Below are 72,089 nucleotides of genomic sequence, written 5' to 3' on the forward strand. Positions count from 1 at the left end.
AGGGAGCAAACGGGAGGGGCCAGTCCTGCTATGGAGCAGAGAGTGCCGCCCAACCCAGAGAGCATGCTGGGATGCTGGTGGAGTCAGATTTATCTTAAATCAGCAAGAGGTCTGGGACAGAACTTGCTTAAACCACTTTGACCCAAATTACTTAAGTCTGATTACTACATTCAACCATGTTTATCTCAAACTGGTTTCAGCCATTCTAAAACTGGTTTATGTGTGCTGAACATCTGTTCTGTTACAGGTTTAAACCAGTTTCTGATCACTTCTGATCCCTAGCTAATGTGTGGACAGTCCAGGTGTTAAGAGCTCCAGGAGCCACCCAAAATTACTGTGTAACAAAGCCTTTACTGAGTTTGACTGGGGAGTTTGATTAGCTCTGTGGGTGGGATGCCATTTTCACCTCTCCACAATCCAGGAGAAATCTTTTCTCCACAGTCTGGGAGAGATCCTTTCCCCAAACAGAAAAGAACCCATGCCCCCCAGATCCATGTGCAGGGTGGAGGCTGTGCACTGCCTGCTGTGGGCTTGGGTTTCTGCCTTGTTGCCCTCCCTCAAGGCCTCTGCATGTTGCACAAAGGCGGTTCATTTCTTAGGAGGCGTGCAGAGATCACAGACACACATACATTAAACGGCACAATGGTGGTATTTGTTTGCAAACAAAGGTCAGAGCAGAGTCAGGTACTCAGATTACTCTGAACAAGCATTGGTGTTTGCAAGCGAAATTTATCTTCTCTGTCCTGGGCACGTGTGCAGAAACAGGAACTCTTACAGCTTACTTCCATTTCATAAAAGCATACATGAAAGTTATATCACTACATACATCGCATGTATAGTATAATTAACTACTTAAGTATTCAGGGCGGAGAGGTAAATATGCATCAGCTAATTAAGCATGCTCAGAAACTACAACAGGTCACCAAAAGTTTAATTCCACCCCCCCCCTTTCAAGGACACAGATAATTGAATTTTGGCTCCTGCAATCCGCATGAGAAAGACTTAAGGCAGGTGAGGGGGAGAAAGGCTGTGGCAAGGCTGGGAAAGAAAAAAGTCCTTGGCAGTATTTCTTCCTTATCAGGTGCAAGACGCAAGCTGCGCATTTCTAACAATATTCTATTTCTAACAATATTCCCCCCTCAAGATGCTTTCTGCTCCTCATTCTTAACTAGTACTCTTAACATCTGCCTTGCAACTCACTAGCCACTTTGGGGCCAAAGGAAAAGACCTCCAAGGCCACCGGCCTCCGGCCTCTTGGAGTCCCCCACAGGCCCAGCAGTTGGTGAGATTGAAGGTACCTGCAATTCTTTCCATCATGTCAACATAAAATTTGCTTCTGGGGGAGCAATTGGGGGAACAGGGATATAGGGTGGCGGCTAGGGCGATTCAATCCTGCCTCTTTTACCACATAGGTAACAACAAGGCATATTAAGATTCCCACCATATTCTCCCTCTCTTGAGATCAAATACAGCCTAAACTTTTTTTTTTTTTTGTTACTTCCTTGTCTGATTTTCTGAACTTTGATTAAGCCGTCTCAAGCGCACTTGGAGATCACCAGTAGGTTCACAGCTCCACTTGCTGGCTTCTTGTTCCGAAGACGACTCAGCTTCCGGAGTGAGCTCGTCTTGGGAGTTGATGTCCTCTGACGCTCGTGGATGTCGTTTCACACGGGTATGGTGTATCCAACGGTCATGGCCAGCAATCTTTACAGTGGTGTGGGTTGTTAGAAGTACCTGGAAAGGGCCACTCCACCTCTCAGTCAAAGGTTCCTTTTTCCACCGCTGCACCAAGACCCAGTCTCCCGGGGAGAAGTCATGTACCGGTACCTCTAAAGGCAGACGCTGAAAGGAGGCTGCATACCTGTAAAGAGAAGAGAAGACAGACTGCAAAGCAATAACATACATATGAAGCTCACTATTACCTAATTCAAAAGTTACGTTTTCTCGCATCCCAGGAGGTAAGACTCGAGGCGGTTTGCCAAACATAATTTCATATGGGGTCAATTTAAGGCCCCGTCGGGGAGTGTTTCGAATGCAAGTAAGAGCTAGCGGCAATGCTTGAGGCCACTTAAGGCGTGTTTCAATACAGATTTTGGTGAGTAGAGTCTTTAAGGTCCTATTCATGCGTTCCACTTGTCCTGAACTCTGTGGTCTCCATGGTGTGTGTAGTTTCCAAGGGATCTTGAGAGCTTGTGCAACTTCTTGAACCACCTTTCCCACAAAGTGTTGTCCTTGATCCGACTCGATGGATTCAGGCAGGGAATACCGGGGAATGATCTCCTGCAACTAATACTTCACTACTGTAGCCGCAGTGGCAGTCCTGGTGGGCCAGGCCTCGACCCAACCAGAGAGCTGGTCTACCATGACAAGTAAAAACCCGTGATGTCCGGACCGTGGGAGCTCGGCAAAATCAATCTGCCATGCTTGTCCAGGGTACGCTGCCCAGGGTCTACCTCCCATTGGCACAGGGGGTTTCCTTCGAGGGTTTACTTTCTGGCATGTGATACACTTGGTAGCAATGCGCTGAGCTTCTACATATAGCCCTGGGGCTACTGCTTGATTGCATGGAGCTGTTGCAGCACCTCCCGAAGCAATGGCCTGGGTATCATGACCTTTCCTCCCGGTACTATCCACCACCCCGGGAGTTCTTTTTTGCAGAAGCTTTCTGTGCAAATTTATCGTTTTCAGGGGAATACTGCGGGACTAAATCCTGGACGTATGGCCATATGGCATGGGACAAGGCCTGCCTGGATACCTCCTCCGCTTCTCCCCCAATAAATGCGGCTTCCTTTGCTGCCGCATCAGCCTTTGCATTTCCAAGCTTATGCTTTTCCTCAGCAGCCTTCCCATGGGCCCGCACATGAATGACTGCTACCTCTTTAGGCTGCTGGAGTGCCTCTAGTAGCTTGATAATCTGAGGGCCATTAGCAATTTTATTCCCAGAAGCCGTAATGAAACCCCTTTCTTTCCACAATAGTCCGTGCACATGGACTGTAGAAAAAGCATAGCGAGAGTCAGTGTATATATTAACCCGCTGATCTGTCCCCAGCTGTAGTGCTCGGGTGAGCGCAGTGAGGTCCGCGGCTTGTGCTGACCATGAGCTCGGCAATGACTCCCTCCATACTACCTTATCCAAGGTTACCACTGCACATCCTGTTCGTCTTTTTGCATCGATGACAGAGCTGGAGCCGTCTACGAAGTATTCAGCATTTGGGTCTTCAATTGGGTCCTCAGCAAGATCAGGCCGCACCTGTGTGGTTTGATTCAGGACCTCAAGGCAGTCATGCGTCGGTTTCCCTGTCTCTGGCAGCAAGGTTGCAGGGTTTGAGGCTGTAGTATATTTGAAAGTAAGTCCTGGATTAGAGAGCAAAAATATCTCATACCGTGATTGTCTGGAGGGGTTAAGAAACTTTCCTCCCTCAGTCCCTAGAATCTGGGGAACTCCATGAGGGGTGTGTATTTCCATATCCGCACCCATGACTATCTTCTGGGCTTCTTCAACAACCACTGCTGTGGCTGCCACAGCCCGAAGACAGGCTGGCCACCCGAGTGCAACTGGATCTAGAACCTTTGAGTAATATCCCACGGGTCTCCAGGTCGGGCCTGATGGCTGTGTCAGCACCCCTGATGCGACCCCTCGATTCTCATGAACATACAGTCGATATGGCTTTTTACTATTTGGGATGGCCAGGGCAGGGGGCTGGATTAATGCTGCCTTAAGCAGATCAAAGGCATGCTGCATTTCTTTATTCCATTTCCACTTAGTGAGACTCTCCTTAGTCAGTGAGTCATACAGTGGTCTAGCCTTCCCACCATAATCTGGTATCCATAGTCGACAGAACCCAGTTAGCCCTAGGAATGCCCGCAGCTCCTTGGGTGACTTAGGTGAGGTTAGACCTTGGATTACCTGTATGCGGTCTGCACTCAGGGCTCTGACTCCTTTTGAGAGCTTATATCCCAAAAATGTAACTTGAGGCTGACATATTTGGGCTTTCTCTCTAGAGACTTTATATTCTTTTCCCCCTAGAGTGTTTAGCAGTGACCTGGTGGCTTCCTCGCAGAGCTGCAAGTTTGGGCTTGCAACTAGCAGGTCATCCACATACTGGAGGAGAGTCACTGTGGGGTGTGATCCCTTTCACTCCTCCAAGTCCTTCTGAAGGGCAAGTCTGAAAATATGGGGGGCTGCTATGAATCCTTGTGGAAGAACTGTCCACATGAGCTGGGCTTTATGGAAAGTATCTGGATCCTCCCATTCAAAAGCAAACAATTTTTGACTCTCTCGGTGAAGGGGAATGGAGAAGAAAGCATCTTTCAAATCTAGCACTGAAAATATTTCAGCTTCCCCCGGTACTTGTGTCAAAATCGTGCGAGGGTTCGGGACTACAGGATGGTCTGAAAGGACCTTCTTATTTACTGCTCACAGGTCTTGGACCAGTCTGTATGAGACCCCATCTTCCTTCGGCACTCCAAGAATGGGGGTATTATAGGGTGAGGACCCTTCCACTAGCCATCCGCACCTCAATTTTGTGAGTATGTCCCGCCCAAGTAGTGCAACCGGGCAACTTGGAGAATATACAAAGGAGTGCTCAAGCAAATGATCCCCCACTTTGGTGAGGAGTGGCTTACAAACGGGGAGTCGGGATTGCGTTCCCTCAATCCCTTCTACAAGAACATGCTGTTCACTAGCTCTTGCACAGGGTTTTTTTTTTCTGGAATCATTGAAAATGTAGCCCCAGTATCCACCAAGACTTCAAAGTTTTTGCCACCAACCCTAATGGTTACCATGGGATCTTCTCGGGCTCCAACCCGAAGGGTAGTGGTCTTAGATCCCCGTCCCCTTCGTTCTGTGTCCTCACCCTTTTCCTCTGCCCGCATGAGGTGACCTCTTGGTTCCCCCTCTCTCTTCTCCTTTAACTTTAGACATTTCCTCTTCCAGTGTCCTTTCTCTTTGTAATAAGCACAAACGTCTGCTCCCACTCTTTCTCCTTTCCCTTTCTGTATCCCAGCCTTTCCAGGGTTACCTCCAGTTATAGCGGCTGCCATCTGTCGCTGAGTCTTTTTATCCTCCTTGCGCTCCTGCACTTGCTCACGATTCCCATATACCTTATATGCAATTTCCACCAGCTCTGAAATCGGTTTCCCAGCACCTCCCTCAGTTTTCTGTAGCTTCTTACGAATATCAGCAGCGGACTGACCAATAAACATAAGATTTACCATGCGTTGATTATCTGGGGCTTCTGTATCTAGGTCCGAAAACCTGCGGAACGCCTCATACAGCCTCCCAAGGAAAGCTGAGGGATCCTCTTCTTTTCCCTGTCTCACTTCATACAATTTAGACAGATTAGTAACCTGAGGCACTGCCTTCCCCATTGCTTCCACTATAATCCCCAGATACCGTGCACGCAGCGCTCTTCCTTCTGCGGTATGATTATCCCATCTCGGTTCCTCACCAGGGCAGGTATCACGCAAGGTACGACCAGCAGCTCCCTCCGCTTCTACCCTGGCTGCTGCAATGCGCTCTGCCATTCCCAACACTAATCTCCTCTCCTCCGAGGTCAGGAGGGTTTGGAGCATCATCTGGACATCAGCCCAAGTGGGTCGATGGGTTTGCCCAATGGATCGAAACAGGTCCCTCATCTATTCAGGGTCTTTACGAAAAGAGGGGTTCTGATTCTTCCAGTTAAATAAATCTGAAGTACTAAATGGGGTGTAGACAGAAGTTGCATTGCCCCCCTCTCCAATAACCTCTCGCATCGGGCAATTCAACACCGGCCGTGATTCTGCAGTTTTGCGCAAATAATAGCCATTATTCTCTGATTCAGATGGGGCACTTGGCTGAAGCACACGCTCTGAATCATTAGGTATGCTTTGATACGCCAGTGATGGTTTCCCTGAGGGAGGGAGCGGTGGTGCAGAGGGACTGGATCCTGAGGAGGTGTCTGATTCATCCTCGCTACCTGACAGGGTGACCGGAAAGCGGGTCCGATACTCATGCAATTCAGAATCACCCCCCTCATTAGACTCAGGGAGTACAGGCGATCCTCCTTGAGTCTTTCCTTTAACAACCATCACATGAGACTTTACTAAGCATTTCTTAATCCAAGGTGGCTGATTTTGAACCACTTCCAACCAACAATCTATATAAGGAAATTGATCCCAATGTCCCTCCTGCATAACTATTTCATGGATAGCTATCACTTCTTTTACTAGAAAGGATCCTTTCGGGGTCCAGTGGACCCCAAATGTTGGCCACTCGAGTTGACAAAACTTAATTAAATCACCCTGTCTCATCTTCACCCCATAATCTGCCTGCTTTGCAAATTTACTGAAGTTCCGTAATATACAACCCAAAAGGCGTACCTGAGTTTTCTACACGGGAGCGACCCACACCCATATTAATGCCCACAAGAGTGCGTTCAACGCACACCAAATACCAAAAGATCCTAGTTACAGACTGTTCGCAGAAGTACGTCTTATGCACACCAAATATCGGGCCAAAAATCTCCCAGTATGAAACCGAATTGAACACGTCTTATGTCCCCGGATCCAGACCAAATTGGGCAAGGGAATTCTTATACTCACTCAGGTATCCCAGAGATCTCGATCAGAATGCCGGACTGTGTGTCTGGCATCCTCAGAAACCAAAAATTTTGCACAGGCAGCCTTTAACGTCCTGGATACCCCGACTCACGTCTCAAACCCGCTGGGCGAGCCCAAAATGGTGGCTCGGTGTGCACTCCCCATGGTGGCAGGGACGATCTTGTCACTGAGTTCCGGGGTGGTCCAAAGAATGTCCCATCTGGGGTGCCAGATTTTTTGCACAAAGGCGGTTCGTTTCTTTGGAGGCGCGCAGTGATCACAGACACGCATACATTAAACAGCACGATGGTGGTATTTGTTTGCAAACAAAGGTCAGAGCAGAATCAGGTACTCAGATTATTCTGAACAAGCATTGGTGTTTGCAAGCGAAATTTATCTTCTCTGTCCTGGGCACGTGTGCAGAAACAGGAACTCTTACAGCTTACTTCCGTTTCATACAAGCATACATGTAAGTTACATCACTACATACATCGCATGTATAGTATAATTAACTACTTAAGTATTGAGGGCGGAGAGGTAAATATGCGTCAGCTAATTAAGCATGATCAGAAACTACAACAGGTCACCAAAAGTTTACTCCCCCCCCCCCTTTCAAGGACACAGATAATTGAATTTTGGCTCCTGCAATCCGCATGAGAAAGACTTAAGGCAGGTGAGGGGGAGAAACTGCAGTTAGCATGAGAGAGGCTGTGGCAAGGCTGGGAAAGAAAAAAGTCCTTGGCGGTATTTTTTTCTTATCAGGTGCGAGATGCAAGCTGCGCATTTCTAACAATATTCTATTTCTAACACGCAGGTGAGACCCACTGCAGCAAAGAACAGTGGGGCTGTGCAGGAATCTGCTTGCCATTGCCAGCCTTGTGCTGCTCTGGTGATGCATCCTCTGCATCTGCAGCTGTAGTGGGAGTGTTGGCGTAGGGTTGCATGAAGGGGATGTGTCACCAGGGTAGTGTGGAGCTTGCAGAGGCAAGCAACCTCCTTCATGGCCCTGTTGTTCTTTGTAGCGGCATCCGCTGGGCTGCAGAGGCTCTGGGGGAAGACAGCAGGGTGGGAGCCTGAGCCTGAAGCAGGCAGTGTGCAGCCCCTTCTCCGTGCACAGATTTGCGGGGCATGGGTCTCTCCTGTCCCCTGGGAGTGTGCACAGCAGTGGGGAGCTGGCCCCACCCTCCTTCCCATGGACAAGCTACCCACACCCCTATCCCACTCCCTGCCAGGGCTCTGCAGCCATGCATCGCAGCCCCAGGCCCCAAGCCCCAGGCACTGCCTGGCTGGGCAGAAGCCCTAGCCCCAGCCCCAGCCCTGCTCAACTCCTGCCCTCCCTCCCTATGAGGGCCTCAATCCCCACCCCTCCCCTGCCCAAATTACCTGTGGGAGCTGCTCTTCAGGCTGCCTGCTGGCCATGTGCATATACAGGGCCCTCTTTCTGCTCCATCCCAGCCCCCTGCAGGCTGGAACTCTGCCAGTCTGCAGAGAGCTCATTGCAAAACTACAAAATCCAAGGGTTTCTCTGCTAAAATGAGAAATCTGTGTTTGCCTCCAGTAAAAGGTAAAATCTACGGTTTTCTCTGTTTTTCTGTGGGAAATGGAAAACCTGGATCCCTGCTCATGAGTAAAAGAGGGAGAGAACAACAGTATGTCAGAGACCAGTTTGAGATATTAGAAGAAGCTTAGTCAGATCCCTAAGTAATCGAGGAAAAAGATTTAAGAAATAGCAGGGGTTCAGCATCTGTAAGGTGGAACACAGCAACTCTTTCAGGTTTTAGAACATCGTGAGTCTTCTGTAAATAACAGACTTATTTTAAATGTGACAATCAATATATCTGATGTTTTTACAGATAAATGAAGGAGAAAAACAGAAAATAATCAACTTCCCTTTTCCAGAGTGTAGCAGAGTTTCCTATCCTTAGGTGCTTTGCCTATTTGAGATTTATATGGCAGAAGCAGGAATAAACAGAATAGAACTTAATCCTTTCTTACAGTAAATCCATCCTTGCTAGGCATATCTGAAACAAAATGAAGTATCCTGCATTGGCTTTGTGTCTTAGGACCTAGGGTATGAAGAGGCAAAGGACTTCTCAAACTGGGTAGTATTTCTGTTATATGCCTTCCTAGTTTTTTCACTGCTTCCCAAGAAATGCAGTGGATAAGAAGGAGAAATCAGTGGTTATATAGGACTATGGCATTCAGGCCTGATTGATCAAGTGTTGGGCCTTCTGTGTCTATTTCACAGAGAAGGACTATTAAAGAAATTCTCCATCTGCCACCATATCTAAAGCATCACTTCAACACTAGCTGGATAAAGTGATTATTACTGTAATGATCCTAGAACCTAAAAAGAAATCAACAAACAAAACTTATTCTACTGACTTTTGTAAAACAATACCATGTTAAACAAGGAACAAACACATTGCTTTGAGTTCCTACAGGATACATAGAAGTGTTCAAGCAAAAAAGGATTAACTTCTTTAGAATAAAGTTCACATCTTCTTTTAGTAAAGGACATTTTATACAAATCCAAATATTAAATGATTCTTCAGGGCAACAGCCTGTAAAAAAAAATCCTGCCATATAAGATCACAAAGTACAACTTTGGAACCTCATTCTTTTTTTTTCTACCCAGATTGAAACCCAGCAGGGAGTGACATTATACCCCTTATTCATGAAAGACCCTGTCGGATATCTGCTGTCTCCAACCAAATGAGGTTTTTTTTAATTTGGAAGATTTCTCGGATAAGAGCCAGACATTTAAAATTCAGACAGGTGGTCTTTGCAACTGTTAAACCACTAATTTGCAAAGTAAATTCAAGAAATATTCTTCTTTAAGTCAGTGTAGAAATTCAGTCCTAGAACCATAAAAATCTCATGCAGACTGTGGTTTCTTCTATTGTAATTGAATTGTGGTTCCTTTATTGATATCTTCTGGGTATCCATATGATGATCAGTACATATAGTTACCAATCCAACATAATAGCATCTGGTCCATAGGGCAATTTTTTCACAAGAATTTCTTCATGCTTTACCCAAGAGCATATGTACCCAAGAGCACATGGAGGAGATGTAAAAAAAACAAAACAAAAAAACCCACCACTAATTTTTGTTAGGTATTTTACGGATAATCATTGCTTTCATACTATAGACACTCTTCTGTGAAAATCTCATTATAATGGATCTGTGGGCCTTAGCCTAATGAAGAAATAGACAATTGAGGAACAAAAGATTGAACGAGGCCTTTTGGACTCGATCGAGTACTTGCTCCTCTGGTTATGCAAATATTCCTATTTGAAATTCTCACACACAAGTCATAAAACTGGAAATGCCCTATAAAATTCCACCCCCATCACTGTATTATCATCATAGTAATTGATTACTAGATACCCAGAGTGTCCTAGGAAGAGGTGTGTGCCCCATGTTGTGGAGGTGAGCAGACCCTCCTGGGGTCCTTGCCATTCTGATCTAGGAGAAGAATTTCCTTCTGACTCTGAATGTGCTGATTGGTATGATCTTGAGCAGAAAAGCAAGATCCCAAAGCCAGAACTCTCAATTTTCTAGCTGTCAGCACAAACACCAACAAGTCAAAAATCCCCTACCTTTGCTGTGGCCAGTGGCCAATTGTGCCTTACTGTGTTTTATTATTGTATTTCTGTTTTAAATTGGTTCATGTTGTTATAATGTTGTATGTCTCAGTGGGCCTATGTGAGACGCTGACTGTACAGTAGCAGAGTAGCACAAAAATACTGCATAGTAGCATGTCACAGCACAGACAGTGCTAATACGTTACTGTGCAGTATTATTAGGCTGCAGCACTGTGCATCGCTTAAGACGTTCACTGGAGCTACTGCATAGTAACTCCAGTTACTGTGCATTTGTTTAGTATTTGCCAATACAGATACTAAATAACCATGCAGTAATAAATGCACAGTAGCTGTTTTGTATAGATGCACCCTGTTTATCTGTAAAGCTAGTACACAGGAAAAGAAGAGTTCAAAGTCCTTGCTAAGTCCCTCCTATTAAGGGAGCTGCCAAGTTGGGGGATGAGACAGGAATGATTTCCAGCACCAACAGAGAAGTGAATAGCTCTGTTGACATGTGAAGATGGTGTGGAAGGGAGGCAAGACCCAGGAGGTTCCCAGGGAAGCTGGGGACAATAAACATGTCAATAAACAAAAGGGCCAAGGAAAGAGAATGGCAACTTGACAGAGATGGGAAGAGTCTGAAAATAAAAACCAACAGGGCAGCTTTGGGGCTTTCTGGCTGCTTGGACTGCAGAAGGAACAGCTGAATAACTTAGCACTCAGGGTAGTGTGGGCTGGGTGGCCTTTGTCCCTGTAAATATTTATACTGAAGAGGATCTTTGCTGTATGGAACTTCAAGTTGCATTTGTTATCTCTAACAAGAATAAAGTCCCTCAGGAGTGGAACTGGAAGCTAGTTCCTTGAGTAATTTTTTCATGCATCTGAATGATAAGTCCAATTGAAATTAGTGGAGTTAGTAAGCAGTCAGCAACCTTTTTTAGGCTTTTTAGCCTTTTCTGGCTGCAGGCCTGAATGATCCAGCTCAGGTCAGAAGTGGGAGGGTGTTAAGACCCAGATGCCACTGCCACTGCTACTTCCCCCCAGTGTAGCACAAGGGAAATACTCTCTGCCGTCGTTCCTTCCTGCTTCAGCACATGGGAAAAGCTGACTACCACCAATTCTCTAGCCATGCTCAGGGGAAGTGGCCACTGCCAAATGCCATAGAAACATCCCCACCATTCAGTGCCACTAAAGCCCAAAGGGCTGGATTCAATGAGTCATGTAGGTTGCTGACCCCTAAAGTCAGTTGGGTGTTTTTGGAACAGTATACTCAACAGTATAGAGTAGTATACTCTACACATAGAAATATGGCCGTGTACACATAATCAAATTATCTGGGAGAATTTTCCCAGGTTTGTTCTCCTTGTGGAAAGACTTACCCAGAGATTCCTGAACAGGCATTTGATTGCTGAGTCCCTTAAGAGAAGAGAACTTGCTGTTCAGATCTTGCTCGGGAGACCTTATGTACACATCTCAGCATGCATAGAACAGCCCCTGATTGGTGGCCCAGCCCATCTGTCTCCCTGCAGCAAAATGTGGGGATTGGGAAAGGGGTCATGTTATGTTTCCTTCTTGGCTACAGCAGAAGAGTCCAGCAAATAGCACACTGTCTCCCTGGAGGGAGAGGAGGAGGGAGGGGTGGGGGCAAAGCACCCTGGGATGCTGGAGGAGTCTGCTGTGGCTTCTCTCAGAAGAGAACATGTATAGGTGTTCACTTGCTCAGGAGAAACTCTCCTGAAAGTGATTTAATTCTGTTTTTTTGGGGGTAATTTTTCTCTCGGAGTAGCCATTTTTGCTTTGGGAGAATATCTTGAGCATCTGTACATTCATGGTTTCTCATGGGAGGGCAGCCCTTCTCCAGGAGAAACTGAAAGTCTGTACATGACGTATATTTGCAGGTCACCCAGACATTGAATTCATGATGAACTTGTGAACCATGGTGAGTGTTAGCTAAAAAAGGTGAAGGAATTTTAAAAATAACCCGAATATTTAATATCAATAATTCTAAAATGAAGCATTTTGTTTCAGCAAAAAGTAAAGATTTCTTAGGGTGATTATTACTGTACCAACTGCATAGTGGGGATACAGTTCGACAGGCTTTCAAATGCAAAACATTCTTCTTCAGACCTGAAGAGAATTAGGCAAACTTTCAAATGCAGGACATTCTTCTTTAGGTCTGAAGAAGTATGTCTTGTATTCAGAAGCTTTACATAGATTCATAGACACTAGGGCTGGAAGGGACCTTGAAAAATAATTGAGTCTAGCCCCTTGCCCCAGAGGCAGGAAGTTAGCAGGGGTCATAGGATCCCAGCAAGATAAACATCCAAATGTCTCTTGAACGTGTTCAAAGTAGGTGCTTGAACCACCTCTGCTGGTAATCTATTCCAAACCTTGGGGGCTCAGACAGTAAAAAAAAAAAAAAGTTCTTCCTTATATCCGGCCTGAAATGGTCATGGAGGAGTTTGTGACTGTTCAACCTTGTCATCTCTTGGGGTGCTCTGGTGAACAAATGTCTTGTCTAACTCCATTCCAAGTATGCAGTTAGTCCAATAAAAATACCACTCTAAGAATTCCCTCTCTCTCATATAACACCTGGACCATCATGGTTACAACATCACTGTAATGCTACCATAACATTTTGTTTCAATAATACTCGCATACTATGTTCTAAAGTTTTTAAATTAAATATTTAAACATTTACTTTCATTTAAAAATTGTCCTAATTTTTTTTTTTAAGAGAGGTTTTTTTAAATAGTAAAATAATCCTAAAACAAATTGAAACATTACACTTATGTTTTAATCAAAATATTTCAGGTTGACCCAAGAGAACATTTTTGGTTTTTATGTTTCACCAAAAAAATTCTGTTTGGATTCAGTGTGAGCTGAATTGTTACCTTCAATTTTTCACTTCAGCAACAGGACCAAAAAATCCATTATTTGCCCAGCTCTGAGTTGTAGCTATTGCATAGATTGTATCTAGTAGGTGGTAGAAACATTTTACAGTAATTGTGTAGTAAATGCACAGAGCTGCAGCTTGTATGCCTGTGGGTGGTATTCAAGGTGTTAACTGTGTCCTGTGGGCAGAAAGCCTTTCTCCATGTTATATAGCAGAAAAATTGAAATTAGTTGGGGTTACCTGAGTGAAAAGACTGTAGATACAGTGGCTTTTAGGGTGAGTCGTGAGTATCTTTCAGTGTCTTCCCTTGATTCTGGAATTGGTTCTTCAACCTTTATGACAGAGACAAATGCATGGACGTTCAGGACACAATGAAATACTCATTCTTTCTTGAGTCTTTTATTAGAGGTGTGCAAAGCAGGCCGTATTTGATTCGGATATGGCCTGATTCAGGAGACAGTGATTCAATTTGTTGATTCGGGTCGCTGTCCTGATTTGATTTGGCTGAATCTGAAAATTTGATGCTGATTCAGAGACACAGCTTTGAATGTTTTTCTACATACCTCAATGTACAAGATGTGGCTCATGCATGCTGAGAGGGTGGGGCGGATGGAGCTTCCCACAGAAGCGTTGGGGGCTCCCTCATGTGCTTGGTGGTAGACCCCTCCTGCGCCCTGCTGCTCAGTGATCAGCCATGGGGGGGACCCCAGGTGCCCTGCCCCCCCCCCCAGACCCAGGAGGCACCAGTTGCTGAGCCAGGGGATAGGTGGGGGGTCCCCCATGTGCTCTTCAGCAGACCCAGAAGTAGACCGGAAGTGCTACCGGTCCACTTCTGGACCTGCTGCTGAGCACACTGGGGACTCCCCTGTGACACTTCATCTGCCCACCTTCTCAGCATTCACAAGCCTCCTGGTACCTTGAGGTATGTAGAAAACGCATTTAAAGCTCTGTCTATGTCTGAATCATCAAATCTCTCTGAATCAATTCAGAGGGTTCTGATTCAATTCAGAGATATTAAAGAGTCTCCTGATTCGATCTGGATTTGAAGATTTGGCTGCCAAATCAGGCCAGATCTCCACTACATCAAATCAGCAGCCAAAGCTTCACACAGCCCTAGCTTTTATATATAATTGATAGTTGGTTGGGTGGTGCTTGGTTTGATTTTTAGTTTAATTTTATTTAGACACTGCTAATGTTTTAGTTTTATTTTGTACATCAGTGCATACAAAATATCAGTTCATTATCATAGAAGACAGCATTAAGGGGCCTGCCCAAATCTTGATAAAATTAAAAGAAAAGTAAAAATTAGGGGGTATTATAAGTATGTTATATATGCCACATAAAACTTGTTTTATGGCATATGATAAAGCTCTACGTTGACATTATAGAAAACATTTTAAAACAGGCAGAGAAACGCACTTCTTAGTTTTCCATAATGTAAGAAAACTCAATGATAAAATAAATCATAATGTTAAAAACCTGGGGAATTTTATCCTGTGTTCTTATCAGGTTGTTCTCGATATTAACGATGTATTGAAAAAACTGGAAATAATCCAGGTGCAGTGGAACAGAGGGTTTTCCCATCTGTCAGTTAACATGAAAAATAATTGCCTATTCTCTATCACTTTTCTTGTTTAACTCAAGTTGTTTGGGATGGATAGCTAACAGTGTAGGTGCTTTAATAAGCTATAAAGTAAGAAATAGACCCTGGGACTTTTAAATTTGACTTCCTTGCTTTGGGTAAATACTTTTTGTTGTGTTGTGAGGGTATCTTGCTCACTGTTGCTATTGGTGTTCAGGCTTTCAGTGTCTGGGCACTCCAGAGGGCCAGTGCTAGCAAGTGGCTTTCTGGGATGTATCTCCACAGGCAGGAATGTGTTTCCCCAGGGACAAGTAGCAGAGGCACATCTAGTGCCACTGCTGCTTGTCACTAGGGAACACCTGTGCCATGCCTGCTCTGGCATGCAGCAGGTTACCCCGGGTCAGGGAGAGGAGGCCGGAGCCAGCAACTGTGCTGGTCCCAGCAGCCTTACCTGGAGTCCTGGTTATCTCAGGGAGCTCCAGCTATGGTGCTTTTGCAACAGGGAGCCTGGCTGGCAGCCAGAGTGTGGCTCTAGTGGGCCAGGCTGCAGTTTTGGGCAACACATGCTGCTGCCGCATGTGCCAGTCCATTTTTATTTTTTTTGGTTTTCTTTTTGGCGTGAGTTTTTTTGACCCTGGAATATCCCGGGGTCAAGAAAACCCCCTATCCTGTAAGTAGCAGTTCAGATAATGCCTGCATTTGCAGTGTGTGGCAAAACAGATAGGTCTGCGGCATCACGTACTGCATGTGTGTGCTCATCCTGATGCACATCTGGAGTCCAGGTATGGCACAGAAAGAACAACTCAAATTTATGTTCAGTGGTGAATGCTTGGAGAGGTTTATTGTCACTCATATAATACACTGACTGGTTGCTTTAACAGTCAGTCCAACTCAGTAAAACTGCCAGGACAAGGTACCAACTCCTTGCATTAATCATGCCTCCCTTATTTTGCTACAAAGTGGGCATGTCATGATGAGATGTTCACTGCAGAGTTGCTTAATTAACTGCATGGTAAATATCTTGGCCCTATTAGGCTTCAGGAAACTATCCTGCTGCTGAGTTTTTTCAATGCTCAACACATGTAGACGCTTACCTGGCTGGTTGGGGTATGAGGGTGCTTCAGTGTGGGGGCTTTCTGCAGGGTACCCCAACACTAGTCCTTCTTTAAATACATAGGGGGTAGAAAGAAGGTCCTGGGTGATGTGGGGCCCCTGCAGGACGCATTGGGAAATTTGGTCATCACACCAGACGACAAAGCTAACATGTTTAATGATTTCTTTGCCTCCGTCTTCCTAAGTAGGAACCAGAACAGCCACCTCCCTGCTGGGCCCCTCTTGGTCCCCAGGAGAGGCACACCTGGGCCAAGGGTTAGCAAGGAACTAGTTAGGGAGCTTCTGGAGGGACTGGATGTATTCAAGTCAGCCGGTCCGGACAATCTTCACCCTAGAGTTCTAAAGGAATTGGCCGAGGTCATTGCCGGACCCCTGGCACAGCTTTACAAGCACTCGTGGGGCTCTGGTGTGGTGCCAGAGGACTGGAAGAGGGCCAACGTGGTTCCCATCTTCAAAAAACTATAGGCCAGTTAGTCTTACCTCGATCCTAGGCAAGCTGTTTGAGAAAATTGTTCTGGCACACATCCATGAGGGACCAGCAGGGGACTGCATGCTTAGTGGCGACCAACACGGGTTCATCAGTGGCAGGTCCTGTCAGACCAACCTGGTGGCCTTTTATGATCAGATCACCAGATCATTAGATGCGAGGGTAGCAGTGGACATAGTCTTCCTGGACTTCTGGAAGGCTTTCGACACTGTCTCTCACCCCGTTCTCATTAAGAAACTGGGGGACTGCGGTGTCGACACCCACACAGTCAAATGGGTTGCCAACTGGCTGGAGGGCCGCACCCAGAGGGTGGTAGTGGATGGGTCTTCCTCAACCTGGAAGGACGTGGGCAGTGGGGTTCCACAGGACTCAGTCCTTGGGCCCGCACTGTTCAACATCTTCATCAGTGACTTGGACGAGGGGGCAAAAAGCACCCTGTCCAAATTTGCTGATGACACTAAGGTGTGGGGGGATGTGGGCACACTAGAAGGAAGCAACAGGCTACAATCGGACCTAGACAGGTTACAAGGGTGGGCGGATGAGAATAGGGTGGGATTCAACACAGACAAGTGCAAGGTGATGCACCTGGGGAGGAATAACCGGCAGCATACCTACAGGTTGGGGAACTCCCCTCTTGTCAGCACGGAGGCAGAAAACGATCTTGGAGTCATCATTGACTCCAAGATGAACATGGGCCGGCAGTGTGGGGAGGTAGTCAGGAAGTACCTTGTCATGCATCCACAGATGCATCTCGAGCAGATACAGAGAAGTGATCCTCCCCCTCTATGCGGCACTGGTCAGGCCACAGTTGGAGTACTGCATCCAGTTCTCAGCGCCTCACTTCAAGAGGGATGTGGACAGCATGGAGAGGGTCCAGAGGAGGGCCACTTACATGATCGGGGGCAGCAGGGCAGGCCCTATGAGGAGAGGCTACGGGACCTGAACCTGTTCAGCCTCCAAAAGAGAAGGCTGAGGGGGGAATCTAGTGGCCTGTTATAAACTAGTCAGAGGGGATCAGCAGGCATTGGGGGAGTCCTTGTTCCCCCGAGCACTGCCAGGAGTGACCAGGAATAATGGTCACAAGCTGGCTGAGGGTAGATTTAGGCTAGATATCACGAGGCACTACTTCACAGTCAGGGCAGCTAGGATCTGGAACCAACTTCCAAGAGAAGTGGTGCAGGCTCATACCCTGGGGGTTTTTAAGAGGCGGTTAGATGAACACCTTGCTGGGGTCGTTTGACCCCAGTACGATTTCCTGCCATGGCAGGGGGTTGGACTAGATGATCTACTCAGGTCCCTTCCAACCCTAGAAGCTATGAAACTAGAGCACCCATGTTTCCCAACCAGTGCCTCCACAGCACATTCAGCCAGGTTAAAGCAGCCCTGGGCTGTCAGGCTTACTCTTCAGACCCCCTGCCAGCCAGGGCTGTTCTGACCTGGCTCAAGGTAGTGCAGTCTTGGACGCACCTATAAATGGAGCACCATGGAGCAATAAAACCTGGTGTGATATGTGCCGAAGTTTATGGTTATGCATTTATATACATCTGTAGATGCAGCCAGTAACAGTGAGGCACCCCTACTTGCACCCCAAATGCTCAAGTTTTCATTTCGAGGGATATTTATCCTACAGTCCAGCTTTCCATTTCTACTCGTCTCTTTGCCAAGTCCATTCCTGGCCCTTCTTTTCTTCCGTAATTTTTGCGCCTTCCCTCATTAATTGTACTTTAATTCTACTGCTACTTTTTCATACCAGCTTTTCTGCTCATTAATGGATTTTCACTTTTTATATGTCTTCTCAGTTCATCCACAGGTCAGCAAAGTCTGCTCTTCCCTAGCTCCTTTTTGGGCCTTAGTTTGTTTAATATAAGTACAGCTGAGTGGGAGTGATTACGATCTGCACACATTCAGTACCTGTGAAAATCAGAGAATTTTCCAAATGGTTAAACACAAGTTAGCAGTTGGTTATCTGCTAATGCAAGGGTGAGCTCTGATATTTCTGCTTGGGTAGTGTTAACAGTCCTCTCCTTCCACAGAGTTTGGTAACTACAGACAACCAGCTACCAGAATTTGTATCCCCTTTCTTGCCAGTTCTTTTAGCCTGCTTTTCTCACTGTATCATAGATCAGATGTCCTGTTAAATGTGGCTCCAGGATGATAGTGTGCAATCATTAATTCAGAAGGACCGTTCTCCTAGGCAGTGCTCTTCCTTGGGAGCAAATTAGTAGAATTTAACTACCAAGACAATGACTACCGATGATGTGGGGCATGGAGTTATGGTGGCTGTTGAATCCTCTCCCCTTTTAATTTAGGTCTCTGCTGGAAGTGTCAACTCCTATATCCCATGTAGCTGGGACAGTAGAATTTTAGCCCCACACAGTTTCATTTACCAGTGAAGTGAGTCTCTTCCGGAAGTTTACACTTTCAGCACATCCAGGTACTTTTTATCTGAATACTTTTTTTCCTCACAGCTAGGTCTTCTCCCTCCATTCGGTCTGTACATGGAATCTGCCCTCTTCTTTCCAACACTAAGACAGGGGATTTCAGCAGCTTGAGACACAGAATTGCTCAGAGGAAAGAGAAAGAGGTGTATCTGGGATTAAAGATTCTTTTGCTGAAGGCCCATAGCTCAGACCTATAGGTGTCTGCTTTGAGACCAATGGTCAGCTTATTAATGCAACGATTTTTACTGATGGTGAGCACATCTACTCATGGTGATTGTGAGCACATCCACAAATATTTGATTGCAAAATGTGATTTCCAGTGTCATTTTTTTATGGGAAGGCAGGTTTCATCCCCTTACCCATGAAAATCAATGACTGTAGTCATTTGGATATTAATAGTTATTTCCTCAGGGTCCATTATTGCTACTCCAAGATTCCTAATAGAAATTGTTTCTTAAACCCAGTCTCTCAGGAGAGGAACCATTATTTTTCTAGAGCAAGTAAAAGGATATATTCCAAGGAAACTCAGGGCAGTGAAACTTAACCTGCCTGACTTCAAGACCAGGTTATCTAGCAGTCAGTAGTCATAAAGTTAGTTAAGGTGGAATGTGAGTTCTCTGTTACAGGGAAGCTTTCATTGCAGCTGCCCATGTTATCATTTTTCTGGAGAGAGGGCTTTTGTCCCCAAGGCTGTCAGTCCAACACTTTGCATAAGCCTTGTAGTTAGTAAGGAGGAAAAAAAATGAAGAAGCAGAGTAAAATCCTTATCCAAATGTTTATTCTTACCCTTATGTTAATTTTTCTTCTTGTTCTATCACCCTTTTTCTTCCCACTGAAATGTAATTTTCTCTATTTTTAGTTTTTATAATTTTAGGGACATAGAGCTGCTTTTACATATGCTTGTATCATTGCTTTATATGTTTTCCTGACCCTCCTTACTCTGCCCTTCTCCAGAAGAGATTTGAAGTTAAATTTTAAAAAAGATGTTTTATAAAGAGGGATGTATCTGACAAGATCTGGACAGATGGCAGTCCTACCCAAGGGTATGAACAGTTTCAGTCTACAATGCAGTTACTAGACTCTGTTCTTGAGGGGAAAAAATGATCTGACTTGTATCCATACAGCCAGAAGGTAGCATCTCTAAGTAAATAAAATTTCAGTAACTGGTGGGGGGCTTGAGTTAGCAAGTCAACAGTCTAGGTAATTGCAAAGCATGCTTCTTGTTGGTTGATAGAGAGGTCCTCTAGGGTAGTTTATGGCATCACGACTATAAAAACTGTCGGGTCCCATTATCTTAACATCCCTTTAGGGGCCTGACTGAAGACTGGAGGAAAAAGCCTTGCTTCCAGGCATGGGGAATTCAGTGAGTTAGGATGAGGGACAAATCTGAGTATCTTTCTGCTTTCAAAGTTCTTATTTTCACACTAGCTGTCATGGAGCAATAATGTATGACTTTGCATCTCTGTATGTGGGAAGGATGATAGACCTAAGCTTGAAGGGACAAAACTGTCAAGTGGAGATCTTCAGTTCATCTATCTTACATGAATAACATCTTTTGCTGATGTCTGGACAGATCAGTATGTTAGTTATCACAGACATGGTGATGCTTTCTGAGCAGGGTATATAAGGATTTGTTTGCAGAACCCTCTTGACATACACAGTTAACAGTTTATATCCAAGATTTCCATCTTATAAGGCTTCCTTCGCACCCCTGCCCCCAGTCTAATCAAGTTGATATTTGTTTTCACCAGGCATCACAAGCTTGATACATCTAACAACTAATTACAATCAGAAGCTTTAAGAGAAAATTACATTTTAATTTGTACACATATATGTAAAACTACACATCTATTGTAAATGTAAAACAGTGTGCAAACCCAGCATTAACCATAGAAAAACAAATGTCATGCGAATGTCAAGAGAAAACAAAAGTGTGGATTGATTCTGAAGCTATTATTGTTTTACATTTCTTGATACATTTACATATAGTGATATTTATAGGCTGTACACTTATTTTATGTGTATCAAAGCTACAGTAAAAGTAAAAATAATAATAGTAATAGAACAAAAATTTATGTTTTGAGGAAAATGGATAGAAAAGTGTTAAATCTTCTTTTCACAATCACTCAGTTTTAGCTGACTTTTTTTATTCAAACTTGGCTTGATTTGTAAGTGTCAATGAAATCTTCAGAACATGCCGAAATTAAAGTTTCTAGCTTCAGCAATTTTTGAGTTACTTTAAGCACATGATTTCTGATTATGACATATGGCAGACAGTGGCATTTCCCACCCTCTCAACCAAGTCAGAAATATCTCAACTTCATATATTTAAACTTCTGGATAAACTCATTTTGCAATTAAATTTCATTTTGAAGCTTAATCTTAGTAATTTTAGACTGAAAAATTGAGGGTGTTTAAAGATTTCTTTCTTTTGGGCTGAGTAAAAGAATTTTAGATTTTTGCAGCACTCATTCAGAATGAGTTTGCCAAGGAATGGCAGGCTGACAGATATAGACAAACTCAGAAAAAAACAATTCTGAAAAAAATTACTGTTACTTACCATGTGCAATTCAATGGCAAACTTTGTAAAAAAAAAAACCCAAGCTAAAAATTCTACAGCTACAGATAAACAATGGCACCTGGGGGAAAACAAAACTAACTTCTTTACAAGTTAAAAAACAGAAACGTTAATCAAGCTTTATTGCACCTGTGGTATAATGCTACTAACTGGAGGTGGGCAACTGGAGAACCAGCCCCAAATGCCAACTTAAAGGAGGTGCATGAACAGGTCCCTTTTGCCACCATTGGCACAGCCACCATTATTGTTGCCTTTGCTGCTACCACCCAGGGCACAGAACACTAGTTATGCCTCTCACTAACTCCCACTGAAGTCAGTGGGTAGAAAGACTGGCATTATTGGGAGCTGGTATGGGGCCTAGTTTTTGCATGTTAGCTGCATGCTTTTCAAATGCCAGTCTTGGAGGGCAGAGAGCCACTTTTCTTTCTACAAATGACTTCCTAGTGAGTTGGCCTTTCCGTCTTCTCTTTCCTACAATAAACAGCAAAGCAGTTACTACTAACTGAATAGTAAATTAGGGTGTATTTTTGAAGGTTTTGGTGAAGAGGATTTGATTATAATATTTTCCTTATTTGGAAAATTCATACAAGTAAAAAATTCAGGTTTGTACCCTCTAAGAAGCTCCATTTAAACATTCCTTGAGGCTATGTTTGTTACAGAAACATGGATTTTATTAAACTTTTTAAATTGAAGTTTTGTTAGGAACAGTCAGGAATAATATTGGTGCTTTTTAATGCCTAATGACATAGATTTTTAAATAAACAAATAAACACAACCTATTACTTTTTCTGTTGCCCTCCCACTTCATATGAATTAGTTATTTCATATCCCTTCTCTGCCTCCATACTTTCACTTATGGTTGCTAATATTGCTATGTGGTCATATTTCAGTGGCAAGTATATTAAATTAAACACCCACTTTGTTCTGTATGTAGTTGATAAATCTGGAAAGCACTTTGAGGTTTGTAAAAGTCTATATAAATCGATATAAAATATAAATGCAAGTTTTACAATATAAATAAAGTTTTACTTTTATTTCCAATGCCTCTCTGAAGTTATAAAAATACAGAATTTGAGAGGTGAATACTTTCCAAATAATTATGAAATAAAATATAAAGTCCTATTGATTCCTTATGGAAGTAATGTTCTATTGACAAATGCATACCTTTTTATATATTATAAAAGAAAATCTTGATCGCTAGCTAATGTATAAAACACTTCTTTAAATTAGAAGTGCTAATTAAAGAAAATAACACAGAAATTAAACCAAAATTTGCCTTCAGGATAAAGCTGTGAAATGGCATGCTACCACAATGCAAAGTGTACGTTCTAGCACATTATAGTAAGGATGCAAGTAAACACATGAGAGAAGGATGTGGTTTCTCCCTTTTATTAAATTAACGTCAGTTGTTATCATTCTTAAATAACTACCTATATGGATTTTGCAGTTTTTATTTATCAGGATTTTTTAAAATCTGCTGCCACTTTTCTACTTCTCTAACCTTTGTATTGCCCCAATGATTTACTGGTAAGTCATTTATCTATAATTATGGTGCTTTACCACAATGCATTATGGACAGGGTTTTTTTCCCCCATTATTGGTAACAGCCATAGTGCATTGGGCTGCAGTGAATTACTGAGAGTTTTTCACTGGTAACTACTTAACTCTGAGCATCCCCATACAGTTATCAATTGCCATTTTATGAATGACTGCATGACACTGCCTTTCCAGTTGTAGGTATCAGTTATTCTTTAAATGGATAGCTGCTTAGTGCAGTGCTTCCCCCAGTAGTATTTATAGTTCTTTTATGAATAACCACCTGTCTTGGCTTTTCCCTGAGTTATCAAAGCAGTAGTGACAGAGGAGACTATGGCTTACATCCTTGTCTTGCAGCTGACCAGGAGTGAGGTATAGGATTGTCCTTGTGGGCTGAATTTCTCTCTCTAATAGTTTTGCCTGATTCCCTTCCTTCTCTCAGCTTCTTTTGCTGTCAGATCGTGAAAATGCGTTATCACCTCCATCCATCTTGTATAAATTGTGGTCACTGAAAAGTGCAGCTTTAGGGTCAGATAAGGTTTATGCTCCTTTTCTAAAACTGAAAGGTGAGGACAAAGATAATAATCTGCTCTTCCTGGGAGCTCTTCATACAAAACCACCCCCACAAGAAATCATTATGCTTTAGGCATAATATTTTTATAGCGTGTTCCTAAATGGATAGGGTTTATGAGGACATAGTACCAGAACAGTTAGGGCATCTTGCTGTGGCTCCAGAAGTATGAGTTCAAACCCTGGTCTAGCCTGTTAAAGGCTGCTTCCAACTATAAACCAGTGACAATTTGGACAGGGGAGTCAAAGACAGATAATGCTAGCCATGTCAATCCTTTGCCTGCTGCTAGCCACAGGAACTAGTGTGCCTTAATCCTTTTAGCCCTGTATGTTTCCAGATTCAAGACAAACCTTGACCTTCACATAATAACTCTGATTGATTTTGAGGGTCTGTTTAATTAGTGTTTTGTAAGCGTGTGTAACACTTTATCAGTATGAGTCTTTACTATCATTATATATTAATTATGGATTCCCAGTCTGACTTGGTATATTTCATACCAACTACAGGCAATAAACGTGACTGCAATCTCTCATCCTTTGATGAATTTTATATTAACAAAATGGCAAAATAGAAAGACTTTAAGAAGGATTATACTTTTACGCATTTTCACTATCGTGGGGTTCACTGTTGAACTTTATGTGTATGTAACCTGGGTGGTACTCAATAGTGCTATGCGGAGCTTTGGGTGGTGATTCGATTCGGAGGAGATTCAGTCTGATTCGGTGGCTGAATTTCCGAATCCAAATTGAATCAGGGACCAATTAAAAGGTCTGAATCAATCTCAGTTCTCTCCTGAAGTCTCCGTGCACTAGTCCGTGCACTGTGTGCCCTGTCTCATACAGGGGTTGGAGACTCGAGCTGCTGCGTGCGGCTCTGGGGCCTCAGTCTGTGCACCGGCTGTGCACCAACACAGCACTGTCATGGTGGGGGCTGGGAGACATGGCCGCTTGACACTTCCTGTCCAGCTAGTCTCTGCCTTAGTTTTCACTCTTTCCTGGAATGGCCAGTGTGATAATTATAATTGTCTCCATATCTTGCAAATATTTTTGTCTTCCTGTTTATTTATTAGATTGACATGCCATTCACCCCAAAGGCTGTGGGAAAACCAGATATATTAAAATATAATAATAAGTAATAAAATAAACTTCCCAGACAGTGCCCAGAAATTTAACTCCACCTGCTGACAGGCTGTTCAGATAAAAAGGTCTTAGAATTCTTCTGGAACATGTCCAGACTTGGGCTTTGACAGATAGCTCTGGAACGCTCTCCCCAATTTCTGAGGAGTAACTATTCAGAATGACATCCCCTGTGTTGTCATCAAACAAACTTGGCACACAGATGGCATTTGCAGAAGGGTGCTCCTGGCTGACTTTATGGATTGTGATGGAATACAAGGGAGAAAGTGGTAGTATGTAGAACCTAAATCTTTTAGAGCTTTATAGTCAAAACTAGCACCTTGAATTGTGCCCTGAAAGCTACTGGAAGCTGGCTGTGTCCATTTTTTTGACAAATATTGTGATAGCATTGTTTTCCTTAAACTTGCACTCACTATCTTTTATATAGAGCCCCTCTACACATGCAGGTAAAGGTGCAGTCTAACTTATTCACGATCCACCCAATTGCTCGTCCTGCCACGCCACATGTGCATGACAGGATGCGCCATTGTGGATCATACATTAGTTCCTATTGTGCCTTATCACCAGTGCAAGGGAAATCCAGGATTATGATCCCAGACTCCCCCTGCACTGGTTTCCACAGTTGCAAGCCCCACAGCTCTCGGTGCAGGGTGGCTCTCGGTGAGGGTAGTGTTCCCAGCACTGCCCCATCTGCGAGTCCCACACCTTATGAAGCTTGCCAGGGGGTAAGTAATTTCCCCACTACAAGCTCCACAGCTGATAAGGCTCACAGCAGGGGAAGCACTGAGACCTTAGTAATACCCAGGAAGTCTTAGTAATACCCAGGGTGTATCTGATTTAAATCACAATTTAAATCACTGGTCAGAAGCCTTGATTTAATTGTTGTTTTCTACAAAAAGTACATCCTTGTTTTTTGATATAACCTTAATACATTTATTCACAACTCAGAGATAGATGGAGGTTTTATTTTTAGAAGGTATCCACTATACATTTTAAACCAGTGTTTTGTTTTGATATTTTTTCAGGTTAATTTTGCAGCTACATCAGAAAAGTGAATTATGATTTGGTTCTTTTATTTACCAAAACGAATTGAAACAGATACTTGTAAAGTCATTGGGAGGCTAATTCACAGGCTAATCATGGATAATTGGGGGATATTTTTGCTACACCTTATTAGGAGGACAACAGCAGCCATCATCAAAAACAACAGACATTTAAACTGTTTTATTTAACTAAAACAACAAACATGTAGTTTATGTATTTTGGATATTTTTCTTCAACAACAAACATGTAATTATTTTAACAAAACACCGATATGTATTTTTGAATTTTTAACTGTTTTAGTTTTCAATGTGAAATGTGTTTTTTAACAAAAAATATATATAGATTATTTTAGCCAGGTCAACATAAGGAATTTAAAATTCTGGGTTATGCAGCAAACTCAGTCTTCACCTTTCTCTTGCTATTTATTCATAGACTGAACAAGAAAGAGAAGGTTTTCTGCTTTTTCAGTTCCCAAGTGATTTCTCAATTTAGAATGAGTTAGTCCAAAGGAGGAAAACATTTTTTCTATACCTGCAGAAGTTACTGCTGATAAAAGCTGGATTATCACTTCAGTAGTCTCTGATGTATTCCGGTGCTTAAGTAACTTTCACCAGTTCACTTGTATGACCTTTCTTTAAAACCTCATCAGCAAACATGTATTTCTTGAATAGTTCACCTTTAGCCCTGAAATTTATTATATTTGGTATTATGGAGGGATGATTGCATCATGTCATAGCCAACTCTTCTTCAGTAGTTAAGGACTGATCCTGATACTGAGCATTAAGAAAATGAGCTGGAGATTGTGCTTGATCTATTCATTTTTTTTAAATGCCGATAATTTAACTCTGTCATTGCATGTTTCTCTTTTCAAGGTCTCACTTGGTTCCTTCCAAATTTCAACAGCATCAGAAGTAGAACAGCAATTTCCCTGCACTTGGTTCAAGGGTATGGAAATCGGTTTTAGAATAGTCAGCATATGTTCTTCATTTTTCCCTAGCCAAGTACTGAACTTTGGCTATGACCATTCCATCTATTTTGTCACAATTTTGTTTACAAATTGTCATCAGTTTAGGCCAGTTTAGGCTATATATCGCTCAAAATAGTCCACTACCAAGTTCCATCGCACATTTTATGGGAGAGTTAGTTTGGTTGCTAGTGCTTTCTTCAGAGCAGCTGCTGCAAAGTGGTTGTTATGGAAGTATTTTGCAATTTCAACATTAGCCTTTATTTCTGGAGCACTGAAGTCTTTGGCTAAGAAATGCATCAAATGAGCACTGCAGCCAGATGTTATTAGCTTGGGGCTTTCTTTACTTTCTTCTAGATTTCTTCTCATCTTTGATGCATTTGCAGCATTGTCTGTGACAAAACAGTGTACATTTGCATTTTTTTCATAGTTTGTTATAGCTTTTACTGATACTTTTCGTAAGTATTCTGCTGTATGTGTATTCCCTGATGTGTCAGTTGTTTCTTCTGTTGTTACACAAGCCCATATTACTGGATCATTGTGGACTTTGCTCCACCCATTAAGACTCTGGTTAACAATTTTCTCTTCTAGACTTTTTGCACAGTGTTCAATTTCTTTCTCATACACTTTATCCAGCAATTTGCCTGCTATATTTGCTCTGTTGGGTGGACTGTATCCTGGTAATAATGACTGAACCATGTCAATGAAGTGTGTGTTCTCAAACATACAGAAAGGAGAGTTTGTTGCATAAACAAATTGAGCAATTTTTTCCATCTTGTTACCTCTTGCTGTAATCTGCTGGTTCTTAGTACAGACTTGTCCATAGTTGTTACTGGATGTTGGGGATTTATATCTTTTTGCTACAGGTGATATACTATGTGACATGCCAGACTGGAACACTGGTATCATTAGCAGTAGGCCTGTGCGAAGCAGCTAGTATTCACTTTGGATTCAGATTCGGCCAATTAGGGGATCAGTGATTCGTTTCAGTGATTCAAATCACTGTCCCAAATTGATTTGGCCAAAAATGATTCAGAGATTCAGCTGCCACCAAATAGGCCTAATCTCCAAATCAAACAGGCCCCATCTGCTGCCCGCTCTCCCAGCCCTGTCAATGGCTGCCCCGTCTGGCCCCCGCCTCCCAGCTCTTAAAAAAAAAAAAAAAAAAAAAAAAAAAAAAAAAAAGCCCAGCATTCACTGGCTGCTGCCAGGTGGAGGGGAGGGGGCAATCTCTGCTATCTCCCACTGCCTCATGCTGTGTGGGGGGCCTCTGCCAGGAGCCCCCAGAAGCCCTGAGGCAACTGCAGCAGATGTGGGGCTTTTATTTTTTTAAAGAACCGGGATGCTGGGGCCAGGCAGGGCAGCCATTGATGGGGCTGGGAGAGCAGGCAGGGGGTGGGGGCTCATGGCAGAGTCTCCCACGCAGTATGGGGCAGTGGGGGACAGCAGAGATCAGGGGGTAGGGGAAGCACGGAGGGGATGGAACCTGGTGGGGTCAATTCAAAGAGCTTTGAATTGATTTCTGAATCAATTTGGAGAGCTTCAAATTGATTTGGACTTTTTTACTGGTCTCTTGATTTGATTCAGATTCAGAGATTTGGCCACCGAATTGAACTGAATCTCCTCCAAATCGAATAAGCACCTGAAGTTTTGCACAGCCCTAATTAGCGGATAACTCGGAAACAGTAGACGATGATGATGTTGAAGATGGATAGTCAGAATCCTGTATGTTGAGAATGGATCCCCCTGAACAAAAGAATTCAATGCAGTCACAACAGTACTGCTCATTTAGCATTACTCATTGCACTCCGTGCTACTTTAGAAGTGAAACTGTAAAATGAAGATCTGCCTGTTTCAGCCAATTATTTGATATCAGAGCTGCATTAAAAATAAATATTCCTTAAATTAAATAACAACTATATTTTTGGTCCAACATTTTTATGAGAATTCAAGTAGTCCAGAAGTTCTCCCAGAAGATATGGACAGGGAAGACAGGCAGGCCTTAAGAAAGTAGTATGAAATAAGACTGTTTACTAACCTAGAGTTCCTGCATGTTCAGACAAGTTCCAATCATCATTTTCGGAGCAGCTTACTTCTGAGAAGGAGCACTTCTCATGATGTTGTTTCATTTGGACAACTAGACCTTGCATTTCTTTGTTACACTGTTTGTTTTTTGCACACATGCCTGTGTGCAAAACAGGTAGAGGAACTTCATTAAAATATTCCCAAACAAGGTCCCTTTTATGGTCTGGCAAGTGTGATGTCATGATAGGTTTTCCCTTCTACTGAATACTGAAGTGCTTCCAATGTGTTTTAATTCAAAAGCGCACTGCCACCATTTTCTCAGCGCTGACATGCATTTTGCCACATATACAACTGTAAGCATTTCAGTGCTGGGTGCTTTTCAAAGCACCTGGCACTACAGTGCTTGCATGTGTAAAAATGCCCACAGAGATGCTTAATGGGATCTTCTAGACTGAACACTAAGTCCCTTTGGTTAGAGTGGTTTTCTTTAATCTTTACTAATCTTTAGAGGAGCCTCTGGGAACCCCATAAGAACCCCTAATATAGTCCAGGGCCTGTTGTGATCTATTTATAAAACATTTCTAAAAAGGTTACATGTATATATTGTCTCAAATAATATATAATCAGAAGTTATAATCCATACTCCATGATGATAGATTTGAGTTTTAACATACCTTAAATTAAAACTCTTTATATAGGTTTATTTTTAAAAAGTCATCTTAACAACAACCAAAAATAATTAAATAAAAAATCTGATATTAAAAAAAAATCCATTTTTTTAATTAAAAAAATAGTTGATTTTTATCCACTCTGGTAATACCAACAAAAATACCATATTAAGGCAGTTGTCAATTTTTTTGAAAAACAGGTGGTCCTCATTCCTTCCAACAGTATCCATAGTCTGAATATGTGAAATGTAGAATATTTTCTAAATTGAAATGAGTCTTTTTTTTTTAGAAAGTGACTAATGTGATTTTAAAATGTGTTGGTCTGAAATTTCTGCAGCGCAGACTGCATTTCTTAGATTACTACCAGAAACTTGAAAATAAACACTGAATGGTAACTAGGGCTTTTCAGTGGCTTAAGGCAACATTTCAATTCTTCGTGTTTCTCCTTTTGTTAGTAATCTGATTGCTAAGAAAAATGATTAAGAGTTTTCTAATAAATACCTCATTACACAACCATACATTTCTTATATTTATTTAATTAACACGCACAATGTATTGCCACCGGATGGTGTGGAGGCCAATAGAGTCACTGAGTTCAAAAGTGGGTTAGACAGATTTACTGAGAAGACCCATCACAGACTTTTAAATTCACTGCTTAGGCATGCCTTGTTCAGAAAGGCATAAGTTTTTGTAGACTATTGCATGCTCCATCAGATGCTCTGAGTAGCAAGTAATTTAGAAAGTTTTGGGGAAAGGGGGCAGGTCATGATAAGAGCAGTGACATTGTACAATAAAGAGAGCCAAGAAATGCACTTAGGAATTTAATCCAGTTTTCTACATCTTTCCAGAACTACACAATGCATCATTTGCACTAATGACTTATACCATGTGATTAGGAATGTCTGGAGTGATGATCCCTTAGCTACTTTGTTTCATAACCTATTAATTGCAGTGCAGAGGTATAAGTGCTGGGGTCTGTGCTCTTGGGCTAGGGACAGACATTACACACAAACCAGTTTAAGCAATCAGAAACTGGTTTAAACCTGTAACAGAACAGATGTTCAGTGCACATAAACCAGTTTGAGATAAACCTGATTGAATGTAGTATTAGACTTAACTGATTTGGGTCAAACCAGTTTAAGCAAGGTCTGTCCCAGACCCCTTGCTGGTTTAAGATAAACCAGACTTTGCCAGCAGCCCAGCATGCTCTCTGGGTTGGGCAGGGTTCTGCTCCACAGTGGAGCTGGCCCCTCCCCTCTACTCCCTGGCTGCAGCTCTGGCAAGACCGAGGGCTGCTCCCCACCTCCCCCACACCATTCCCTGCTAAGCAGGAATTCCACACTCCCCTCTGCTTTGCCAAGAGGTGTTTGTGTATAAGCTAGTAGACCACATGCTGGCTACCTGGATCAACAGGCAGAACCAACAGGTAGCTGGTAATGTCCCTCTTTTTTTCTTAATCAGGTGATAAACACTGAGTTAGAGGTGATGGAAACTGCTATCAAAACTCCTAGGAGCTCTGGCACTATGAGCAGAAGGGAAAAAACACTGAACAAATAAAGATTCTATTCTTTGTCTACAACACAATAAAGACAAAAAGATCAAAAGTTAAAAAAAATTAAGCACTGAGAGATTTAGGGAATAATTTATTTTATATTTGTGTTAATATAGTTTTGGTGACAGTATTTTACTCTTGTTTCATAGCATTTTAGGGCTACTGAATCCAATAGTGTACATCCCTCATTGCTGTACTACTTTGTTCAGCTGACATGACCACCAGGGTAAAGGAGTCAACATAAAAATTTGTTGTTAAAAATGTTGCAGTTGTTTTACCACCGTAATTTAATACCCTGTTGTCTCTCAAACTGCTACTATCTACTGAGATATTTACTGTGAACTATGTTATAACTCCTAGATGTTCCTTCTCAATGTGCAAAATAAATGTAAGCTCAGAGAGCCTAGTAGATCTAACTTATTCTGTTTTTAGTATTATGCATTACTATCCAATTATATATATTTTAAATATTTGCTACTAACCAGCCCAATTACTTTAAATACAACATAATTGTCTATAAATATTAAGATTTTTCAAAAAATGAAAAGGTCTTATTTTCTTTTCAAAATGAATAAATGTAATACATTTATTTTTTGCATTTACCAATATACTATTAGCAGATATATTGATAATTAAATATGATAACGGATCTGTTAGATTTATTTCATAATTTTTAATTTCATATTAGTCTCTAGGAAACATTATTTGTCTTTTTTTCTACATGAATTGGAATGGGCATTCTTTATATCTCTTTATCCTAGAGTAGGGTGCCAGAACACATTTTATATTGCCAGATACTGGGATTACTGGGGGTTTGTTTGTTTGTTTGTTTTCTTTCATTTTTTAAAGGAATATGACCTGAACGTTTGTAGCCAGCCACAGAAATACCTGTGAATAAGAACATACATTGTGATATGAATTTTAAATAGTCTAACTGGAACAGTTTCTAGATCTGACCCAGTTCTGTTCGCCCCTGCTCAATCAGGGGTACAGGCAAAGCCCTGTGGTTACCTGGGTCAGATCCAGTGACTCTGAGAGCTAAATCCAACCTGTGGGCCATATGTTGCTGACCCCTTGTTTGACCATTTATCAAGAGAGGTTATTTCCTATTCCTTTCCTGAGTTTCCTTACAGCCTTGATACTCTCCATGTTGGGGTTCAGTTTCTAAAATCCTTATGAAATACGGTCCTTTGCAAGTCAGTCAAGCCTTTGGTTTCTTTCTCAGGCCACTGTGTAACCTCCATAGGTTCCCTCTGTTCCCCTGTTATCTTTCTTATAGTACTTATGTAGCCTTTCTAGCCCCTAATCTATTGGTCATGTTTTGGCCAGGAAATACTGGCTTCCAGCTAATAACTCCTGGTTGCTTCTCTGACCATATTTATCTGTTGTTTTAAAAATTCTTATACCCTTACTGGGAAGTGGGTAATGGCTTAATTAACTGTCCTTTGCCAGCCCTGAATGAGGTCAGAGTGAGGTCTTTGAAGAGAAAGAGAGTCATCTATAGAAGCTGAGCCCAAGAAATCTGGATTTTTAGCTAGTATTCTGCCCTGAGTTCAAATGGAGACAAATAGGACTGTAAATTAAGGTACCAATCATGGTCTAAATGTTTGTGTCTTTCATAGTTCATAGCCATGTCAGGTGTCTGTCAGTTATCTAAAAAGAGCTTTATAGAAAGTGGAATGGGAGTTGAATAAAGTATTGCATGGGCATGTAGGAAGAAAATGGGAAAGGACATGGCACAATTTGATATGCAACTAGCAAGGGATATGAAAGGGAATAAAACAGCACTCTACAAGTAGAAGACCAAGGAAAAAGTAGCCCCTTTACTGAATGCAGAGGGTAAATTAGATAGCTCCATTAAGTGGCTTAGCTGTGTATAAAAGGTCTGGGGGATGAACCTCCCGCCCAGGAATGTTCCCTCTGGCTCAATGCACTGCGGAGGGACTGACTGGGGCATGAGGAGTAAATTAGTTTATTCCAGCTTAATAGGAGCGCTCATGTAAACGCACAACATTTACTGCAAAGCTAATTAGTCTACTATGCAGTAAACATCTCATGTAGATATGCCTGCTGAATGCTAGTCATGAAGTCAAGGTGTGTTGCTTCCTTCTTTGGTCTGCAGGGAGCATAGCATCATCAGCATCACAGCAGCTTCCCATTGATTTTGTGCTTTGTTAATCTGTACTCCATGATTCTTTTCAGTGATGTTTTGGGGCTTTGCTATTCTTCTAGGCTAAGTACAGACAGCCCTTGTACTTCATTAGTTTTAGAACTAAACCTATTTTATATTAGCTGTAACCCATACTTGCTGAAGGGTACAGCTTTCTTCTGGCTTAGATACACAGATACAATTGAGTATGTGTGAGATGCAACAAAGAAATTGTAAGCTAGCCTAAACAAAAGTTATAATGTCTGATTTTCAGTTTTAAATATATTTAGATTTTGAAGTGAAATAAGAGGAGTTGATGCTAGTGAAAGTATTCCTTTCATATATTGTTAATCATTTCAAAATGTATTATTAAAACATACTTTAGAAATTGAAAAAAATGGGTCTGCCCAAATAATTAGAGCAGATGGTAAAACAGTTACGTTTCCTTCATCTTAGCTCTGGATTATTTACTAAATCCTGATGATGATAATATACCTCAAGTTGTTGTTTTAAGGATTTTGAGTGCTTGATAGTGTCTTTGTATATATATTTTACTTTGTACTTGTGTGTGTCTGTGTATGCATGTGTAATCTTGTCTCTTTGTCTTTTATGTTTAGGTTTGAGAGGATTGCTAACTTTTTGTGGGAGGAGCTATCTTAGGTTTTTTTACAAGCAGGTCAAACCTTAAAATCACAATGGGTCAAGAGCAGCATATGAAAGCATTGTCAGAGCTTCACCTACATAATGAGCTATCTTTGGTCATCAATTGTTGGCACAGGCCTTGAGTCACTGCATAACAATACTGCCACTCATTCCATGTTTTCCCCTGCTGCTGAATTCAGAGCTTGAGCTAACATGTTGGTGAACTCAGATTGCTTGCAGAGTGCTCAGAGTGCATGCAGAGCTTCAGCAAGAGCCTTGCTGACATGCTGCTGAGCTCAGACAGGGACATAGTGTTAAGTGACTGCTTGTTCACACAGGCTTTGTGGGCTGCAGGTTGAACACCATTGAACAGCATTGATTTAATATATTAGAATCCCTTTGCTATCCATAGTCCAGGACAATCTAGTTTGGCTACAATCACAATGTAATTGAGATTTTAAATTCAAGAGGTTTTACTTCTAATGAAGTACAGTAAAAGCCCTGTTTTCCAGCATGAGTAGAGAATAGGGGGTGCCAGTAATCTGAAAAGGCTAGTTACCTAAGCACGCGGGTTTCCAAGTGGATGCAGAGTAGGGCGTGAAGGGTAGGGAGGGGGTGGCAGCAGCCGCATGTGGAGTGGTGCCAGCACAGAGTGGTGGGTGGTGGTAGCCACTGCCACATGCAAGCTCTCCTGTGCCTGGCTGGCCAGCTGGAAATTCTGGTTAATAAAAATGCCAGTTAGTAAAATGCCTGATAACAGGGCTTTTAATTTACTACGTAGTATAATACTCAGCTAATTAAAAATCTGTATGTCATCACAGAGCATAGCATTGTAGGGTTCATAATTATGAGGTCACTCATAGAGGATATTCTAAGCCTTGTGAATGCATGAATACAGGTACTCTTGAAGAAAAAATATGTCATGCTTTCTTAATATCTCTCAATGCTTTTAGAAGCCTGGATAAGCCTTTACAAGGTCAAGTGTCTTGGTTCTCTGCACGTTATGTATATGGTGCTAATATACCTGGTGCCAGTAAAGTACTTCACTCAAGAATTTTGTATCAAATTCTTTCATGACAAAAAATATCACCCAAGGAGCTCCATCAGTGGTGCGAAATGGTGCTGCGGCAAGTGGTCTCTGTCAGAATGCCTGGCAGTTGGATACGAGTGCTTATACAGGTGCTTATGTTTAATTAGAGTGGCTCTTGGGAGCCTGCAGTGTCTCGTATATTCAGCATTCCATGTTTCAAAATGGTGGATGGGGGGGACTTTAAAGCTTATTCAATGAGACGCTGCAGCACGCTGGAGTGTTTTAATTAGAATGCTCCAGCAGACTCATTTAATCAGTTAATCGAGTCTGCTCTGGTGAGTTCTAATCAGAACACCTTGGAGCAAATGTAAAACTACCCATATATGCCATCAAATACCTTTCACTTTTTGACCCTATCGACAGGATAGTAGCAACCTACATCAGAAGATTAGGCTCCTTTTAGAGACGGATGCATCTGAAAGCTTAATAGAGAAGAAACATTTTTCTGTTACTGGAGTGTGTCAATGGTACACTAACCCTCCCTCCCCGCCAAACTAATCTTACTTTGATTGCAGGTGTGTCAGGAATTTTCTCTTTCCATTTCCAAGTTTTCTGTGAAAACCATTGCTTTATTGGTTCTACTACTGCTTTGACTCAAAAGAGGTACTTACTGGCTAAGGGCCCCAAACACATGTATGCACATGTAAAATGCATCTGGATTAATTTATTTTAGCTTATATCTGCTCCTCTTATTTATCTCATTTATATTTTTCTTTTACCCATATAAATATGTATTAGCGTTTGTAAGACTATGCAGCTTAAACCAAAATGAAGCTTCAATTAAGAAAGAAAGATTCCACAATGTATTTTCCAGGTTTATATTTTTCTTCCATCCATTTTTCAGTTATGTTGGAAAATAACATTTGAAAGTAATCTTGAGATTTCCTAAGTTTGCAATTTTTTTCAGCACCTTGAAAAAAATTGGGAAAATTCTCCCTGCATTATCAATTGTGAAATGAAGGATAAATGACACATTAAAAAAAAAAAGAACAGAAAAAACGTATCAATCCTTTATAAAATAGTTTGTCATGATTTTAATTTTTAAAGTGGTTTTTAATGTTGAATTTAAATGACAATGTTGATTTATTTGGTCCTTGCTATTTCCCCAGAAAACACATAGTATTTTTAATGGTTCTAAAAGAAAGGAAGAAGGGAGGAGAAAGCCCAGTGTGTCAAAGACTGTCTTTCAGCTGTCAAAGACTGGATTTAAATACTTTATCAAACCCTAGGATCTCAGCATTTGACATCATTAGTATTTTTATTCCTAAAAGGTTTTATTACAATATAATTTATATTCCCAGGATAGTATTTTATGAATAGTTGGTCTGAACACTGGAGTCCCATAGAGCTTTTGAATTTAGGGCCTCTAGCAAAGAGCATTTTAGATGATTTGAAAGAAGCAACTAGAAACACTGGAGAAAAAAAAGTGAATTCTGAGTCATCAGCTGTCAGTATTCAAATACATTTTTATAACTTTGCACTGTAATTGCTGGCTCTATTAATGTGATGTGTAGTAGTGTTTTGGTTATTGCTGATGTTCCCAGGTCTAATTTTTTTTTTTTTTTGTCTTTGCCTTATCAAGCAAATTGTCACCCTTCTTCCTCTCTTCTCCTCACACTCCACACACATTTTTCTTTTTTGGTAATAGTACATTCTTTCAGGGATTTGAGAATGGGATATTATGTACCTTTTCATTCCAAAATTGCTTTCCTTCTCCATTTTAACCTCACAACCCCCCTTTCCCCCAACCTCTGCATGTTTTATCCTATTCCAAACCTCTGAATCTGTTTTTCTGTATCCTCCCACTACTTGTTCTTTCACTCTTGAATTATCCTCTGGGTTCATATGTGGTGATAAATGTCAAGGGTGAAGTTACAGGTTGCCTTTAAAAATATTATATCTGTGGAACGTTGTGCAGTCATAATGTTAGAACGGTTATAGGGCAATCACAGGTTAAGGGTTAATGCTGTCTCAGACCTGCACAACTGTGACTTGCCACTAGAGGGCCTGGCAAGCAAAGGTGTGGACAGGAACTAGGGCTCTATCCCTCTTTTGGGGTAGGGGATGATTGTGGAGGGTGGAAAAACCACCATGGGGGCTGTGGTTTCCCTTCACTCTGCAGTCACCAGCAGCCAGCTGGAGCCGTGGGTGGGAGGAGAAGAGGCTTGGGAAAAAAATCTGTTAAAAGTGAATGGGGAAGGGGGAAAAATAAAGAGAAAGAGAGAGAAAGGAGTTGAAAAATCATTTAAAAAGGAATAAAATCTTGTGGGTGTTGCACTGAATAGGATTTGGGTTAGTATTGACACCAGAGTAGAGTTGAGACCCAGTGCGTTTGCTGCATGCATGCCACACAGGGGCAGAGCTGAGACGTAGCTGGTTTATTGTTTTCATGGAGGTAAATAATAGGACTGCTGCTCTTTGCAAGGGGGTGCTAGAGCAAGCAGCAAATTGGTGACCTGTGCATAGTACTCAGAGTGGTCAAAGTTCTGGCGCCAGAGGGGTTGGACAGGGTGTTAGCTTGGGGCCAGCACTACCCCACTGGCCGGCATAGCTCAGGAGGGTTGAGAGTTTGTTCCCAGAGCAAAGCAGTGGGAAGGACTGGGAATGTTGCATCCTGAGATGCTGGAGGAATGAAAATAGAGTGTTTTATCTCTCTGGAGCGAACTAGCAATACCCTAGAACAATCTGATTAAAATGGATCAAAGATAATCCTCCCCAGCAGTGGCATAATGTAGAAAAGTTTAGAGGGTACATAGCACAGGTTAACATCCTTTAACAAGCGAATGCTTTTGTTTTAAGTGCCTTTATGACTGTTTAAAGGTAACCTGTGACACCATCCCTGCTTTTGTGCTTGGAGTGGATGCCCTTCTGCCAGGATTTGAAGGCTCTCCTTTTTCTGTCAATGATGGCTTGAATTTCCCTATCACTCATATCAAAGTAGGCCTTTATTCCATTCAGCTCAACATTTAAGTTAAAAAATTGCAACATTTCACCATAAATACAAGATATTCTGTGTGGACTTCAGAAATCACACGTATCACAGGTCTGTGAGGAGAACAGAGAAAATGGGACTCTCTCAACTCCTGCTGTAATGGTCAGATAATATTTAAACAAGATGAAGTGGAGAAGTAACTATCATAACCTGTTGTGGAATGAAGAGTTTGCATTTCAGCTTCAATTTAGCACTGCGATTTTTGGCAGGGGAGGTCTTACATTAGACACTGAAACGCACTGAATCTTACAGGCACAACCAAATGACTGTAGTTTATTTCTTATCCTTTTGGCAGAGGACCTGGCTAATGTAAGAAGCATGTACAGAATGATTTCTTCCTTGGAAATCACAAACAGACTGAACCCTTTATATTCATATGTACATTACTTTGAAATTATTGGTCAGTCTTTCTGTTTGAGCAGCTGTTGGAATTAATCAAATTGTGCCTAAGAGCATAATAAGGAAAAACTTTATAATTCTTTAGCTGCTTGGAAGCTCTATTGTTTCAGTTAGGCTTATGTTCAGTCATTTATTGTGGATTTCACTCCTTTATTGAAAGTCATAATGTTGAATTTCAGAAAAGATTTTGTTCAAATTTGCGTTTTTCTCTGGATTCCTATGTATGTGGTCACACTGGACCAATTTTGGCATAGTAATAATAAATGGGGAATGGGAGTACAGTTTTTTTTCTCTGTAAGGAGGATGGATGACCAATTCAGCAGTTAGTTTTGTTCGGCGTTTTGCATTTTGAGCTCCTGACCTGGTTTGTCCCTCCATATGACAGCATTTGGTAATCATTTTTAACTGGGTGACTGGTCCTGCAAATTTGTTATGTTGACTCCTATTATCTAAGTGAACTGAGTCAAAACTGACTTCTTTTTCATTTCAGCCACTGTGAAATTTGTTGGCCAGCACATGTGGTAATTGGGTAAAGCTGTCCCAGACACTTATGTTTTTAAATGAGCCATTTTATGATATTGTGTGTAACAAATCTTTCAGGACTACAACCAATAGCAGATTTAATTCACTGCTTCATAGTTATAACAAACTAAGAATGCCTTCATATCTTAATACCTAAAAATACAGCAGCCTTGTTCCATATGTTAAAGCCTTTGTATCAAAAAGCAGAAATGTAGCAAACCTCTAAAAAAAAAAAAAAAAAAAAAAAAGAACATATTTTTAAATATTAACATTTCCCTACTCAAGCACACCAGGTCATAGCAGGATTCCATAGGAGAGTACTTTGTAGGGTGGTTAATGCCAGGAGCAAAACTGTATGTTCAGTGACAGCAATATGAACTTGAGCAACCTTTGGGTTCCTTGCATTTTTTTAGGACTTATTTGCGATACTTTATTTTAACATTGTGTTTTTTGGTGAATTAAGCTGGTTAAGTATTATTCCTTTTTAGTTATGAAAACTTAAGCGCCATTACTTCAGCTGTAACTGAGTTCTGTTCACTTATTGTGATGTATGTCATTGGGGGTGACAGCTCAATGACTACTGAGTGCCTGCATTGGTCTCTGTGCTGTCTAGATCCTGCCTTGCACTGTCTAGATCAGCCCTAGATAACTGATATAGTACTGTCTAGCCTGCAGGGCTCCCCACTGGTTTGGAAATTTGGCAGCAGGGCAACAGCAGTTAACGCTGCCACCTCTCCTCTGCCATTTCATTTTCAGACCCCTGTGGGCGGGACGTTATGGCTTCATGGGCTAGATCTGGCTTTCAGGTTGGAGGTGAACACCCCTGAGTTAGTGTTTCAGCATTAGCTGAAATGGTCTCAAAAAGGAGCCTTAGGAACATGAAAACCTGAGGGACATTAATTTTCCTGTTTCACCTAGAGTTACTTTCAGTATCTTAATTAGCTTCAGTTGTTAACACTTGCATTACTCCTACTGTGTTAGCCTAGTCTAGGTGAGAATAGCCACGCTTCTGCTTTTGATTTGCTGTAGTAACCCATGCATGGCCCTAAGACTTACAGGTAGCATAATTCTTTGTGCTGCAGTAAGCTGAGTTTATAAATTCTTTGCTAGTGAACTGTGGAAGAACTTCTTCCTCTTTTCTATGCACAGAGACAGAATTGTGGGAAGGCACTAGAGGACTACAGTGACCTGAGTATAGCTTTTATCCACACTGCTGATTCCTAATGTTAGCAGTTGACACACTGTTCAATCAGGAGTGCTCAACCTTATGGTGCAGCAGGCCAGATGAATGGCATGGGGCCTGTCCACAGGCCAGATTGGACCCCTCGTACCAGGACTGGGCCCTGTGCCACCACGCCTTGGCCCCTTGCTCAGGGATTAAGGCCTGCACCATCTACTGTGGCACATGCCATCATATCAGGGCCTTAGGTTGCCTCCATTGGCCCCATGCTACTGCCTTTGGGCTCTGTGCTGCCCATGTTGCCTCCCTTGGCTCTGTGATGCCTGCAACACCCTGGGACTCTATGCTGCCTTCCTCAGCTCCATAATGCCTCTGGGACTCTGCACCTTCCATGCTGCTTCCTTTGTCTCTGTGCTGCCTCCTTCAGCTCTGTGCCACTTCTCTGGGGCTGTGTGCCACCGCCCTTGACTCCACACTGGCTGTGCTGCTTCTTGGGCATTCATGTTGCAAGACCAGGCGCCACACCACCTCCAACCAGCCTCTTTGTGCTCAGAGTGGGCCCCAAGCCATGTCTGTGCACTGATCTAGCATGCTGTCTCATTGGCAGGGCTCTCCATGGGTCGAGGAATTCTGCAGCCGAGGAGTGGCTGCTCCCCTGCTGCTAAATTTTCAGACCCATGGAGACCTCTGTGGGCTGGATTGCATGGCTGTATGGCCAGACCTGGTCCATGGGCCATCAGTTGAGCACCCTTGTGTTAAATGAAGCTTTAAACTAATTTGAAATCAAAGCACCACATGCTTAACCTAAGAGAGATTTTTGTTTGTTGACAGGTGTCAAGGGAAACATATGCGCATGTACACAAACTAGATTATTTGTAGTGATGCAGTTTCTTAGCGAAAAGCAAAACCTCAAGCTTATTCATGATTATACGTTCTTAGATTCCCTAAGATATAATTAAGTTATTGTTATTGATGAGAATAGAATAGTGATGGTCAACGTCTGGCCCACAAGACCATGTTATCAGGCCATGGGTGTCTCCACGGGTCTGAAAATTTGATGGTAGGGGATAGCGGTGCCAGCGATTACTGCTCTCCTTTTGCCAGATTTCTGGGGCCAGATAAAATTTCCCAGTGTTCTAGATGGTATTGGTATGTGGAATCAGGCTGTATGTGATATAGCAGGCACATGAACTGGGCTGACACTACTCATCTGGCCTGTGAGGTCGGAAGTGAAGAAGCCAGTGATATAGACTATTTACAAATTATCTGTTTAAAATGTCCCTTTTAATCTTAGGATTTAAAACATACTTAATGATGCTTAATGAAATGAAAATATGTATCTAGAGCTTTCAGTACTTTTATATAGTATGTTGGTGCTTTTTGCTTTGCTTTTGTGTGTGTGTTGTGTGTGTGTGTGTGTGTGTGTGTGTGTGTGTGTGTGATTTCTGGCTTTCCAAGTAGTCCTGCCACCATACAGCAGGTGGATATTTTGCTTTTGTTCTACTGACTAAGATAAATATCAATCAGTAATAATAGAAGGGAAATAGTCAAGTTGGTTTCCTGATAAATCAAGCATCAGAAAAGCTTGGAAAGAATTTTTTTGGTCATTCTCCAGCATTCCCTGATCAAGTATGTAAACAGCTTTTATTTAATCAGTTTTAGAATCTACTCTCTCGAACTATTTTTAGTACTTACTGGCACGGTATATTTCTTCTGGGCAACTTTACCAGATTTATAACTCTGAAAGTGCAGTGTTATTTATTACCTTCCAAAGGGTAGCGAGGTGGTGTCTTTCACATTAAACACCTTAATAGTTTAGTAAGGTGGCTTATCTGTTTCTTATTCAGAACAATGCAAAATGGATAACTTTTTATCATTTGCCAAAGCATATTTTATCTTTTTTTCTCAAAAGCGAAAAATGATCCTTTAGGGAGTTAAATGTTCAACACAAACCTTCCCTTCTTTGATTTTACATATCCTTGCAAAGAACAAAGGTCTCGTAGGGGCTTAATATAATGCTTATTTCAGCAGGTTTTGCCCCAGGCCTACAACCCCCAAAGATTATTTGCAAATGTAGGAAGAAATAACACTCACAAATGAAAGGGAAAAAAGTGCTATTACATGATATTATTGTTCATATTTTGCCAACATTCACAGGAAATTTCCCTCAGGATATCATGTGACTAAATTCATAATGCAGTGACAACATTGACATTAAGGCTTGGTGCATGTATAAGAAAAAATCCCCTCAAATTATGTAAATAAAGATAATTTTTATTGCAGTACTTTAGGTATATCTTTGTCTGGTGAAGTATGCATCTGTGAGAGAGACGGCGAGCCAACCATATCAATCAAATAAAGTATTTGTCAGCATTTTTCCGAAAATTAACAATATAGACAACATCGAAAACAAATGTGCTCATGGTGGACATTTTGGTTTGTAAGTGTTACATTAAAAATATGATATAAATAAGGTTATTGCATCAAAATTAGAAGTTAAGATTTCTTTTTCGTGCAAATATAACTTAATAAAATTGCTGATGCTTTGAAGAGAATGAGAGAATCACATGCTCCTTTTCCTTTAGGTTTGGTTCTGTTGTGACAGAAAGAATTATATGAAACCTATATATTGACTTAATTATTATGGATTTCTATGCATTGTGCATAAAACAAGCCATACCAAAATATTGTTTTGTTTTTGTTTTTCTGTGCTTATAAGCCAAATTTGTATGACTCCGTCGTCTGCAATTAACATTGAAATCAGTGGAAGTTGAGAGTGCTGTACAACATTTCACTTGGGAAATTCTTAAGAATTTAAGATTATCTGTATTTTCCTGAGCACTTGTGGGTGCCTCTTCTAATCTCATTCTGTTTGACAGACTTGTCATGAAGTGGGTAGTGAAAAGGAGAGTACTATAAGTTTACACTGCTGAAACATATGATTAATGTTAAGGTTCTTGGTAGTATTTTGTTCTGGCTGCTAGGGCAGAGTGGTCTTGTTCAGTTCTTGTTCTGAGACTGTGCAGAATACCTTTCTACCTGCCACCCTCTAAAGCAAAATAATGGGTTTGAAAACAATGCCAATAAAAGACATATTAATGCTTATTTCTTAGATATTGGGTTATTGTGATCCCTGTTGCCATTAATTGGAAAACATATAAAATCTCTGATGGTATGACATGTAGAATATAGTGTTTTAAGAATTCTATATTTTAATAAAATGAAGAGATAGATACTTAACATAACTGCTAAATTATTTCTTTGCTGTACAAATTCTACCATTATTGCAAAGTAGGGAGATTGGTAGAAGAGAAGATGTTTTTGGAAACCTCCTTCAGGCTGTGGAAAAAACTGGAAGTATATAGAACAAAGCTCAGTGATATTCACTACCTTAAACTGTCCTACAGGCACTGAATCCATCTTCTGTTCAGCTGAATATATGTGAATGTCTCTCATCATACCTAATGGAACATGATGTAGAGAAGAGTTCTCTCTAGTTCTCTTGCCTACATTGGTTTTGGGGAGACTGCCCTAAAATAAAAGGATACTCTGGAGCTTAAAGCTCCAGACTGGTAATAAGGATTTGGGCTTAGTTCCTACATCTGTAACCAGATACTCTGAGAATCACTGGATGAGTGATAAAGTCTTTGAACTCCAGTATCTTAGAACTGAAGTGTGGGTAATAATATGTCCTTTCTTTATAGGGGGAACTGTGAGAATTAAATTATACTTGTGAAACAGTTGAATATTTATGTACCTACGGGTCTGTTTGAAATAAATTTACAGATCACACTATAATTCCCAATCATGTTATCATGATTTTATACCATGGTGACATAAAGGTAATGTGTAGATATCATAGTGCAAACATCATGGTATAGTTATGCAGTGAGTTTGAATTGGAGCAAAACCTTTAAAATGGCAGCTCTCCATCATGAAAGTTTAGAGACAATCTGACAAGAAAATAATTATTCTTACATAAATATGGGTTGTTACACTATTCCTCACTTATGTAGGATATCTTACAATATAGGAAGACACAATTCATCCTGTCTCAGTGTCTCAGTGATAGCATAAGGACATGATAGGAACCCAGAGGAGTGTTTGTCAGGTCCTTAATTGGCCATAACACCAGCATTTGCATTATCATCCAGGCCAGGTGATTACTTTCAGTGTAGATTTTAGCTTTTTGTAGCTAAATAAACTGATATAGTATAAAAACAATATCTTAAAAAAGAAAGAATCTGATAGCTTATCTATAGGCATCACTACGAGCTTTGTTAATTACCTCTCAGAGATTTTTATATATACTGTGATGCTAATGAGAAAATTGTTCCAGTCCTTGAATGGGACTTTGTACTATCACAATATGTGCAAAAATAGTAAGTATCCAGTAAATAAGAGTAAGGATGGGAAATCCAGTGGCCCAGCTGCAATCTTGACCTTACGCAGTGCCTGGCAGCAATTGAGGATTGGATTTGGGTGAACCAATTGAAACTGAATCCAGACAAGAGAAAGCTAATGGTGGTTGGCAAGAGCCCATGAGGATAATCCAGAAGCTGCAGCTGGTGCAAAACACACAGAGTCTGCCTTTTCACAGTGGTGGGTCACCAAGAGCACATTGTTCCAGTGCTCCAGGACCTATACTGGCTTTCAGTAGCTTTCCAGGTGACACTCAAGGTGCTGTTTCCGACCTCCAAAGCCTAAGCAGTCTGAACGTTACATATCTAAAAGAGTGCCTCCACCCTTACATTCTGTTGCAATCCCTAAGATCAGCCAAGAGCAAATTTCTGTAAGTAGCATCTAAGCACCACATCTGTTTGGTGAAAACATGTGGGAGGCCATTCATAGTAGATGTACCTCTGCTCTGGAACTCTCCCAGGCCTGAGCATCTTCAGAAAGCATTGGAAGACTTTGTCACCAAATGTGTCTTTTATTCAGAATATGAAACACTGAGGCAGTCACTGAACTCCTGTTTTTTTACCCAATTTTTTGTAAAGCTTTCCTCACTTTTGGAATTAAGTGGTTCATTGCTCTTTATTTGGACTGATTCTCTGCCTTGTATTACGCTCTGTGTAATGTAGAGGGTAAGGCTTTGAGTGCATAGCCTTTTGAGAATGTGGATAGAAAAATGTTTGTTTTCCCTTTGCTTTAAGAACATAAGTTGAGGCAAAAAAATATATGAGCACTTGGGACCAAGTCCACATCCATTACATTTCTAGCTTATAAGATGCAATGGGCATTTATGGATTTTTCATACTTGTACAATTAGATAAGGATCAGAACATATAGACAAGTCTTTTCATTTGTATTCAAGCCTCAAGTTCCACTTTGAATTTTGTTTTTGAATCTCTAAGCTAAACTTAGTTGAGACTTATATTTCAGCTGACTGCATCAAAATTGTGAGAAATAGTGTGCACAACAATGATACAAAACCATACATTGGCCCAAATTCACTTGAAACCAGGCTTAGATATATATTTTTAACAAATATGGCTTGAGTTTCAAGTTCATAATAATAATACATACCTGGTGAGTTTTGCATGGGTTTCAGGTTGTGCTGCAAAATATTTCACAGCTCTCTAATTGCAGTTTCTTGTTTGGGGCTCATTCATTGTTATGTGCACACCAGTTGCATACATTTTACTCAATTTGGGCACATCCAGACAAGTGCAGACATTTGGTTCTCTGGGGATGAGTAGCAGTGGCACAACATGTGCAGTGGCACAACTGCTACTTGTCCCCGGGCAACATCCAGGCCATGCTCGCTCTGGCGCATGGCAGGTTACCCCAGGTGGGGTGGATCCTGGGGGCCTTCCTGGACTGCATCCATGGCAGGAAGCCTGGCTGGCAGCTAGAGCATGGTTCAGGTTTGGGGCAGTGGGTGCTGCCACCATGTGTACCATCCTGCTTTTTTTCAGTGTGGCTTTTTTTGACCCCACACTACCAGGTAGCAGTGTGGGGAACACCTGCTTGTGTACACATACCTAATGTCCATAGTCAGCTGGACACGACCACTGGGTTCAGTACACAGGGGAAGTAACAATCCTGTTAGATTTAAATGAGAGTATGCTATAATTTAGTCTAATTTTTCAGGATACATACAGATGTCTGGGGAGCTTAGATCATGTTAAAAATGGCCACCCAATCTAAATTAGTTTGCATATGTGTGGACCTTACATTTAGATCCCTCAATAGGTTGATTTAAGTGCGAGCTGTACAGAAGTTACAGGAAGATTAGATCAGACAAAAAATGGTTGACCCAATCTAATTTAATTGTACCTAAGAGGTGCACTAAGTTACTAGATTAGGTTGGCTAGACTGATCTAACTGAACTTTTGTCCACATTCCCAGTGCAGCCCCAGGACTGGGACGACCCAGCCACCATCCCCAGTCTCAGGGCTGCACTTTTCCAACCTGCTCCTTCCTCCCCCAACACCAGGCTATTTTTAGCCCTGGGTTGGTCCCCCAACTTCCAGATGGACAACCCCCTCCATGAAACAGTGAGCCTGCTCCCACCTTGACCCCACCAAACACCCAGATCCTGAAAGCCACTTCTGGTGTTGTTTTTGCTGGTGTTTGCTGGTGCTGAGAACTGATGGAGAGAGGCGGTATGTGAAGGATTGTCAGGGTTTGGTTTGATGCAGGGGGGCGTTGTCTGGGGGTGGAGGGACTGGGGGCTAAAAATAGGCCATTTTGGGGACAGAGTTACCCACTAGTCCCCCAACTTCCCCTGAAGCTGCTAGCTCCTGGGACCAGTGAACACTGGTAAAACTGACCCCAGGAGTGGTTTGTGGGATCCAGGGCAGTTCAGTGGCATTGCTGGGAAGCTGGGACAGCATATTAGGGATCTGTGTGTCTTTATAGAGCTATGACACTCACACTATTATTGTTTTGGATTTATTAGTGTTTATATACTGTATCTCTATGCTCAATGGGTTTAGCTTTGCTGTAGGAATTCAGACATTTTACGTAAGTTATATCATGACTGGAAAAAAATGTAACTTTAATTTTCAGATTTTCTTCTAAAACAAGCTGCCCATTTTATAGCTACTATATAATACTATATGGGAAATATGAAGTGTCTCTGTTCCCCAAATGCCTCTGAGTTGTAAGGATACTGGGGTTGTGTATGTGCAGGTGCTGTTATTTTTTCCATGTATGCATCTTTCTTGTGTTTTGTCTAGGAGTAAAGTGGGAATGGTTTTAGAATTACCTTTCCAAAGCTTGTGTCACTAGTTTTAGCTACCATGTGTAGTCTCCAGAGTGAAATAGTGAGAGAGAAAAAGAGAGAGGATGAATGCTTCATTCCATCTCTTAGGCAAGGAACAGACATTACACATAAACCATTTTAAGTAGTCAGAAACTGGTTTAAACCTGAAACAGAAGAGATTTTCAGTGCACACAACCAGTTTGAAAATGGCTGAAACCAGGTCGAGGTAAACCTGGTTGAATGTAGTATCAAACTTAACTGATTTGGGTCAAACCAAATTTCTACAATGTCTGTCCCAGATCCTTTGCTGGTTTAAGTTAAATCAGACACCCCCAGCATCCTGGCATACTCTCTGGGCTGGGTAGAGCTCTCTGCTCTACAGCAGGGCTGGCCCCTCCCCTCTGCTCCGAGGCTGGAGCTTGGCACAGACTGCAGGTGTCTGCCTGGCTTCCCACTCCCAGGGATTCTGCTGTCCCCTCTGCCTCACATAGACACACCACATTAGCTAGTGGACCACATGCGAGCTAGAGTCCCTGCTGTGGCAGACAGGACAAAGGGAGAATCAACAGTTAGCTAGTAATGTCCCTCTGCTCTTTTCTTAATGAAGTGATAAACACTGAGTTAGGGGTGATAATCACTGTTATCAATTCCTTGCTGGGCTGGTCAAAAGTGGGGGAACCCCTCCATAATCAAAACGTCCTGCTGGCCTCAGCTCAGCACTGTCCAAGGGAAGGAAGGGCTGCTCTAGCATCCCCTGGCTGCTAGCCTGAGCCACTGCAGAGATGTGCCAACATTTCTGGGATGTCTGGTTACAGAACTGATTTATCCTAGCCAGGTTAGACTAACCTGCAAAGATTGAATCAATTCAGGCTCAGGCTTTTTGAATGTCTTTCCCTACCCTTAGGGAATGATTTAGGTGGGGATAGTCCTGCTTTGAGCAGGGGGTTGGACTAGATGACCTTCTGCCATGCACCCCCTAGGAAGCCAAGGGCGGTGCATGGTAGGACTCTTCTTAGGCAGCTGGGGCACCTCTCCTAAGATCAGGTCATGTGTTCAGTGTGTCAATGGTGGTGGCAATCATAAACTCATCTGAGGGGGCCGGCATGACATAGAGGAGCAACAGATAGCATGTGAGATGGGTTCTCCTGTTGAACAGCAACTCAGGGTTTCCCAGCAGATGACACCCTCCCCCTTTACAGCTGTCAACCCTAATTTTCTGTGATTTCTATAATCTTTTTTTCTCTGATACCCTGCTACAATTGGTGTTTTGCAGGAATGCCTGTCATGTTGTTGACTACAAAGGAACAACTCACAGGATCATCATAAAATTCTAGTTTATTAGACAGATGCAAAGTCAGATCATAAACTTTGGGGATGATCCCCTCAAACACACACGCATTCATGCACGCACACCCTCCCCCCGCTTAGTAGCTAGCTATGAACACTAAGCACCAATGTCATGATATACCTATCCCCAAGCACTGGAGTCTGCCGTTGGTGGCCAGTCGAGGTTTCTTTCAGTGTGATGTTGCTTCAGAAGGGGGTTGCTGGCTGGTCCTTCTGGCTGGGCAGGCAGGGTGCTGGTCAGGTCAAAGAGGGTGCTGTTGTGGGTTATTCTTCCCTGCCTTTTATCCCCCTCTGGCAGACTTTAGTGACTCCCCAATTTTCGGGCTTACCCAATCCAGGGGTTTTTGATCTCATGGGATGTCCCCCCTTGGTGGTTGCTGGATGGCAGCTGTCAGCCCTGGGGGTCACGTCCACAGGTATGTGCAGTCTTGGGTGTCCGTTGATAAAGTTTGATTAATTCACTGCTGTGATTAATTCAAACTGGAGCTTCTGTACCTTTAACAGTGAAGTTTCAGGGAGTTCCTGGCTCTGTATTGATCCTTTCCTCTCCTTAGTCTGTGGTTTTGTAGGTGTTAATTGCCACTCATTAACTTGTTTTCCTGTCTAGCTACTGTGCTATGCAATCAGTCAAGATTCATTCAGGGACCCACTCCATACAAAAAAGCTGTGGTTTGATTCCCCCCCTTGCTAATTGTTACATGGTACAACTGACTTTTAAACTTAAAGTACATGTGTTACAAAGTTAAAAAGCATAGAATATAACACACAAAAGGGTGAAATGCCATGGCACATACAACAAATAGACCAAATACAATGGGGGGTGGGGAGACATACTGATGCAGAATACTATTTTATACCCATAAAAGCAGTTACAAACTATATTTTTATTACAAGTACATCTTATATTCTATAAAAATAATATAATAAAAGAAGAAGAGGGAGGAAGGAAGAAAAGATAGAAAAGAGAAAGCATCTCCAAAAGGGGGAAATACTGCAAAAGGAGCTTTTTGCCATATGGAGGGACTTCACATTGGGGCGGAGGGATGGCGGGGGGGGCAGGTGAAAAAAGGCTTCTTGCTACAACATCACCAGAAGATGGGTACCTCTTTTGTATGTTTTAGAATCACTGAAGATAATTTCTACCTTGATACCCTGAAATGTTCAGGATCTAGCAAACAGATGAGCTATTCCTTTAGATTTTCTCAGAGCACTTTAGGATGCTTTGGAAGCAATGTTCTATGTAATTTGATGTCAACACTATGGTTTTCTTTCTTTTTTTTTTTTTAATTCTGGAGTTTAGGATTTAAGTTGGCTGAACTCTGTAGGGCCAAACTGCTTTTTGGGGGTTTTTTTGTTGCCATTTTTAACGGTTATTATACTGTCTTTATGCTGACCTTGGTACAAAAGGCATCTTAACTAAACAGTTCTATAATTATATGTTTAACTTAACTTTTGAAATAAAATGCTTGAAGTTTAATATGTACATAAGATTTTGTTGGATCAGGGTATTAGATATTACAAATAAGTTTTTTCTAGCAATTAGAGCCTGATACAGAAGGTGCTGAGGCCTGCCCTTGATGAAATTTGAGAATTCAATGGATTTTACAGAAACTGCTCCTCATTCATATGTAATTTGAATAAATACTGTTTGATAGTCTCAAAAACAATAGTAAATGGAATTATTTCTTTTTTAAATCTAGAGTTCTTGTGCATCACACAGCATTGTACATTGTTGCTATAACATTTTAGCATTTTTTTTTTTATTTATAGAACTAGCCATTGTGATCTATTAACTCATTGGCATCCTCTAGAACTCTTGTAGTATATCAGTTTTCTGTTTTGCAGACTTAAATCCCTAAGTCATCTTGGACACAACAGACCATATTAATATCAGCTACACCGATTGGTTCATTCCATCAGGGATTTGTTAACAACTGAGTCATGCATACACTTGTTTCTAAGCTTAGATTTCTTTGCACAATTCTGTGTACTCCCACTGAGTTCATTGAGACTGCCCATGTTTGTGCAAGATTGGACCTTAGGAGCTTAAGATTCTATATACTGACCTGTCAGCTGCACTGAAAGACCTGTCACAATGTACCATGTTCAGTGTCTGTCTTTAAATAGTTGTGTATTTACTAGTCTCCTTGACTGTTACACTTTTTTTTAAAACCTCTCTAATTTTGTATTTACATGACAGCCTAAAACAGCTCCGAAAAGGACATTTGGATCCATTACGAATGATCAGGTAAATATGTATATATGGCAGGGAGTTTTTTCAGAAAAAAATACCAATTTGTTATTACAGTGCATGAATACAGTGAATTGAATGTTCTAACAATTAATTAAGGGAAGTAAACAGAGTAAAAGATAGAAATCTGAGCTGATACTGTTACTTAAATGCATCTAATCTTCCGTGTTTTTGAGAAAGAGGGAGAGAATATTTGGTGGTCTGAGCAAGATATTCTTTCAGCTAACCCTGGTCATGACATGGGCATCTCTTTTACTTTGAGTCACTGTGAGTTACAGTACTTAGTGAGTTTTAAGATGAGATAATGTTACCTATTCTTCTGTTACCTATATCTGTAAAAAGGGGTACTATTCCACTCCATCAAAGATTATTTGAAATAACTTGTACCGGATAACAGTCTGTGACATTTTCACAGACTAAGTTTTGATACTGAGTTATATATTACACCAAGGCAAGGTGTACACATAACATTTAGACTGGTTTAAGTAATCACAATCAGTCTAAACCTGTAACCGTACAGAAGTTTGGCACACTCAGATGGGTCTAAAAAAGTGGAACTGTTGTTGAATGTGAATTCAAATCTGATCAGTTTAGTTTAGAAAGGCACATCCAACTTCTGTACCAGTTCCCCTATTGAGTCAGTTTAGATCAGTGTCCTCCAGCATCCCAGCCTCCTTTGCATGGAGTGTGCTAACACTCAGCCTATGTTCAGCTGCTCTGGCCAATCACCCAGTGGGCCCTGCCCCTGAGCTCTTTCAGAGCCAAGCCAGCATAGCGCCTCTCCCCAGCCCTGCCTCCTGCCTCCAGCAATCTGTCAACCACAGGAAGGCAAAGGGTGGAAGGGAGGTGTCTGTGCCTTGCATGGGTCCTAGGAATTGGGCACCTGAGTTTTTGGAATGTGCCCCAGCACTCTATCCCAAAATACCCCATTACATACACACAGACCTGACACTGAGCCTGGGAGAACTCCTACATATGGGCACAACCTCATGGACCCTGATGCTGGCTCTTCCAAACTCAGCTAGGGACGCTCCTTTGCCCTCACATTCAAGCACAGCCCCACAGACCCTAACCCTGGTTCTGGCATATCCAGCCAGGGACCCCCATGCGCCTGCACTCAGGCACAGCCCTGTGGACCCAGACACTTGCTCCTGTATACCACATTTCAGAGGCCAGAGCCAAGCATATCTGGACCCCATCTTGGACCACCCCCTCCTTCCCAGCAGTGTGGGTGGCTCACCTCTGGTTGGGTCGTGGTGACAGGGAGCAGAACATTGGGCCTGGGCCTGCACTGTGAACTTTGCAGCTCAGCTACTGCTGATAGGTGTCTGGACTGTGAGCATCTGGGATGTTGCAAGACTTTTTTGGCCCACAGCTATACGATCCTGGTATATTAAGTGTGTGTGTGGAGGGGAAGGAAGGTACACCAAACATTCAAGCTGGGGCAAGTGGGTAGATTTCCCAAAAAAACTTCAGAAGCAAGTGAGGTGTGGCCAGCTGCCAACATTTTGCAGATAGAAGACACTGGAGATTTCCAGGTTGGGGCATAGGACATTGCTAGAATCCCAGGGTGGTTGCTGGAAAACCCTGGTGGCCTGACAAATGGAGCCCATGTCACTGTGAAACATGGCTGCATCCAGCTGCAGTGAGAGGTAGAGCCATGCACTGTGACCTGCACCAATACCTTGGTTTCCCCCTCTCGGATGCACAGAGTGCCTCCCTGGCCCCTGCTACTAGTGTAGCAACCACTGCTGCAGTACAGCATGAGGGACCCATGACCAGACCTCCCCCCCAGTTCTGCTAACGAGTTATGCCCAATTTGAGGACACTGTGCAACTTGAGAACGTCTGGTTCACCCCCTAAACTATGCAGTGATGATGGGGACCCAGGTCCTGGGAATAATGGAGTCCCTGGGGGGAAGGAAGGGGGAATGAGGTGGCCCATAGCAGCTACAGGCCATCCCTGCATCCCTCTGTCAGGCCACTGTGGCTGAGAAGCCCAGAGGAAATGGGGGGGACAATGTATGCATGGATGTGTTGCCCTGTGGGGTCAGCCCAACTCTCAGGATCTCAATGTTGCACTTTTAGACAGGAGGATGTGACACAATTGCACATACACAAACACACAAATTAATTAGGTGCATACACACACACAATACCAGCTCAGGCACATACACATCCAAACCAGCTTAGCTAGGCACATGCATACCTATCACCAATTCAAGCACATACACTATACACCCCAAAAGTTTGACACAGATCACTAATTCGTATATCATGCACACTACACACACACACACACACACACACACACACACGCAACCTGCTTACATGTACACACAGATAAGTTCCTAACTTGGATGGTACAGTGTGTATGTGTGTGCTTTGGATACGTGGGATACTTGGGGGAAGGTTCAGATGAGAGAGAGAGTTAAAGTGTAGGGAGTGAAAGTTTCCAGAACCAGGGTTAGAACCAGTGGACTACAGAGAAGCTGGCTGAGGAACTGAGACTTGGGTTTACTTAAGGTAGACTGGGGCTCAAAACTGAGGCAGACAGCTGAGATATTGGGGGAGGGGCAGATAAGTGGTGGCAAGGAGGAGACAGCCAGGAAAGAAAATGAGGCAGAAACCTGGATCCTCAGGTGAAAAGGAAAAGGCAGTGGGGATAAGACAGTGGCAAAGAAACAGGGTTTGGAGGCAGAGTGGAGCTCAGGACAGGTGTTGGAAGTGGCAGTGAGCCAGAAGCAGGAGAGGGAGAAATGAGACAGAAGTTAGAGGGGTGAGGAGCAGAGATTGGAGCAGCGTCAAACCATAGTAAAGCAAAACCCAACTTAGGGGTCCAAAAAACAGTTTTATTACACAGACAACACACTACACAACCCCATGAAGTTATTGGTTCATGCATGCACACACTCACGATGGCAGCAGCAAAAAGAGACTCAGTGGAAGGGTTGGAGTCCAGGTAGGGAAGAGAAGCAGAGTCCAAGTCCTTGGTTGAAGATGGGGGTGGGGAGTGATAGCTACCTATCCAGTCTGGAAAGGGGTCCTTGTTTAGTAGGTGTTGTCCAGAGGTGGGTCGCTGGCAGGGCCTCTGGGTGGATAGGTGGTGTGGCATGGTGCTGTTCCAGATGGAGAGGGCATCTCACTGGGTCTGTCTTCACTTCCCCTTTTTATAGGGGCAGACCTTGTGTGACCCTAGTAACAGGAGGCATGCCCAGGCAAGGGTCAGCCCCATGTGTGCTCCATGCAGGGATGTGCAGTTTTGGGTGTCTGTAATGGTGGGGTACAATGGTAGAGTTGCTGGTTCTGCAGGGTCTTTTTTCTTTCAAATGCAGGGTTCTTGTCTCTGTTCCTGGATGAGGTCCGTGGTTCCTGAATGAATCAATGCAAGGTGATGGCGCAGTTGTTACAGGCCATTCAGTAGAGGCCTGCTGCCATTGTATTTCAATCATTCCCAATCACTGTCATTCATCCAGGAACCAATTTACATGAGAGGCGTACATGACTCATAAAGTTGTGACACAAGGGATGCCCGGGCAGAGGACACAAGATGGAGATTTGATGTACAAAATGGGAACTTGACATGACTTTGGTTCACTTACAAACACAGGCCTAAACCATACAATATCCATATGAAACAATAAAAATCAATATAAAAATGTTAATAATACAATATACAAAAGTAAGAATTAATACAAACCTAATAATAATACAATATAAAACAGTGGATATCCAAAACCAAAAACTTGTTACCCAAATAAAAATGTTAAAGCTTATCCAAGTCTGAGCTCACTTATGTTTGTCGATAGGGAATAGAGAGGGAGAGAAAGAAAAGCCAGAAATAATTGGGGAAGGGAATGCATATATATATAGTATAGTATGTGTATGTGTGTGTTTCTATTAAAAAAGAAAAATGGGGTTTTGCTACAGATGCATCTGGGGGGAGGGTGGATTGCCCTACGCAGACCTACTCACAGTGCAGAGCTCCAGGCCACTAAGTTCTCTAGAAGTTTCTTTCAGCACTTGACAAACCAGTCCCACCTTCTTCCTCCCCACTCCCATGACTGCAGTCGAGGTGCCAGCTTCCTTCTCTCCTGGCTGTCCCCTACCTTGGGCAGTTAGCAGCACAAGTCCCCTTCTGTGGGAACATAAACCACACCTCCCTGTCCTAATTTTCAGGACCATGTTCATCTCCTGGGAAAACCTGAGCATCATTCTAGCTGGCCAGAGCAGTGGTGCTGAAATAACCTCCCCTCAACCTTGCCTTACAGAAACGTACTAAAAGAGTTTAAGTTCTGCAGATACAGTGTAAAAAAAAAAATTAAAAAAAGGGTACAAAATGGGCACTTGGTGCCTTGCCGCAGTTGGCAGTGCCACAGAGCTGGGTGGCAGAGAGGACACTGAAATCAGGGACAGGAGATAACAAGCAACTACGTATGAGAAACTCTATGGGCATTTGTATGTGTATAGTAGCCCTATAATTACAGGACAGCGGTAATGAGAAAAATTTCCGCTTGATGAACAATTCCATTTCCTCCCATTCCAAGAAAGGTATTGATGTGATGGCAGGAGTCCTGCATGGGAAGCATTATTTCAGCCACTCATGTCCCGTGGCCAGGGTGTCTCCCAAGTTATGGCCCCATCACAGTTTCAGGCTGCCCTCCCCTCCACCCCACCCCCTGAAAGCAAAGCAACCCCCACCTCCTCTCCCATTCCCTCACAGGGTATTCAAAGTAAAAGAAGGGTTCTGGGAAGCCAAGGTTGGTGGATGGCAGGACTCTTCTTGGAAATCTGGGGTCTAGGGAACCTCTCCCGAGATCAGGTCATGTATTCTGTCTGTCAGTAGTGATGGCAATTGTAAACTCATCTGAGGGGGTCAGCATGGCATAGAAGAGTCACAGATAGCATGTGAGATGGATTTTCATATTGAATGGCAACTCAAGGCTTCCCCAGCAGATGACTCCCCACCCTGCCCCCACTCCAGCAGTCAGGCACCTCCTGAGGGGTCATGTCCTGCATCAGAAGCATGGTATATTGGCTAGCATTCCCTTGAGAACAGTGGTAAATCTCATCCCTTCAGGCCTGGCCAGCTTTCACTAGGGAAATGTAATAAGTGAAATACTGCTCCTGCAGACGGACAGCCTTGAAATGCCTCCCCTGTAAGGGAAGGATGGGGGTGGGGGCAGTGTAAGAGCTTTGTTGCCCCAGCCAGTTCTTACCAGGGAAATGCCAGGACCTAAGTAGTGCCCCATACCCCATGCATCCCTTCCAAGGTTTTGTTTGTTGAGCTTGGCCTCTGTGATATTTCCCCTGACTCCATACCCCCTCCCCATTCTAATTGTCCCTTCCAGATTATTTCCTCTCTTCACCTCTTGTGTCCCCTTCAAAGGTTTGTTTGTGTGTCTCAATGTGAAGAGTTACCAAGCTTAGACAAAGGAAATGTTCAACAGCTTTTCTTTATTAAAAACAAGAAGAATTTGATAGGTGCACCATTTTAAATGGAGCCACGTCTGTTCCTCATGTCTCATTTCCCTGCATCCTGGTACATGCACCAGATGGGAGATAGGGTTGGGGAGAGGGGAAGGGGAACAGTGTTCAGGCAACCCTGATTGTGGACAATGCTTCCCAGAACGCATGGCCAGAGGAGCCCGGGAAAGGAGATCCATAGCCTGGTTCCAGGGCACAAGCACTCAAACCCCTCCAGTCCTGTTTATCTGGGAGAGCTCCTAGTTCTCAAGGGTGAGGTTGTTTTCCAGCTAGGGATTTGCACATCCAAACTGCCTGCCACTGTGTATGGCCAGTGCCTTCAACATCAGAGGGGACTCTCTCTCTCCATCGTATCTGTGTTACATGTACCCACCATGTATTCTCTGCTCAGTCTTTGTGGAAGTCCTCCCCACAGTCTTGCGATGTGGAGGACACATACAGCAACCATGAGTTGTGGCAGGTTCTCCTCATCCACCTTGAGGCACATTCTGAGAGCTCACCAGTGTGCATTGAGGCAGCTGAAGGCATGCTTCACCAAAATGCAGCACCTACTCAGGCAATACTTGAAGTGTTCCTTCTGGTGGTCCACCTGCTTCCCATAGGGCTTCATAAGCCAGGGCAGGAGGGGTAAATAAGGTCCCCAATGATGAGTGTGTGTGTGGAGGGGTGATGTCACCATTGATGAACTATGGGGTCCCAGGAGCATATCGGCTGCTCTCTATCAACTTGGGGAATGGGGAGTTGTGGAAGACATGGGCATTACCCATCCAGCTGGCAAAGATGTGGGTGAAATGGCCATGATGGTTGACAGAAAAGTAGCCTTTGCATTTGTTGAATGCCTGGGCCAGGCAGAGAATGGGAATGTGGGTGCTGTCCATAGCTGCCATACAGTTAGAGAAGTCCAGGCAGCAGACAGAAGCCAGCAAGAATCTCCTGCAGATTGACAAGGCAGATGAAGTGGGTGGTCTGGATGTCCTGGATGACAAGCCACTTTCCTAGATGGCCCCTCCAGCTGTGGTCTTTCCCATGCTGAATTGGTTGGTGACATAGCAGTAACTGCTGGGGGTGGCCAGCTTTATGACAGCAATATCCATCTGCTTCTCTGGAGTGAGGGATGGCTGTATGCTGCTGTCCTGGTGCACAATGTTGGGGACCAGCTGAGCAATTGCTGTTAATGAAGATGGTCTGGTACATGCAGAAGGTCTGTACCCACTTTTTGTCATCTCAGGTGCCCAAGACGATTCATTTCCACCAGTGGTGTTGCTGGTGATGTGGCCCCAGAACCAGCGCTCAGTGGTCTGAAATTGGTGCCAGAGCACTCTGACATCCATGGATTCCTGCATAGCCTTGTTCTTATTGGCCATGTGAGACTTGGTGGTCCAGTCTAGAACTCTTGACAGGTGCAGGATCCAGTGGGTGACCCCACCTGGGATTTCACCTGTATACCATGGTGACCAGCTGAAGTTCATGAGAGTGTCCATGATGTCCTGCAATCTCCACAAGAGTTGTGCAAGGTGACAAGCAGGACACACCACGTCTCCTGGGTCTCTGTGCCATGGTGGGGTGCGAGCAGGCTGAGACATAGAAGGCATGTACAACTCACAATAGAGGGAGCTTGCTCTGGGGTTCTTCTGGAAGACTAGGGATGCTTGCGGGGGGGTCTGCAGTGATGTGGCAGAGGGTTGGGGGCATGCTTGCCTGTGCCTGGCAGCCAGTCAGGGGTGGTCTGGCACTTGGCTGGAGGTAGCACTCTCAGGCAGCCCCAGGAGGGCATGTTGGCAGGTGTTCAGAGTGGTTCTAACCTGCTGACCATGACAAGTGCAAGCAGCCTGTGTCGCTCCCCCCCTCCCCCCACCAAAGGGCAAACATGTCGTGTTTGCTACTGATCTATCCTAGGTTGCTTACAGAAAGCTGTGTAAATTAGAGTGATTCCTCCTTGGACTTTTGAAAATCTGTACTCATCCCAGAAGTGATCCTAGTGATTCATTGGGTGAGTCTGGTGACCAAAGTACTGTTTAGCATATGACAAAACCTGACCCTAAATGAAATCCTGACCCCATTGAAATCAGTGACAAAATAAGTCAGTCTTATAAATTCTTAAAAAGTACACTTATAGTTGTATGCTCGACTGTTTTTCAGATTTGATTATAGGGGGCAGAATTTTCCATATCCAAGACAGATGTGTGTTAAGGTGTGATTTAATGAAACAGTCCAAAATTCTATTAATGTAAACAATAAGTAACGTTAGAATCTCTTGAATTGGCTTTTTTTATAATCTGTATTAACTATTATTTTCACTGAACTGACTCTTACTTATAATATTTTCCACTTTAATATGTAGTTTTTAATCCATAAAGTAAACTTAGTTTTATGTGTACTTGCAGAGTTTCAATAGGTGTTGAAGTTATTAATAGGAATATAAAATAAGTCTATTACAAGTGTGAGTTTTGAATAGTGCCTTTTCTTACAGCTATTTAGGAAAACTGCTTTCCTGACAGTTCCAAATTATTCTTAAACAATCTAAAAAACTGCATAGCAGAAATATGCCTCTCTAAAATTCTGTAAGTTGTGGGCGGGTTTTTTGCTTTTTTTAATATCATACAATTCTGCCTTAAGGGCTGAATTATGCAACTTGGGACCAAGTCTACTAACTTACTAGTGGAGATAAAAAGGGTGGGACTAAAGAGTAGGAGTGAGTGGAAATAATCTATATGAAAAGATCCATTCCTATAGTTTAATAAGGAATAATAGCTTTCCTATAGAACTTTAAAATGAATGTATAATATTCTATAACTTGCTGTTAACTCAGTTTACAGAAATCCACCTAAAAGTTCTGAATCTCTGTTGCATGTGCCAAGTTTTTAGAAGTATTTCTATAGAACTCTGTATTTAATTAATCCCCATTATATTTTGATATGACAGGGTTTTCCATGAAGGTTTATGGTAAAAAAATATATATATTTTTTAACAGAGGGTTTTATTTTTGTGTTTTTTAATTCTATTCCCTAGTAATCAATTGCTAGTGACAGAAAATAGAAGTTATGGTTTAAATGAGATTTATATACTAAAATGAAAAATATGTCCTGTCTAATAAGTGGTAGTTATAGAAAAGCTAAATCGAGTATTTAGTTTAATGAATTAAAAGTCTGTATATAGTGTTTGTTGTAGTTGCAGGAGTTAATGACAGAATAATCAATGCACATCTGTCAGTTTGTGTACAAATAAAGAACTGAAGGATAGCTTTATTTTTTATTCCTCCCTTCCCTTCTGCCGTGTTTTTCTAGAAATCTGTCTTGAAAAAAACCCAGTAACTTAGCATCTCTACAACAAATAAGAGACTTAGTCAAAATTAACAACTGTTTGCAAATGAAAGTGCCTGTAGTACTCCTAAAACCAGAGCACTGAGGGAAAAGATAGACCTCCTCTTTATGAATTATATGTTTATCATGGAGTCACTGATTGAAAAGCTCACCCCTTTGGAGAAAGGGATATTGAATTTTATTCAAATATGACTAAGCAGGTCTAATATCTCCACACTTCCATTGAAGAAGAAAGATCTACATTTGCTTTTAGAACTTTTAGGATAGAAATCTAAACTGTGTTTCTACCATAGATTTTTGTTGGTTGAAACATGGAGATTGATTGATGCTGTAGAACTGGTAAAGATTGCTTGAAATAAAGACATTTTAGCTTTACCATAAAAGAAATGGGTACTCAAACATATAGGTTCAAATTCAGCTCCAAGCAAAACATTTCAGCAGATGGTCTGTGGTTCCATAAAATAACAGAATTAGGTCCGTAAAGGCATTGATTTAACTTTGGGTGGCAAGGTACAAGGTATCTGTTTACTAACAAAGGACCTTATCAATTGGAATTCCTTTTTTCCTGGGTCTGCAGTAATCCAAATGGCTTGCCACTTAGGACACATTGCAAAAAACAATTTAATCTGCCTAACCTTTGAAAATAAGGACAACCATCAGGGTAGAGGCAGGGAGAATTGTCTCTGGTTAATTTTGGTTATAAAGACAACTATAAAAATGGTTTTACTAACCTATTGAACATATCTAGAGCCATGGGTGGGCCTCTAAAACTAAAGAGATATGCTCTTTATATCAGTTTCTGAGCAGAAGTTAGAGCAAAGAAATTCAAGTGATAGCAGTAAGTTTTGCTGCTGTAATGCATACTCAGTACATCTTGCTATGCAAGTGTCTTCATTGGCTAGGGACAGACATTCAAAAAGCCTGAGCCTGAATTGATTCAATCTTTGCAAGTTAGTATAACCTGGTTAGGCTAAACTGGTTTGTAATCACAGCGACATCCCCTCTGGAATGCAAAAATTCAGACACATACCTGCAGTGGCTCAGGCTAGAAGCCGGGGCGTACTAGAGCAGCCTTCCACAGGGCTGAGCTGAGGGGGGCATGGCCAAGCCCTGGCAGGACCTCTGATGTTCCCCATCATCCTGAGCAGCCTAGCAGGGAATGTTTATCACACCTAACCCAGTGTTTCTCAACCCATTAAGAAAACAAACTCTCTCTCCATTAGTTCAAGCTCTTCTTAAACAGCTTTTCCAGAGAAGGACATTACTAGCTACCTGTTGATTAGCTCCAAAAAGCCAATCTACCTTTGTTGTCTCCCACAGCACAGACTGTAGCCAGCATGTAGTCTGCTAGTTAATGCTGAGAGGTGTAAGGCAGAGGGGTGGGGGGAATAATCCCTGCTTAGCAGGGAGAAGCCAGGCAGATGCCTGCAGTCACTGCTGGAACTCCAGCCAGGGAGCAGGGGAGAGGGACCAGCCCTGCTGTGGAGCAGAGAGCCTTGCCCAGCCCAGAGAGCATACTGGAATGTTGGGGGAGTCTGGTTTATCTTAAACACGCAAGGTGTCTGGGACAGACATTGCATAAACTGGTTTGACCCAAATCAGTTAAGTCTGATACTACATTCAACCAGGTTTATCTCAGACCGGTTTCAGCCATTCTCAAACTGGTTTATGTGCACTGGACATGTGTTCTGTTACAGGTTTAAACTAATTTCTGATCACTTAAACCAGTTTATGTGTAATGTCTGTCCCTAGCTATTAAGTCCAATAAATTGTTTATCTAGCAAGTTACTACAAAATGAGAAAGGCCTGCAAAGTTGGGCCCATGATGTACTCATCAAGAACTAGGCTAGCAGCAAAGGTTTTTTAATTATAAATGTCATAGACCTGAGACCTTAATGTTCTTAAAAATAAACATATAAAATCCTAAATATCCATTGCCTGTACCTTATATATGCCCTAAATATCCATTGCCTGTACCTTATATATGCCCATACTTTCATCTACCCCTGCCCATCCTTCTGACAAAATTGGGGTGTCATGGTTCTCTTTGGAACCTATCAACACTCTCTTTTATCAGTCAGCAAGATTGCTGTTGATCAATGCTAATCGCTTCTTTCTCCTCTGGGGCATGTCTGCTGCCTTTACATGATTCCCAGCCTCTGCATGCTCAGAGAGACACTAGCATTAGCACTGGGAAACAGATGCCAGTGTTCTCCCTGCAGCATAACAGATTACTTTAAGATGACTCTTGCCACCTAGGGTATTAAACAGAAGCTCTATTAGTACAGTATATCTCCACATATTTATGCATTGCTTCACTGTAACGGGCATAAAGTGTGCACCAAACCCTATTACAGGATCTCATTATTCAAAGTATAGATGTAATAGTCCGATGATATTATTCATGAGAAAAAGCCTCTTATTTTCACACTTGGAATGTAATTTTCACTGCAAATATAAAATACATCATGATGAAAAGAGGAATAATTCTTCCTGATTTTCATGTATTTCTAATAACCTAACATGACTACTTGTGATTGTGCTACTTGAAGCTTAAATTAGGTGGTAATCCACTTTTCAATATGGTACAAGTTTCTTTTTCTCTAATGGCTGCAGATTGCATGCTTACAGTGCTTTGTTGAGTGGGGAAATATAGTCCTCCTTTCCTTTTGCTTAAATCTTAGTCCAGACCTCATGTGGAAGACAGCTCTGGCTTTCTGGACCTACTCCTGCTGTGAATAAGGGATGAAGTGTAGCTTAGCCTTGTCTGCCTCCCCATTCTTCACACTCACTAGTTAAACATGACATGGGAAGAAACCTATATCTTTTGAAATATTTTTCCCTAGAACAAGAGAGGAGCTGGAGAAGGAAGCTTGATTTTCAAAGTCAGAATTCCTTCCAAGATCTGCTGGTACAGTAGCACAGACAACACACAACTTTTGTCTTAATACAAGGTCTAATGTCTCAGTAAAAGTATAGATATGCATGTAGAGATCTGAATAACCTTGAGAGTCATTATGTGCAATAAGGAGGTATATATCTGTTAAATACATTTCCATAATAAAAGATGTTCCACTTCTGTGTCTGTTCTAGGGTCAAAATGTATTTGGACTGGATATAATTGAAACACCCGAGGGAGACAAGTGGCCACAGCTTATTGTCCAACAAATCCTGGACAGGGAACAGAAGGACACTTATGTGATGAAGATTAAAGTTGAAGATGGTGGCAATCCTCCAAGATCAAGTACAGCTATCCTACAGGTTACAGTTACTGATGTGAATGATAATCGCCCGGTCTTTAAGGAAAATGATATTGAAGTTAGCATTCCAGAAAATGCTCCAGTGGGCACATCAGTTTCACAGCTTCATGCCACTGATGCTGATCTGGGATCAAATGCACAGATCCTCTTCTCTTTCAGCAATCAAATCTCCAATCTGGCCAGAAGGCTGTTTGCCATAGATAACACCACTGGTCTTATCACAATTAAAGAGCCACTAGACAGAGAGGAATCTCCTGTACACAAGTTAACTGTTTTGGCAAGTGATGGCAGCTCAACTCCATCAAGAGCAACAGTGACAATAAATATCACAGATATTAATGACAATGTACCATCAATAGACACAAGGTACATCATTAATCCAGTGAATGGGACTGTGCTTTTGTCTGAGAAAGCCCCACTCAATACAAAAATTGCCTTGATTACAGTAATGGACAAAGATGCTGACCTGAATGGAAAAGTTACCTGTTTCACTGACCATGATGTCCCATTTAGGTTAAAGCCAGTGTTTGACAATCAGTTTCTGCTGGAGACAGCGACGTTTCTAGACTATGAGGCTACCCGGGAATATGCCATTAAAATAGTGGCTTCTGATTCAGGGAAACCTCCCTTAAATCAGTCTGCAATGCTCCTGATTAAAATAAAGGATGAGAATGACAATGCCCCGGTTTTTACACAGCCTGTAATAGGACTTTCCATTCCTGAGAACAATGCTCCTGGCACCCAGCTGACTAAGATAAGTGCTACAGATGCAGACAGTGGACGCAATGCTGAGATCAGCTACATGTTGGGCTCAGATGCACCTCCTATTTTCAACCTAGACCGCCGCACAGGCATTCTGACAGCAGTGAGAAAGCTGGATAGAGAAAAACAGGACAGGTACTCCTTCACTGTTCTAGCTAAGGATAATGGGATGCCATCCTTGCAGACCAATGCTACAGTTACAGTGTCTGTTCTGGATCAGAATGACAACAGCCCTGCTTTCACCCACAATGAATATAATTTCTATGTGCCAGAAAATCTGCCCATGTATGGGACAGTGGGGCTTATCACAGTTACTGATGCTGACTCTGGAGAGAATGCTGCTGTCACTCTCTCTATATTAAATGGCAGAGATAATTTCATTATTGATCCACTTACTGGTGTAATAAGACCAAATATTACCTTTGACAGGGAGCAACAAAGTTCTTACACTTTCCAGGTGAAGGCTGTAGATGGAGGAAGACTGCAACGCTCTTCAACTGCCAAGGTGACCATTAATGTCGTCGATGTGAATGACAACAGACCTGTTTTTGTTATCCCTTCTTCTAACTTCTCCTATGATTTAGTTCCAACATCCACCAATTCAGGCTCTGTGGTAACTAAAGTTTTTGCAGTTGACAATGACACAGGGATGAACGCAGAACTCCGCTACAGTATTATAGGCGGGAACTCAAGAGGTTTGTTTACAATTGATCAGTTAACAGGCAATATCACTTTGAAAGAGAAGGTAATAACATCAGATCATGGCTTACACAGGCTGGTAATAAAAGTCAATGACTTAGGACAGCCAGAGTCGCTGTATACAATAGCACTGGTGCATTTATTTGTGAATGAGACTGTTACTAATGGTTCATATGTGCAAGAGCTTGTACGCAGAAACATGGAAACACCAGTGGGCCAGAATGTTGGGGATGGTGAGATAACCCCACAGACCAATGACTATGTCAAGATCATCATTGCTATCATTGCAGGCACCATGACAGTTATTCTGGTAATTTTTGTCACTGCTTTGGTACGATGCCGCCAGACACCTCGGCACAAAGTTGTCCAAAAAAGCAAGCAAAGTGGGGAATGGGTCTCCCCAAACCAAGAGAACCGGCAGATCAAGAAAAAAAAGAAGAAAAAGAAACGTTCCCCCAAAAGTCTCCTCCTAAATTTTGTGACAATTGAAGAATCTAAACCTGATGATCCTGGCCATGAGCATATAAATGGTACTTTAGACATTCCTGTAGAGTTAGAAGAACAGACTATGGGAAAATATAACTGGGCCACCACACCAACCACATTTAAGCCTGACAGCCCAGATTTAGCAAAGCACTACAAGTCTGCCTCTCCACAGCCTACCTTTCAAATTAAACCTGAAACTCCTGTCCCCCCTAAGAAGCACCATGTCATTCAGGAACTGCCTCTAGATAACACCTTTGTGGTGGGCTGTGATTCACTCTCCAAATGCTCCTCAAGCAGCTCGGACCCTTACAGTGTCTCTGAATGCAGCTGTCAAGGAGGTTTCAAGACTCCAGGTCCCATACATACTAGACAGGTAAGCAACGTTTTTAGCTTCTTTCTCTTGCTTGCACTCTATCTCGTTCTTCTCCCTCTCCCCCACCAACTTTTTTTTCTTTCTTTTTTTCACTGTAGCTCTAAGCTTTGTAGAATAACTTTGTAAAGATTAAAAGCCTAGAAGTTCATGCTTGGCTGAGGCATTGAAATGTAAACAGTTTGTGATTCATCAATGTTAGAAGAAGAAAATTAGAATAAATTGACTCTTAGCTGTGGGGAAATTGAGTACCGAATAATTATATTAGGGGTATTCTTGTCTGTAGATGGCAGTATGGCACTTCCTGCATTATTGTACTATATAGTTGTATAGCTCTGTAAAACAAAGAGGGGTTATGGCACTGTCCTTGCTAGTATTGTATGCTTAGGAATCTAAGTAATCTAGGCCAGGTGGAAAGCAATAAAGCTGCAGAATCTGATAAGTGGTTCTTAATGCTAATGGAGTCTGGAATTGCAGCCTTCATTTGGTCAGAGCTGTACCTTAAAGTCTCTCAAAATCAGACAAGTTGTTTTTTTCTCCCCCCAGAGGGACTGAGTGCCATTTTCGAACTAGAAACATACCCTGCAATCTAGGCTACTAAAAGCTGACTGACTGACACACTCAATAACATAAAGCAGCAAAGAAGACAGTGGAAAAAATTAGAAAAAAGCAAAGTTGTTGCCCTTACACAATCATCTTTATGTCCAAGTTCAGACCATGCAGATGCTAACTGCTCTTAGATGCAGTGCAGCATTTACAGGAGATAACTGTAAAGATCCCCAGGTAAACGTTCAGAGCAGAAATGTAAGATAATTAAAGACCTTTTGATTTTTCAGATACTAAAATAATGGTTATTAAATCACTGGGAACCACATCTAATTTGACCCCAAATTATAGAAAGTGTTATTAATGTAACTGTGATAGGTTTTATTATTTATTTGATTTTCACCCCTCATTAGTGTAAGTAGTATAAGCATCAGTTCAAAAAAAGTAAATTAAAAAAGTCCAGTGTTTCCATATCACTAAACTACAAGGAATCAATGGTTTGAGAGAGGTAAATAAAGCCCACTTATATTGTGAGTTAAATAGAGGGTTTGGTTCCTGTACAGGTTTTTTTTTCCAGGCATAGAATCAAGGGTCAAATCCCCAGGGGTGCATTTAAGCTTTAGTAACCTTTTACTCTACCCAGCAGAATATCTAGTCCCCTAAGTTGACTTATTTTTCTGTAAGCTTTCTTTCACTAGTTATGTAGTTAAAGCAAAATGTGCTGCCTGAAGAAATGTCCCCTGTTCAAACGTCACGTCTACAGTTTAGAAAGATTGCTGTTGCTTTTTTCATTCCTTTTTTCTGTGACACCAGTTTGTGAGGTAGACAAAATCCCTGTACCACACAAAGCTTTTTGCTGAGAGATATTAATGGGAAGCAGAATAGAATATGATTTCTTCATATTTCTCAGTTGGCAGTGATTGTGGAAAAATTAATAACGTGAATGATGTGAATGTTTTCTGTTAAGACTGTTTGAGTGGGAAATTTTTAAAGTTAAATTATGCAAGAAAAGAACCCTATCATGGTTTATGCTATTGAAGTTTTTGTCTTGGTAGAGGATGAAGGGTATTTCTCAGCACCACTGGGGCCTGAGTTAAGGCATTTTTCTATTGACTTGAGGTGGCTCTGGATTAAGCCCTATGAGCCAAAACAGTCTCCTATTGTTTGTTCAAAATCTTCCACCAAACAGAGAAAGTTTGGCATGTGGCTCACTTTAGTTCCAAGAGGCACCAGTGCTCACACACCAGTGTGGTACCTCTGGGCCCCTCTAAACATGCAAGTAAAGGTACAATGGGCATCTGTATGAGATGTTGATTGCAGAGTAGCTGAATAACATTGCACAGTAGTGCATCACAGCACTAACAGTACTAATACCCTGCTGTGCAATATTATTAGGCTATGGCACAGTAGTGTCACTTAAATGGCATTCGCTGGTGCTTACTGCACAATAACTCTGGTTACTGCTCATTTATTTAGTACAAGTACAAGTAACGACTGCACAGTAGTGCCTCATAGATGCGCCTAATGAGATCTAATGTGCAGTCCGCACAATTGTGTCTACTGCTATGCCACATATGCATAGCATAAGGCATGACTCTGATTTCATGCATTAGATCCCATTGCACCTTACTGAGCCCAGGTTTTCCCTGTACGGGCAAGAAGATCACAGCTGCTGTACCCTCCCAGCATCCCTACCATGGTCTTCTTAGGGGCTGGTAGATTTCAGCTGTGCTCTGTGACTGCTGGGACACAGCTGGGTCCTGGCACTGGGAGGCATGCTGCAGGGACCCGTGTCTGAAGATGTAGGACTTTGGGTCTTGCCAGCTACAAGGTGTTCCTGAGACCCAGCATCTGCAGCTTCTGGGACTGAGAGTTGTCTCAACTGTGGAACTCCCACCCCTGGCTGGACATGGTGCAGCGCTGCAGCTGGCGACCCATCAGCTGACAGGGCTCTCAGCCACAGGGGAGACCCTACTACATATAGAAATGAAAGCTGGATAGCAACCAGGTATAAAGTTTAGTACACATTTTCAAGGTCTAACTTTATAGCTGGTTGGAATTTTCTATGGTATGATAGATATTTTGCATGTGTAGTTGATCTCAAGGTAATTCCACAAATAACCAGTTAATTGTGCAATGCATGTAACATGCATGTGCAAGATGGGTGTTGGAAAACAGTCTCCTCAGCAGGACTGGGCCTCTGGGGCAGGTACTATCTTCACCTCCTTTTCTCCCTAGAAGAGTGAGGTTTGAGCATTCTTCTGCTTGCCATTTTAATGGTACAGAAAAGGGTAGTACTCTGTAGGTCAGTAGGCTATCGTCACCTGAAAAGGGCTTGGTGCAATTCTGTTAATATATGTAGAATGAGATATTAGCAGAGTGTGTTTAATATATTAATTTGTTAAATCAGCTCCCTTTAGGTTAATTTTGTTTATCATTGCAATCCCCACAGAACTTGGGAAAGTTTTAATGGCTCACCCAGCAACGATCTTTTACAGTCGTTTGCAAATAGCATTTCTTTTAAAAGCTAGAATAACTCCTTTCATACTTAAGCAAAACATAAACAACTCTGTTAATTTAAGTAAGTATTGAAGCAAGAAAGGATTTAATTCAGTTGGCTTTTCTGCTGGATTTTTTACATATAAAAAAAATCATATGTTTAAGGACAGTCAAGACAGTCAAATGAACTGTTTGGCCTTCTAGATGCTTTAAAAAAGTCTAATTTGGCCCCAACACTGAACAGCTATATTGTATCATCTCCATCCAGGAATATGAACTAGGAATGCAAATAGGCGACACTGAAGAATATTTTTAAGGGGCCAGCTCATGGCCCATGGAGTGTGTAAACAGACTAAAAGCTGTTCCTTACTCCTTGTAGCTGTAATGCTATTTAGCCCTTCTCCAGCCTCAGAGATTAATGGCATGGTTTAGACTTTTGCTTCATATATTCACTGATTTCACAGAAAGCTGCAGGGCAGAGCTGTTCACTGAAGGAGAATAAGTTAAAAATATTTCTACTTTTAAAAATAATATGGTAAATGATGCCAAACAGTTGGGAAATTTTGTTCTTTATGCTAACATGGACAGTTTTTGGAATGCATCGCATAACAAGCAAAAAGCTCTTTCAAGCAAGTGATTAGAGAAGAAGCAAAACTAAGTGTCCCGGGCCCTCTCACCTAATTCTGGTGAATGCTGCAACTCATGGGTCTCAGATCTGAATCGCCCAGAGTTTTGTGTATGCAAAATCAAGATTTTACTCAGCTATATGAAATAAAAAAACATACTCATCTGTCTGCATTTGAAAATAAATTAACTTGAAATTAGAAACATGTACATGGATCGCCAAAGCTTTAAATTTGGAACCTGACCAAGGTAGGTATTTGCATAAGACCTAGCTTTGGTTTTACAAACCTAAAAATTGCTGCCTGCCCCTGTGTTACTACTAGGATTGGTCTAATTAATCTTTAAGAAGCTAGAGATAATTATTACAGTTGGTCTCATGAGATGTGCAACTATCTAGATATTTGAGAGAAAAACATAGAGAATTTGAAGGGGTTTTTTTCCCCATTAGAAAAACTGAATACTTTGAGTGACCAGACAGAAAAAGAAACAATGGGTGAAAGGATTGGAGTGGCCAGGAACAGTGAAGGGAACATTTAAGTCATGAACTACAGTAGGAGAGCAAGTATGAATGCAATTGAAGCATGCTCAGTGGAAGAAGGGGGAAAAATCACAATAATATTTAATGAGACAGAGAAAGAAAAAAAGGAATTAATATTATTTTAAAAAATCCCACTTTCCAGTAATTATGTATTTAGTTCTAGTGATCCCAAATACATAGAGTTTTATAAGAGATCAAGTTTCTTTTACAAATTATTAGACTGATGTTGTAAGGAAGCTTTTCAAAGTGATAAAGTGTGAAGAAACTAATTGTTAGTAATAATCCAGTGTTTTTTAATATAGGACAATTAGGGGCTCATGAAGTAGAGGTGACCTTGAGTATCTTCTAAGTTTGCAAGTTTTTATTAGCTAGTTGTAGACTTGTTAGGGGAATATATTCTGTTGCTAGGAAAATGAAATTTAAAATAAACTTAAAGACTGCATCTTGACCTATTGAGGTCAGTGGGACTTTTGCCAAAAAAAAAACTTATTGGGAGCAGGCAAAGGCTTTTAATAAAGTAATACATTAAGTCAAATGTCTGTTTTCTCTTTGTATTTATTCTTCATGTGCATATTTGATGAAAGGCATATGAAGACTGGATGTTCTGGCAAATGAGTGAATGGGTTGGTGTACCATAACTGAGTAAAGCTGAGTGGCCAAATTGCTTGAAAAAATACTCAGGTGTTTCAAAGAGATACCTGTACACCACTATACTGTGCTACTGTAGAAATGAGTGCCCTGAAGTCATTGCCATCTCTGGAAATTGGACCCAAGAAACAAATAGTTTAAAATCTTCTTTAGAGCTTCGGATTCTCCCATCCTCTTGTAGTATATTTGTCTCCTCTCCTTCCCCTTTATTTTCTATTTTTACATAACTTAAATATAAAATATTTTAATGCATATGTTATGAACACTTAAAATCCATAATGAACTGTTTGTAATCCTAAAAAGGTGTAGTGGTGAAGAGTCCTGTGATTTTTTCATATGAACATTACTTATTATTAGATGCAGAAATAAGAAAAAAAAATGGGATCAGTTCTCAGAAAATAAAGAAGAATAACAGTGTGCAGAAGAGCAGAACTGGGAAAGTTAGCTTAGTAAAGTTTCATTTTTATTTCTTTTGGTAAAAAAAGTTTCGAAGTGATTTTAAAGGATGCTCTAAACAGAAATATTAACATATTAAGTTAATTATAGACATTGTAAAGACTGTGATTCTTACATAAAGTAACCTAGTCCAGATTTAATCCATGTCCAAAGTTATAATCTAGTTCTCATTAGACCATTATCCATACCAATAAATACATTAAAAAAACAGAAATGCAATTCCCACACCCCAAAACAAAAAGCCCTTCAAAGCCACACTTCCACTGCAGTACTGTTTTTGCAAACCTTAGCAAAGAAATAGGAGAGATTGAGCAGACATATGACTCTTCTCTCTCTCCAAGTTAAGGCTGAGGCACCCTGAGGGGCAAAATGGGTAAATCTGCATTATCACTGCCAATAGCACACCTGTTCTGCAGACAGAAGAATTTCAGTTGCTAGTTCTGTCAGTTGAACAGCCTTCATCAGCACTGAACACAACAACACTCAGATGTAGCCATCAATAAGAATATTGTACTTCTCCTTGACATTTGGGGACTGGGGATTTTGGTTGGTGTTTTCAAAAGGATTTAAGGGACTTGGACATTTTGCTCTGAAATAAAAAAAAGGAAGTTAGACTTCTTTGCCATACTCATTCCTGATGGGTTCAGCATCATTTTACTCAGCAACACCCCAAGTGACTTAGGCTCTTTGCAACTAGCATTTGGTCTATTAGTTTCTCAAGGACCTAAGATTAACATTAGCTTACTTCACACAATAAAATGAGTTACTCATCGTTTTGATCAAACTGGTAGTTTTTCAAACTCCTTTTGTGAAACTGTGACTGCAAGATTTGTCATACTGAATCAAACCAATCATCTGTTTAGCCTGATTCTCTCTCACTGAGTGATGTCTGAGAAAATGTACAAAGAAGCCGTACAGTAGTCAATAATGGAATAACCTGTTCTAAGGGAATGTTTCCTCTTAAACCTCAGTAGTTAGATTTTAGTTTAAGAAAGATTTATGTATTTATTTATTACTTGGAGGGGGGAGATTCTGGCTTATTTGTTAGTGTTTGCTTTGGGAAATCTCTTTATTCTTGTTATTCTTTTCCTTTTCTGGATTGAACCTCATTTTTGATAACCCTGGCCCAACCTAAGTGTACTATTGTATATACAGACAGTCAGGATGGAGGTGAAGGGGTGTGGCCACACCCCCTTTGTGGACAGTGAGCTCTCTCAACTCATCAGCATGCCAGTGCAGCTTGTGTTGGAGCTCCACATGTGCCTTTGCATTTGCAAGTGCCTGAGTTCACTGACTATTCAATGCAGGTTGTGGCCAGAGCTACTGCTTTTGCACATCTGGGAGCCCAGGAGATGAGAGCCATTCCTGTTCAACCTACCCGTCTTTCCTCCTTTGCTGAAAGCAGTGGTAGGGGAAAAGAGAGGACGTGTGGCAGGAGTGCTGTATCAAAGCAGGTACAGCCAGAGCTTGCACTAATCAGCTGGTGAGCTTAGAAAGCTCACAGCCCATGCAGAGCTCTGGCATGCTGATGAACTCATTGTGCATGTACTGCCAAATGAAAAAAGGTGTGACCATGCCACTTCACACCCCTGGATCCATCCTGATCCCTCAAAATTAAGGGCTAAATCATATTTTCTTTTGTGCCTCTAAATGCCACAATCACAGCCACATAACAATTATGGACCATTTGGTATTCTGCTATGGGTATGCAAATCTACACATGCCAACTGAGCTTGCTCAGTAGGAATGCACACTGGCTGGGCAGTTGTCTGGTGAAAGGGTTCTCCAGATATGCACATAAGGCCAGGTAAGTCCCCACATTTTAGTTGCAGCAAAACCATGACTAGC

This window comes from Crocodylus siamensis, chromosome 8 (genome assembly GCF_052110815.1).
Source record: "Crocodylus siamensis isolate JL-2025a chromosome 8, ASM5211081v1, whole genome shotgun sequence".
Lineage (NCBI taxonomy): Eukaryota > Metazoa > Chordata > Crocodylia > Crocodylidae > Crocodylus > Crocodylus siamensis.